General features: G+C 36.0%; 2 protein-coding genes across 4 annotated transcripts; both read right to left on the bottom strand.

Moving 5' to 3' along the window:
* Nucleotides 1-12,493: 12,493 nt before the first annotated feature.
* On the bottom strand, nt 12,494-32,119 carry LOC113095980 (calcipressin-3-like). 3 transcript variants are annotated; one of them, XM_026261350.1, is made up of 5 exons: nt 31,945-32,119; nt 30,385-30,586; nt 15,796-15,969; nt 15,018-15,189; nt 12,494-12,946 (listed from the first exon to the last, which is right to left on the bottom strand). In XM_026261350.1, exons 2-5 carry the CDS (start codon nt 30,580-30,582, stop codon nt 12,792-12,794), a joined length of 699 nt encoding a protein of 232 aa, XP_026117135.1. In that variant the 5' UTR covers nt 30,583-30,586; nt 31,945-32,119; the 3' UTR covers nt 12,494-12,791. The 3 variants fall into 3 exon arrangements, with proteins under 3 accessions (XP_026117135.1, XP_026117137.1, XP_026117136.1); XM_026261352.1 differs by lacking the exon at nt 31,945-32,119 and adding an exon at nt 25,386-25,486 and having other exon boundaries at nt 30,385-30,464; XM_026261351.1 differs by lacking the exons at nt 30,385-30,586; nt 31,945-32,119 and adding an exon at nt 25,386-25,655.
* A 457-nt stretch (nt 32,120-32,576) lies between these two features.
* LOC113095979 (NIPA-like protein 3) lies at nt 32,577-37,326 on the bottom strand. The gene is made up of 11 exons (XM_026261349.1): nt 37,102-37,326; nt 36,807-36,875; nt 36,404-36,575; nt 35,928-35,987; nt 35,544-35,689; nt 35,264-35,360; nt 34,930-35,065; nt 34,741-34,829; nt 34,570-34,633; nt 33,928-34,022; nt 32,577-33,845 (listed from the first exon to the last, which is right to left on the bottom strand). Exons 1-11 carry the CDS (start codon nt 37,171-37,173, stop codon nt 33,664-33,666), a joined length of 1,182 nt encoding a protein of 393 aa, XP_026117134.1. The 5' UTR covers nt 37,174-37,326; the 3' UTR covers nt 32,577-33,663.
* Nucleotides 37,327-50,878: the final 13,552 nt, after the last annotated feature.

The raw sequence follows: 50,878 nt of genomic DNA, 5'->3' as shown, positions 1-50,878 counted from the left end.
TAACTTTTAGAATAATGTTTATTAGAAGAAAAAAAATATATTTATGTCTAAAAACAAGCAGTGGTTCATCTTGGTTCATTTTAAATCTAACTGATAAATGATTCCAGATTCATTGATGTTTTCAGCTTAAAAGTCATTAATAGTTCTAAAAGATTCACTGAGTGAGTCTGATTCAAACTGCAAACCCACAAACAAGCAGAATTAAATATTTTCAATTGACTCCATAAAAACAACATTTGTGCATTGTGGTTGTTTCATGCAAGGAATTCCCAGCACATCTAAAGATGTAATAACCACTAGCTCACAAGAAACTCCATATATATGCAGTTTTCCCGACTCGTCAACAGCATTTTAGTCTGGACGCCTAAAATCGCTATCAATGTCAAGGTCATGGGTTTGAGTCCCAGGGACTGTATAAACACAAAATACATACTTTTTAATGCAAGCTAAGCTGTATAGGTTCAGCGTCTGTCAAATGCATAAATGTAAAGCATTTGTTTGAACTATCCTTTATGAGAGACTACACTATTTTAGTGCAAATGTCATGGTAATACACAAGTTGACGGGCATCATTAACATTTCTAACTGAATTCTAGCTCCTACCAATTCCATTTTTAAGAAAAGAGTTTCCAGCTCAAGGCAGTGAAATATGCTTTAAACTACATTTCATAACCAAATCCAATGCTAAAAATAAAACTATAATCATGTCAAGTGGTAGGACACATGTCTGAAGTGTTCCTCGGGGTCTCCATTATCATATACAGGCTTTTTGTTTTAGTTTTTTTTTTAGTTTTTTTAAAGTGGACTTTTATCAAAGTTCCATAAAATTAGAAATCACAGTTAGTGAATGTTCAGCTAATGGCAGGTGCTTAAACATGACCGGGCCTCTTCCATTGGTTCTTTGTTCATGTTGGTATGTTAGTATCTTCGCACTTGTAAGTCCAGATAATGTCTGCTATGTGTTATCTACTGATGGCTTGTCATGGGTCGTCACAATATTTGAGCCGCTGTTGGTGCTGAAATGCTCCCCATTACTCAGGTTCACATTTGCCAGGTCGACTCGAGGAATACGGTACCCGTTCTCTGAGGATGCGGTAGACTGCACAAAGCTTCCAGAGACTGAGCTCGCACCCACATTGCTCATGGCCAGGTTTGTGTTTGTGGTTGTTGAGGACACCTTCTTTCGTGGTTTGTTGGAGCCTCCAGAAAACATCCTGTTTGCATGAGTCCTCCTGTCAGATAAATGATTATAAAAATGAATTGATCAATAAAAATGTTTAAATGAAATTGAGGGGTAGCATACTGATGATCAGAATTTAGTGGCATAGCTATTGGATATTTAATTGTTCATGCTCATTTCCTCTGTTTACATTTAGAAAAAGCATTCACATTGCAAAACACTCATTTTAATATTGACATTTGTTTATTTATTGGCCATGACGAAAAAGGTGATCTCCCTATTAATAATGGTTCAAATACTGGTGCATAATTTAAATGATAAACAACATCAATCAACTCATTATGAAACAGCTATGAAGTCCTTCAGCCCTGAGAACATTTTTAAGTGTGTTCTTGTCCTCTAATAGTTTTGGAGAATGTAGGGTGAGCCTACTCTTGTATCTATTTTTAGGCCTCATTACAATGAAATTTGTCCTGCTGAGTCGAGATGGAAAAGGTGTTCATCTCATGGTATGCAACTCATTCATTAAGGTTCACATCAAAATGTTGCTATACCTGTTGTACGTCTTGAGGACAATCAGCAAAAATGTGAGAATGAGGATTATACCAATGACGATTACAGCTATCATGGCTCCTGAGCCTGTGAACACAATAAATAGGGAATGTTTTATTAGATATATAAGGGATTGGGAAGACCACACATTAACAAGGACACATTTAAAGTTAATTTGATCACAAATTGTGGAAAACGATAGTAGAATATGCAATACAAAATTGAATGTGAATTATTGAAAATATTTTGTAGAAACAGGTTCCAGGAAGTGAGTCGTTCAGAATGCGCATGCTTCTTGATTTCTAGCAAACGCATGGAGTACGACAGAAATAGAATCCAGTGTAGACAGAATCACAGATTACAATGGGTTCTATTTGCTTTTGCCATGTGGCATTACTTCATTTAATGTAAACAGGGTGTTAGACTTTTTTCGAATAAAGTACAGATCTGAAACTTACTCTGCGTGAGGATTTGTTCTCTAGACTTGGTGACGGCTGTGGTGTTCTGTGTGCTTGTGGACTGGGTCACGGATGCTGTGCCGGCTCTTTGCATCTTTAGATTTGTCCTGAAAAAAAAAAAAAAAAAGACAAGAAGGAAAAAAAGTTTAAACATACAATACCACCTTGATTTACAGATTTTAATAAAAATTCATAAAGAAGGAATGATTTAATATTGACATTTTACGCTACAACATCATTTTATGATCTCTTTCTTTCGTGCTGTGCCTTTAGCTCTAAAGATTTTGTAAAACTGTTTGCTTTGTACAAAACAAGATGCTAATTAGGTTGAATTGCTGTTTTGGGGAATTTAACCACATTGAATGCATGATTCATTATTATGTTTGCTGAACCACTAATTTGATTAGAGACATTTTTGTACATTGTAGTCTCAAAACGGTTGTAATATTTTATGGCTTTTAAGCAGTTCTGCTAGTTCTACATGGCTTATCCGGCAAGATTTCATTAGATTCGATTTCATGTCAGGTCTCCCGGTACTTGACAGAGTGATTGTGTTTAAATGGTTTAAGTCAATCTGTTGAAGAAAAAGCCTGAAAGGAGTATATCATTCCTCCATATATCTGTCAGCAAGAAATCTCACGCCCATCAACTTCCCTTTTTTTAATAGCTTATCTGTCATAATTTCAGCACAGTCAAAACACAGCACAGTCTCTCCAGCATGCTTCTGGGGATGAATTAGAGGCACGGTTCAAACAAGAAGAAGTTTGATTTACGTCAGGGGTTTTTACCTTGTGAACCTTCAGCCATGGTGCATTACCAATGCTCATCACAGCCTCAAAATTATACAGCTGCTGTTGGCTTTAGATTTCATTTACTGTTGAGTATCCTCAATGATACAATCAGAGCTGCTTCAAAAGAAAATGGCACTGGCTATAAAAAGCTTACACATGATTGCATCAAGATCCCCCCCAAATCACCAAGCCAAATGCATTCAAGTCCTGCAGACTCTCTCACTTTTAAACACACATGAAGTCTATTTTTCACCTGCTGGGTAAATATTCAAATAGACCAGCAACTACAAAACATGCAAAACCTCCAGTTTCATAACAGCTTCAGACATTCTGACAGCGTGGGCTTCACAGCAGCGGTCAGCTAGTCTGAACGAGTCAGTCTGTGAAAAATATGTTCACCAGTTTTCTTATTGTGTCAAACTTTGAACTGTGATGGACTTTGGAATGAATAAGAACCAAAAAAATTGTTTGTTTTGAGTTAATTTGGCTGGTCTGATTAAGATTAGATTTTATTTTATTGCTATCAGGTAATATTGGATATGACATGTATTTATCAACAGATGTACAGTATTGTTCAAAATAATAGCAGTACAATGTGACTAACCAGAATAATGAAGGTTTTTCGTATATTTTTTTATTGCTACGTGGCAAACAAGTTACCAGTAGGTTCAGTAGATTCTCAGAAAACAAATGAGACCCAGCATTCATGATATGCACGCTCTTAAGGCTGTGCAATTGGGCAATTAGTTGAATTAGTTGAAAGGGGTGTGTTCAAAAAAATAGCAGTGTGGCATTCAATCACTGAGGTCATCAATTTTGTGAAGAAACAGGTGTGAATCAGGTGGCCCCTATTTAAGGATGAAGCCAACACTTGTTGAACATGCATTTGAAAGCTGAGGAAAATGGGTCGTTCAAGACATTGTTCAGAAGAACAGCGTACTTTGATTAAAAAGTTGATTAGAGAGGGGAAAACCTATAAAGAGGTGCAAAAAATGATAGGCTGTTCAGCTAAAATGATCTCCAATGCCTTAAAATGGAGAGCAAAACCAGAGAGACGTGGAAGAAAACGAAAGACAACCATCAAAATGGATAGAAGAATAACCAGAATGGCAAAGGCTCAGCCAATGATCACCTCCAGGATGATCAAAGACAGTCTGGAGTTACCTGTAAGTACTGTGACAGTTAGAAGACGTCTGTGTGAAGCTAATCTATTTTCAAGAATCCCCCGCAAAGTCCCTCTGTTAAAAAAAAGGCATGTGCAGAAGAGGTTACAATTTGCCAAAGAACACATCAACTGGCCTAAAGAGAAATGGAGGAACATTTTGTGGACTGATGAGAGTAAAATTGTTCTTTTTGGGTCCAAGGGCCACAGGCAGTTTGTGAGACGACCCCCAAACTCTGAATTCAAGCCACAGTACACAGTGAAGACAGTGAAGCATGGAGGTGCAAGCATCATGATATGGGCATGTTTCTCCTACTATGGTGTTGGGCCTATTTATCGCATACCAGGGATCATGGATCAGTTTGCATATGTGAAAATACTTGAAGAGGTCATGTTGCCCTATGCTGAAGAGGACATGCCCTTGAAATGGTTGTTTCAACAAGACAATGACCCAAAACACACTAGTAAACGGGCAAAGTCTTGGTTCCAAACCAACAAAATTAATGTTATGGAGTGGCCAGCCCAATCTCCAGACCTTAATCCAATTGAGAACTTGTGGGGTGATATCAAAAATGCTGTTTCTGAAGCAAAACCAAGAAATGTGAATGAATTGTGGAATGTTGTTAAAGAATCATGGAGTGGAATAACAGCTGAGAGGTGCCACAAGTTGGTTGACTCCATGCCACACAGATGTCAAGCAGTTTTAAAAAACTGTGGTCATACAACTAAATATTAGTTTAGTGATTCACAGGATTGCTAAATCCCAGAAAAAAAAAAATGTTTGTACAAAATAGTTTTGAGTTTGTACAGTCAAAGGTAGACACTGCTATTTTTTTGAACACACCCCTTTCAACTAATTGCCCAATTGCACAGCCTTAAGAGCGTGCATATCATGAATGCTGGGTCTTGTTTGTTTTCTGACAATCTACTGAACCTACTGGTAACTTGTTTGCCACGTAGCAATAAAAAATATACTAAAAACCTTGATTATTCTGGTTAGTCACATTGTACTGCTATTATTTTGAACAATACTGTATCACCTTAAGGAAGCAGAAGTAAACTTAATCATCTAGATTTGAAACAAGAATAAAAATCTTTACTTTTGTGTCAAGCATTTAGGCCTTAATAACCTGCATTTACTCAGTTGCCAAGCTCATCTTTGTTATTTTCATCTAAAGTTTGTGAAACGGCCTCTTCCGATCCCAGACAGGCCATAATGTCTGAGGACTAGCTCTTATGAGTATTTCTGAATTGGTGCTGATGGAAAGAAAAATACAGCGCCTGTACCACCGAAGAACAGCAAATAGTTGTAAATTCTGTTGCCTGAGCTACAAGGTGAATCCCAGGTCATCAGTATGGAGCTCAGTTTCACACCACCATAAAACAGACCATAATACACTCTGAGGTTTCAAGTGTCAGCCTGTGCCACTTGATTTAATTTACAGCCATTTAAAACTCACAGATGAACAGAGCAGCTGAGACAGAACGAGACAAACCTTCAATCCTGCCAGAGCCACAAGTGTGCTAAATTCAACTCGGCTGAAAACAGAACACGAAGCTGATATATCATTGCACACAGAAATACAAATTCTAAATACTAACACAATAGCCTTTTACTCATATTTATCAATACCACCTTATTAACATAATAATTCAAAGAAAAAAGTATGAATTTTTCCATGAAAGCTGCCGTCTCTGGTTTAGAAACAAAATAAACAAATTGCGGAGAAATTACAATTCTAGAAAGCATTGACTGTGATCTTTCTCCCTCTCTCCCTTGAAGTGCTTTTTAATCACTTTGCTGCTGGCGAAATAAAGGTGTGGTCATAACTTGTTGCAAAAGTTACTGCTTACTCTATTACTTAAAACTGGCTCATAATTATATATTTATTCATTCAGTCATTTTAAATAAGCTGTTATGATTGCTTCTGATTAGAACGTAACGGCCAGTTTCTAATATAATGTAAATCCATCAATCTATCTTTAACTAAACGAGTTTCATAAACTTGTGTGTGTGTCACTGTTGCCGTTTTGGTGAAACAATCAATTACACAAGTATACATGTGATGGATTTGGGTTAAGATCATGGGTCAATATTTAAATGATTAGATCACAGGTGCGCTCACGTACGTCTGGCCTCTAGTGCACGTCACAGTCTTTCTATACACACCAGATCAGTCCTCAGTTTCCCGTGACTGAAACAATGGCTTATTCATCACTTTCTGCTACAGGTATGTGTCCGTCTGCAGCCTGACTCTTAAACGTGTCTCCCACTTCTTACACGCTCGCTAACAATAAAAACAACAACTTCGAAATACAGAGCACAACATTTCAACTAAATCTAAATGAAATCAACCTGATTGTTTACAGGAATCTTCTGTACTGTTCCTGAATGCCAGGAACACAATACGCATTCACTGCCCTGCCAGAGCTTTGTGTGCAATGTCAGTCTAAAATCAGATCAAAAGAAAGTGCAAAGGAAAGTTAAAAAGTTATTGTTCATCAGATTCTCCGAGGATGTACAAAACAGAACGTCTTCTTGGGTGCTCTCAATAAAAGGAAAAACAATTCTGCAAAAGTTCCTGCCAGGAACATTATTAGTTAAATATCTTCATCATAAGATCAGACAATAGTTAGAAACACAAAGGAAAAGGAAGGAAACTAACATCATGGCTTAACATCAGATATTATAAATCATAACATCATATACATTGTTCAGTATCAGGACTAAAATCTCAGGTGCTTCATGTGGTAGCTTCATTTTGAAACTTGGAAAATGACCAAAGTATGATAAAAATGGACTAAATCCACCAGAATAAGTTACATAACGCCAACAAAAGTCAATTTTAAGGATCTGATCAGGTATAAATTTCATCTTTCACTGCAAATGTTCACTTTTTACAGTGTTTCTGCCAAGACATTCTGACTGAGCTGAGTTTGTTTACTTCAGGCAATTGTATTTAAAAAATTTTTGTTGTAGAAACAATTCCATTTGGAAATTGCTAGTAAATTTCACTTACAATTTCCATGTAACTGCAAATAACATTGATGAATTTTGAAGTAGAAAGACATATTAGACATGGTATTGTATTGTACTGTATTGCACTGTAAAACGTCATAATATTTTCTTTACAACTTTCCTGTGTGGTTTGCACCTGTTTAGCTGTACAACAGAGAATAAGAAATAGCTACTTATCCAACCCGCTTTAAATATACACAATCTGTCCATCTTAATATCTTTCCTACACACCTGTAGGCATGCATCCAGGGACCCTCAGAGGTCCTAAGATTACAGGTGACGAATCACACACAAAATTGAAGGTGATAATGGGTATAGTTTGGTTGCATATTGGCTTACCTGTACGATGAGTTCCCTGTCGTGGAGTTCTCTCTCCACAGTATCGATTCTTCCACTCCCCCTCCTTCAGTCGACTGAAGTGAACATAGTCCACACACTCCTTCCCTCACACACACACACACACACGCTGCTGCTAACAGAGCTGGGACAGAAAAACAAAATGGAAAGCCCGTCTGAAATGAATCTGAACAGATGAAATGATTGAATGTTGACTTCAGGTGTGATTAAAAACTGAAGAAGTTGAAAGCAAGGGTTGGTTTCAGCCTTTGGCAGAGAGGTAGACACGGCATGCCGTTTCAGCTCTCTGGACTGAAAGCGGTAGCTGGTTTTTCAGGTCTGGCCTGGCCCCCAAGGCGTGCCACATTCACAACGCAGTTGACACACTCCGTTCTCAGTCGGTGCTCACCTTTAATTAAACACACATATACAAACGCACTGCATTTCTCATTGACTTTCTCTGTGACAAATAGTAGAAAATCATTACAAGATTAGCACTCGTGCTGTACCCATGCAAATCAAGGGCCACAGAGAGAGCTGATGTGGTTTACAGATGATTTCTTATCAGCCACATTAAAATATTCAATCAAATTCACTTCAAATACATCCTCAACACACACTCAGTTGCAAATGGATTTGAGCAGACTCCAGAACAACTGACATGTTGTGATTGACTTGCTTGATGAATATCCTTTTTTTGTGCATCATTTAAGTCAATTAACCTATTCTAATTCAATTTTCAGACAAGAAAAAAAGCAAATCACTTTTTATTTTGAAATGAAGTTTTTAAAATTGTGTTCACAAACTGTGAAATCAACTAACTTGCATTTAAATTCAATCATAATTTACATGAATATTACTAGAACCGCATAATTAGGATGAGTCACAGCTTGGTGTTTTCTGCAACTATTTCTTATCGAAAGCAACTTTTCAGAAAAGTGTATATTCTCCACCCTGACACACACACACACACACACACACCTGTTTTGTAACAGAAATGTGTCAATAGAAGAAAGGGGACGTTTGTTCTTCTCGAGGGATTCCTTCCTCTAAGGGATCTCATGACAGAGTTTCAATCATGGGTTTTCCAGTCGACCAGCCAGTGCAATGCCTCAGCGGGAATCAAGTTACCTGTGAAGAGCAAAAGGGTTTTCTCTCTTCTTTCCTCCTTTTTTTATTAATTTAATTAAAATTATTTTTTTTTTTGTGAGACCACTTTATGTTTTAGACACAGTGTATGATATAAGACATTTATTAACGTACATTCTATACACTACCCCCCCCCCTCCGGGACTTATCTGAGTAACTGAGTCCTATTTTCTTTCCAGGGAGTACCAGGGGAACGGCGGAGCGTGAAGAATATCTTTGCAAACCTTTATTTTTTGATGTTAATTAAATATACTCAGCACCATTATTCTCACCCTGATGATCTTCAATAGACTTGCATGCTTAAAACACTAATTAATAACTCACTCTTACTTAACCTGGTCTACAAATTATCTAGCATAGACTATCTGCTTTACACGTACACAAGATAAGTGCTGAAGTCAGGCTGTGTCCACTGGTCATCAGCAAACACATGACGAGCGTAGGTACACACTGCACACAGCAATCAGTCACTCATCTCAGATCATTACACATCCGGCCCCAAGATCAGACTGTTTACATAGTTTAAGCTATTTGTTCATACATATATATATATATATATATATATATATATATATATATATATATATATATATATATATATATATATATATTTGTGTGTGTGTGTTTAGTTTGATATTTTACAATGACAATTACAGATTTTAAATTAAATTAAATTCAAAATAATGCATTTAGCAAATGCTTTTATCCAAAGCAACTTACAGTGCATTCAGGCTATACATTTTTACCTATCACGTGTTCCTGGGGAATCAAACCCCCAACCTTGCGCTTTGATGCTCTACCCATTGAGCTACAGGAACACTAATTAATCATTTTAAGTGTGATTTGCAATGAAGTGTTCAAATAATTTCTGGGGCCATTTTATGTGATATTTATAATTGAATCACTCAATAATATTCATCCTCAGATTATACAGTATAAGTGATATGTGATCCAATCTTGAGTATTATCAGATACAAGGCAGAAAATGTTACCATTTCAGGCAGAACTAGTTCTATACATCTTGTTCAAAGCTATTAGATGTGATTCACAAGCTATTTATTATTTCCCTCAAAGAATAATTCCCAACAGGACATGTGAGAGCGTGTATAACTATTATCTTTGTATCAGTATTTGTATCCCAGGAGACTGGGCTGGGATCTCCTCACTGACAGGTAAAAACAAAAATCAGGTGTGTCCCATTTCCCCTGGCGAGGAACCTACATTTATTGTCAGATAAAGAAAAAGTGGATAGTGGAAAGAAGGCTGAGACAGTTAACCCTCCTTGGGTTTTTTTTTTTTTTTTTTTAAAGGCATAAACAGTCAATAATTACAACTGAGATATTTATAAAGCCTGGCACGATCTGAATTTGAAATTCTTTTTACATTAATGAGGTAAAAAGTAATATTTCACATGGACGATGTCTATTCAGAATGAATGTTTTTGCCCACGCCTGACCACTCCTTCACAGATGGAATGAGGAAAAGGACACACATGCACACAGTTTTGTAAATATAACCTGGTTTTAATTTATGATTAATGAAATATGGGTCCAATAAACGTTGTTCACACCCTTAACGGTACTGAATCATAATGGACTTAACGCACATTTGAGAGGTACTTGACGTGGTTGAAATAAACACATTACAACACTTTTTTTCTTTTTTTTTTTTAAGAATCAGTCTATATATATCTTTATTTATATATTTATATGCAAATGAGAAATGAATAACAATCATATTTACACAAACAAAAGCAAGCTAAGAGTCAGAGAAGAGCTCTGCAAAAAAACTAAACAAAGGTTACACTATTTTAAGGTGTCCTTGTTACAGTGTAATTATACATACAGTATAAGTACTGAGTAAAATTAATTAACTACATGTACTTACTATATGGTTAGGGTTAGGATAACTCGCATGTAATTATGCATAGTTAATTGTTATTATATAACGTGTAACAAGGACACCTTAAAATAAAGTTACCAAAAAAAAAAAAGAAAAAAAAAAAGAAACCATACCATACAGGGACACAGACATATAACTGTAAATTATTGCTTCATGTTCATGGGTTATGAACTACAGTTACAGTACAAGACAATATCTATATCTAAACTGAACAGCAACAGTAATATCTGTATACTTCCTTAAAAAAAGAAAAGAAGAAACAAAATCATTTTACTGACACAAAGTAACTGCAACAACAGCCTCAAAGACAGTAAAAATAACAATACATTATGCTGCCAATGACAGGCTTATCTTACAAATTTGCTTGTTGTGTTCATATAGGTCACCTCTTCCTTTTGTCTTAAAGGCTAACACACACAAAACTCAAAGAGTCCAAAACATTTGTTCATGCTGGTTATCAATAACTCAAAAGAGCGTTGTTCACCATGTTTCTCGCCTTAACACCTGAAAACACAACAGGATGAAACGGGCAAGAGAAAAAGGGCTGCATTCAGAGTGAGATACAAACAGGAAAGACTGCATCTATGGAAAAGTCACAGCATGCAGAAGTACAAAATAAAAAAAGTTAAATTCTGATTGATTTGTTTTCTTTATTACGTTATTTGCTAAAGAAGTCGTTCATCGCTGCAGGATTGGCTTTTAAACAAAACACTTGAAATCTTTTTCTCACATGTAAGCACGGGAGCAAGGCAATTTATAAAGTCACATGAACATCACAGTTATTTCTTTTTAATGTGATTACATCATCATGATATCATATTTCAAAATATGACTGAATATTACTCAATATTTAACTTTTTTCTTTCTGTTCTTTTTTTGTGTGACTAAAATGTGACTTTTTTATAAGGCTAATTTAACCACCATCATGACAAACCTCTCTGCAATCCTCAATCCGATGGTCAAACATTGCATCCTACTTCACTGACTGTACATTATTACTAAAACACACTTTAAATGACATTTTCGTCCATCCATTTTCATCTGTTTTTAACATTCTGGTATGAATTAACACAGTGGAGGTTTATGAGTAAATAAGTAAGTGATGACAGAATTTTCATTTTTCTGTGATTTTTTTTATCTGTCAATGCAAAATACACAACTTAACAATTAACCTTGACATGACAGTAGTCAAGTGTTGACACAGTGGTTCTGGGCCAAGTCACTCGGCACACTGTTTTCATTTCCAAACCAACAGGTCAATGTAGATTCAGTAAATCTACAAAGATATGAATAACACTAAACATTCTCAGTGCTTAACAATACAAAGTGAGAAGCACACCAAACAGAGATGATGTAAAACCAAGACCCAAATCATGTGCTTTTTCCTAATTGTTTGTCTGGCCTGCAAGTGAATGATGCGCTATACAAGTACAAAATGTTGAACTTTACACCTGACAACTGTTTCTTCCCTTTCCAAGGCCACTCACTCTGAAAGACAGCGATCAGATATGCTTAAAGTTGCTTTAACATAGAGTGTAAAATACGCCAGTAAGCATGCAAAAATGTGTAGTATCAAATACACAGTAAGAATAATACACATCTAACTTATTAAACACCTTCTCGTCCAAACCAACATGACAGAAACACTTCAGGCGACACCTTCGTTCTTACCATTTCCATTAAACAACTCGTCATCCCATTCTAGCATGGTATGAACAGGCATAAATACACACGGGTCACAATCCCAGCGCGCCGCGCGGCACCTCTGCAGGTGTGCCAACCTGACCGTTATGGAGATAAACACGGACACGGCTGTCGAGAGAGAAACGGAGGAACAGAACAGGTCTGCTCCCTTTTTTAAAGCATTATTTTCTTTGATGATCATTTAAAGTGACAAACAGTAACAAAGTTTAAATGCAACCTACTTCTACGACTGTTAAAACAATTACTGCTCTTCTGTGATACAGTACAAAGACTCTAAATGAGGGAATGAAAGTGCTATGATTGTGAGAGGGGGGTTGCAAGCTCATCGGCCCCTGGCTGTCCCGTGAGGCAGCGGTGAGACAGTGTGTTCAGTCCATGAGTCCGGTTCAGAACACCACACGTCACCTGTGCACGGGGCACCCCTCCAAATCCATCCATTTCTTAGTTTCGCTTTTTTTGTTATTGAAATAAAGCTTGCCTCTCCCTGGATGAGAGAAAGAGACACAGAGAGAAAAACGTGTAAAATGTGCCAAAGGTTTTAGTTGTAGACTTTCGGGGGACCGTCAGGGCGTCGGGTCTGGACAATCTTGGTTTTTGGCCGGGCTTCTTCCTCTTCCTCATTTTCACTGTCACACACATGGACCACCACGCTAGGAGTGGACTCTGTACCCGCATGCAGCTCGTACTTCTCACCTTGAGAGACAGATAGAAGATGAAGAACTTTTGAATTTAACTGACACACTAAAAAACCATGCAGTTTGTTTCAGAACTCAAGACTTCCTTCCCAGCCAAATATGTCTGGAATTTAGCGATCAACTTTTTTTTTTTTTTTTTTTCATTGGTGTAATCCATTCTGTGGGTAGGACATTTTTAACTTGCCTGAAAACTCGTACAAATATTTTCCCGGACCTTCTACACACGTCATGTTTGCACTGTCTATTGAACCAAATGTTGACCTATTAAATACTGACAACAATCGCAAAAAATTGTTAAACAAGAACTACCCAAGAACAGGAGAAAGAAAAACTTTCTTTTCATTGCTTGGACAAACTGTACACCTAATGTAAACTATGATGTAATATTAACCCTAAAGCCATAGGAAAATTGTCTGTAATTAATAATAATAATAATAATAATAAATAATGCTATACAAAATTAATTTATGCCTCTAGTTCAACACGGGCTATATATAATAGTAATAAATCTATTATTAATAATAATATCTATCTATCTATCTATCTATCTATCTATCTATCTATCTATCTATCTATCTATCTATCTATCTATCTATCATTAACAACAATAATATACCCTTAAATGTAGAAATTCCATCTAACTAGTTACAATTATCCAGTGGGACAGACTTCACCTCCTTATTGATTTGATCCCATTTACGTCAAATAAACCTAATACTAAGCATGTTTTATCGTATGGACTTGTTGCTATAAGACAACTCTTATGAGCTTCAAAGAGCGTAACAGTCCAGGATTAAGTCATATCAAGCCAAATAACTTGATCCAGATATGAAGAATACTATTTTGTGTTATTGTTTTTGCCATCTCTTCTGCATCAGGTTGACATTATGTAAATTAATGTCCAGATAAATGTCCTCTCGCAAAGAAATAATATGATATTTGAAAGCCATTAAAATATTATAACTGTTTGTAAAAAAAGAGAGCACCACCATTGAGAACACACAAACACTTAGAAACAGAATGATATCCTAATAACGAGCTTTGTCATGGCAGGAAGTCAATGTGTGTGATGTGATGTGTACCAGCAGGGGGAGCAGACACACACACACACACGAGAGGAAAACCCTTTATCTGTTAACTGCTGCCACCCATTACAGTTCAGATTTAAACAAATTTTTATCGCATTTACACATTAGTTTATAACATATATTATCTTTTACAATTCAGCATCCTTTTAATAGCCTTCTTGCCACTTTAATTTATAATACAGTAGAGAGATTTCAGGAGATGGTGAAGAAGATGGGATATGCAGTCACATTTAAAAATTTATCAGTGTCATTGAATTTGAAATCAGGGATTATCAACATTTTCCAATTCTGGGACCCCCCCATATTCAATTCTTGAACTTCTCAGTAACACTGCATAATAGCTTTCATGAAAGCACAAATGAACACTAAATACAACTAGTCAATGAGGTTGATCGTATTTTAACATTCAATTTTAACATACCTGAAAATAGAAAAGAGTTATTTAAAAGTGTAATAATATTTCAATAGATCACCTTTTTTACTGTATCAAATAAATGCAGCCTCGGTCAAGACATTTTTTCAAATAAATAAAAAATTCTAACACTGATTCTCAGTTTATCATTACATATCCTAGATTCATTGCATCCAGTGCCTGACAGAAATGAACATTTTAAGATCTATATACACTCGAAATAAACCTATAGAAGACACTTACCACATTTGGGAAGTGATAAATATATAGATGTCCTTTAAGATCTTGTTATATTATATATTATCAGTTGACAGCAACCAGCATAACATAAATAAAAAAACAAATAAATAAACAAACAAAAAACACTCTTCACAAAAAAGCACAGGCACACTTTTTTAAGAAAATATAATAACTCCAAATGCTTTTGAGTCACTTTATCCACTGTTGGTTTGAAAATGAATGTTTGAGTCAGTGAGGATGGTTAGAGAACATACACTCAGCACAGCTTGTTTGTACGGATGGGAATAAGTGGCATATGCTTCTATGATGACTGTGTGTGTGTCTTGTACCTGGTCCCAGTTTGGCCACAGCACACAGCAGGTCGTAGTTGATCACTGGTGTGGCATCTTCACTCTGGCTCCATCCCACAGGAGGAGACGCAGGTGGAGAGATGAGGTACTGCTTGACAGGTTGAGGTGGGGCAAGGTATGTCTTGTCCACATCGTCCCCTGAGTTCTGCACCTGTGGCCAGAGAGAGAAAAGATGGGGTGGTAAAGCACAAAACAAGACTAAACAATAAAAGAAAAAACGGCTCTAAATTAAATACATCCAAAAACAGCACAGTTCAGTCCCAGATCTAATTGATTTGAAGGAATACTCTCACCATAGTCTGAAGGAAACAGGCTATTCTTTTACTTTTCAAAAGACACACGGTGTCCTAGATCATATCCGCACTTCCACACAGAGAAACACAAATACACAGAATCATTGAGAGGAGTCTGTCTGTGTGTTCTGAATAAAACACATGCAGGATATTTAAAAAATATTTTAAATTGTAGTAATATTTAATAAATCCAGCCTTAAAATGAGATTTCAAAGAATTCTTACTGACACCAAACATTTTGAACAGAATTGTATATTTCAGTCTGTATTGGAAATATATCTTTATAGCATTTGAATATAAGGCGTATGGACTAATTTAAGGATGTTTTGTGCTGTTTCGGAGTTTGACCGCTCCTGCATACAGGTTTGGACCAACATCTGGGTGAATTTGAATCAGAATTTGAATTTCTGAATGAACTATTCCTTTAATGAAGAATTAAACACAATAAAAAGTAAAAGACTGACCTGTGCGAAGTACAGTTTTAGTTTAGTGCCGTTGAAATCAGATTCATGGAGCTCAATGCGTGCACGCGCAGCAGCCTCTGGAGTGCTAAAGCTGATCCGAACTCTTCTGAAACTCTTGAACATCTGGAAGGTCGTCTGATCATCATAGATCCTGAACAGAGCCTCAAACCGCTCCTGAGGAGAATCACAAACAAAACACAATTCAGAACGGCTCTGGTTTCGCATGAAATAACTTTCATGATTCTGCAGATGTTTTTAGCATCTGTGTTATTATAAAACTAGCATTGTGCTCTCCTGTGCCCTAGAAGCATGGTGCTGATTTGGATGGCCTGAATAGAAGGGGGCAGTTGAAATATGAAGTGTGACCTTTACTGTGCTGATGGAGCAAATAAAGAGAGAACGGTGACAGGAAGCAAATAAAACAAAATGTTAATTCAAGGATACTAGAACAAGTTTATAGATTTACACCACACATCATCTATATTCATTATACTGATGTGATAAATTGGTGTGGCTTATTAACTGTTGTTATAAATGTGTATTGTTTGATACTGTATGTTTGTTTTGATATAAATTAGATTTTTTGCACTTTTGCGCTAAAGTGCAAAATCTAATATTAATTAGATAACACAAAAGAAAAATTCATAATAAGACAAAAGATCTGATGGTGTTTAATTTCTATGAATAAAACTACAATCTGAATAAACTGAATATGAAATTTTAAGAATAATTTTTGCTGTACATATGCAGCATTGTCCAGTTTGTGTTTGCATTTCCGTCCTTCTGTTCCCACACACAGAGAAGGTTTGTTTTGTATCAAGAGGGGATGTGTCAATCACTAATTCATGCACAGCATTGAGTGTTTCCTACAGGCGGTGTAGACTTACACACTACCCGGGTGGAAGGAGTGGACATCCGCCTTCATGACACGCCAGCTTTTTGTGTGTTTGTGTGTATAAGGGAGAGCGTGTGTGGCATGTAAAATGCCTTTTAAGAAGAATGAAAGATAATAAAGATTAACATGCTGACCTGTGCAAAGTAGTTTTAGTTTAGGGATGTTGAAATCAGATTTGTGGAGATAAGGACACATACCGTGATGACCTGCTTTCTACATTAAACTGTAAAATATGAATGCATACATGCATAAATGAATTAAAAGAAAGAAATAAACAAAAATAAAACAAATACTGATAAAAGTATTGATGCAAGGGAACCATAATATTACAATTCTTGCCTATACAAATAAGAAGATAATTATATTAATTGTGTGGTGGATATTAAAAAGATATTCTACTTTGAGAAAAGAAATTAAAAATAATAACTAAAAGGAAAATTCAAATGTACAGTATGAACAATGAATAAGTATTTGGAGTATTTTGATTACATTTAACAGTAGTAGTTAAATAGTTAATTGATTTAATTACTAATTAATTAACAACTTGTTTTTAAAGATTTTTTTTATTTCATATGGTATTAATATGTTGTGCATCCCTAAGTAAGAAATTATATATTAAATATATAAATATATTATTTATCTAATTATGATGGCCAAGCATCAAAAGAGAAGATCTGAGGTTTTTTCTCTCAATGTGCTGCTGGTTGATGGACAGTCAGACACTACAGCTAAACTTCAAAGACCACATCAGCATCCAGTAAACACCAGATACAAACAGTTCACAGGCAGGAGACAGGACCCTTTTCAAAGCAGCATCGCAGATAAGTGTTCAGGACACTCGTGTGATGTAAGGCCTATGTAACTGTTATGCAACAGCACAGGTGTGTGTGTGTGTGTGTGTGTGTATTGGTTCACTTCACACCACTTCAAATCACATGTATTTAACACCTTTTACCTGCCTGGAAAGAATAAACAGGTGGCGACACATGAGATCATTGTGGTCTGCTCTGATGGAGGGCAGAGAGAAACATTTATAACTACTGATGGAAAACTGCAATCTGGAAGGAAAAAAAAAACAACTTGCAGACTTTCACACCCCAACAGAACAGAAAAAGTAAGAGTTAAAATACTTAACTTCATTACTAATACTTCATTAGGCTGATTAAAATAATCATACAATATGTTAATTCTTTTTTATCACTTTGAAATTAAAAGAACCATCTAATTCATTTAGTTTTTTTTATTTGAATGCAGCCAAGTGAGAGCAAAATAAAAACTTTCTATTATTTCTCCTGTAGTCGTTTTTGATTGAATGTTTTGAAGAGGTTTCTATTCCTCTGTGAAAAAACATGTTAGATTGGTCATGGGCCCTGTGTCTCATCTGTTCGCCTGTTGGCGGCAACATTGCTTAAAAAGTTGTCCTGTGTATCATCAGCCTTAGAATGAGCGAATAATTTGAGAGAGTCAGTAGAGAGAGACAGAGGAGAGTAAAATATATGTGGACTATCCGACTGAAATCTATTGAATTCTTTGTAAACTGCAGGCAAAAACACATGAATGATATATCTTTCTGTCTGTGATATACAATGTACAGTTGTGTATACAGCTGACTAAATTCACTCATTTCTGCTCATGCTGCATTCAATATGTAATGAATGGTGAAACATCTGACGTGTCTGAGTTCATTTCTACTATCTTTATAATTCTCTAAGACTTGTAAATATAAGAAATTATATAGTAAAGTTTAGTATAGTTTTAGCACTGATTGGTTACTGTGATTTTTTTCTAAACAGAGGAAGATCTTTTTTTTTTTTTATTACAGCCATTGTTGCGAAGTGGACTTAAAAATTAAAAAGAGCAAAACACATACAGTTGCAATCAAAATGATTCAACCCCCTCGACCTGCAAAACATTTTGCAGCGGAGAATAACATTTTATGAAAATAATTCAACAAGGGCATCAGTAAAGTATTAGAGAAAGTTTGTGAATACACTTTTGAGTGATTATGAGAATGGAATATTGATGAATCATGATGAATTTCAAATTGGCTCTAAACATTCATGTTCAAAATTATTCAACCTCCTTTGTGCCAAATCTTTTATTCTTTAAAATCATCAATAAACACTGTCTGTAAGTGTTTAGAAGCTTCTGTCACTTCTCTACTACAGTATTGGCCCATTCCTCGACTGAAAAAGCTTCCAGATTACGGATAATCTTTGGTTTTCACATTGCCACTGCTTTCTTCAAATTCAACCAGATATTTGAAATGAGAATTAAGCCTGGAGACTGAACAGGCCTCTTAAGTTCATTCTAGAACTGATGACTGAACCAAGCAGTAGTAGATTTGGATGTGTACTTTGGGATGACTGTCCTGCAGGAAAGTCCATTGATCATCAGCTTCAGTCTTGGCACCAAAGGCATCACAATTCTTGTCAAAATGACCTGATACTCTTGGATACTTCAACAAATCCATGATGTCCTTTATACAGTCATGACTTCCACTTCCTGCGACAGTAAATAAACCCCATAACAGGACTGATCCACCTCCAAGTTTGAGGATGGAGATGGTGTTCTTCTGCTTATGAGCTTTGCCTTTTTTGCAGCAGACATACCGCTGATCCATGGGCCCAAAAAATTCCTGTTTGGTCACATCACTTCATCAAGCATTCCTCCAGAGCTCCAGGTCTACACAAATGAATTTTAACAAGTCTTTTGCTCTTCTTGATCAAGAATGGTATTCATCAAGATGTCTCAACATGTAGGCCATACTTGTCTAGTGTTCTTCTTACACACTACATTGAAATAGTTTTCCTCCTTTCATCGGGTCATCTTGCAAGTCTTTGGTTGTACATTGCTCGGATGACTCAGATGAACTTACCCTCCGCAGCAGAGGTGACTCTTGGTCTTCCTTTCCTGGGGCGGTCCGCATGTGAGCCAATTTCTTTGTAGCGGTTGATGGTTTTTGTGACTGCACTTGGGGACAATTTCAAAGTTTTCCCAATTTTTTGGACTGACTGACCTTCATTTCTTAAAGTTATGATGGCCACTTATTTTCCTGTACTTAGCTGCTTTTTTCTTGCCATAATACAAATTCTAACAGTCTATTCAGTAGGACTATCAGCTGTGTATCCACCTGACTTCTGCACAACACAACTGTTGGTCCCAACCCCATTTATAAGGCAAGAAATCACACTTATTAAACCTGACAGGGCACACCTGTGAAGTGAAGACCATTTCAGGTGACTGCCTCTTGAAGCTCATCAAGAGAATGCCAAGAGTGTGCAAAGCAGTAATCAAAGCAAAAGGTGGCTACTTTGAAGAACCTAGAAATATGACATGACATATTGATGCCTTCAGTGTGACTCTACAATTTTCATAGTCATGAAAATAAAGAAAACTCTTTGAATGAGAGGGTGTGTCCAAACTTTTGGTCTGTACTCTATGTATGTATGTATGTATATATATGTATATATATATATATATATATATATATATATATATATATATATACGCACACACACACACACACACACAGTATTGAAAATACTAGTCAAGAGACTACTGCCTAAATAAATATAGTCAGCTAAATGATTGTGAATATATCACAATGATTTGTATGTGATCACCAGCCCTTGTACACTGCACTGCTCAGTGTACTTATCCTCTTGATCTCATACTAGTCTCCTCAGAAAGTGACTTTAGGACAAGCGGCACACATGTACTCAATATAGAAAGCCACTAAAAAGCTAGAATGTCCCAAGAATCTGGGGCATATGTTGCACTAGGATGCTAGCATGATTTTGGGCTGAGAATAGAACCATAGATAATTAAGAAGATTAATCCGTTAAACGAGTGGGTGATGTTTTTAATTACCCAGCTGATGTTACACAACCCTGATGACTAGCCGCCAATCAAAGAGCCCTTGGGTGAAACAGACTGGAGCAGGATTCAAAGAATACTGTACTACAACTACAAATTCCTAAATATAGACAAAAACACACACTAAACTCGACAGATGGACAAATTTCATCACATTGCCTCACAACTGGTTTCCCATAATTCAGCTGCTCATTGTTTGGCCTGTCAGTAAATAATGAGTGAACTTTTGCTGCCTTAAATCAAGGCTTTGTCCAAAAAGTCTGGAAACAGGAGGACCAACACAGAAAACATAATCTTAATGTTATCATAATGTCACACGAGTCATTCATTCATCCAAGCAACCACTGGTTAAGTGTGTGGATGGGGTGCTAACTCGCCAAGCACAAAACAGTTTTGCACAAAAAAAGCTGATCCCTGACCTTCAGTGACAGGAAATCTCTGTAAGTGGCAGAAGCAATTCATCACAAGTGCTATAAATACAGAGGGAACTGTTTTTCCTCAGTGTTATCAGCACTGAGTTAAAAAAAAAAAAACTAAACAAATGCTGTCACTCTGATTGGCTCTGGTGGAATTGGTGCCATCATTCAGGTCTGTTGTGGTTTTATACTAGAATCAATGGTAGGGAACAAATCCAATTTACAGACCTGATGAAAAAGACCCGGAGGATTTTCCAGAGCTCAGAGATGGGGGCTGTGATATTCATCCCAGAATTCCATGCCCTTATGGGAATTTCGGATATCTGTAAAACCTGTGTTGACTAAGCAGACTGATTTTCCTTCAATATGGAATTCAATCAAGATATTTATAGAATGGTATCTGACAAATGATGAATATGAGAAGCTTGTCTTATTATTATTTTTGTGGTGATTCTCCTTGTATATTACCAAAACTGCACTGACTTGCCAAGCCATGGACTTTACAAGACTCCTGAAAGTGTCCTGTGATATTTGGCGCCAAGACGTTAGCTGCAGATCCTTCATGTCCTTAAGTTGCGAGGTTGAGCCACAGTGGATTAGACCGGTTGGTTCAACACATCCCACAGAATCTCAATCAGATTAACATCTTAAGAAATTTGGAGCTCACCTTGAACTCTTCATTTTCTTTCTTGAAACCATTCCTGAAAAAGTGAGTAGTCTGCACCTACTCAGGCACATTATTAAAATTGTTGCCACATAGACTTCCACCATCGATTAGCCTTGGACAGCCTATACATGCTGTCACTAATTTGTGGTTTGTCCCTCTTCGGGCCATTTTTTGAGTTTTGATAGGTTCTTACAAACGCTGATCAAGAGCACCCAGAAGCCTCGTTGTTTCAGAGATGCTCTGACCCAGTTGTCGGGCCTTGTCAAAGTCACTTAGATCTTTATTCCTGCCCGTTTCTTCTGCACCAACACACTGATTACATGTACTGACCTTCACATGTGACCTTGTTAGAAGATGATTAAGGAGCCTTTTACAAACATACATACGAACCCCAATATACAAGTATCAGAAACACTATTTGCCACCCTATAGAATATAGCTTTTATTCTTTGACCACTGTTGCATAATATGGCGCATTGTCACAACAGTAGATGTCTATTCCCACAAAGGGACTGGCTCTAATGTCCCCATGCGCTGAGGATTCAGGAAGGTTGTTTGAAGTGCTAGGAGAAGGTGCAGACTGTGTCGGCTGGTAACCCGACCCACAGGAAAACAGACACAAGAGGGTGGCCAGAAGCCTTTTGTCTAACGTCATCATTACCTATGAATGCCTTTAACCTTTCAGAGTGACATCTGAGCTCTGCTTGTGCACTTGGGTTACAGATGTATCTAACCTCCCTCCTCCATCCATCTTTTGGTTTCATCCATCTATCAGTGCATCTAAGATGAGTGAAGAGAGAGAGAGTGAGAGTCATACAGTCCTAGCATGGCTATTGCAGGGCTATATCTCAGGCTGCAGGCTTCAGCCTCCCCACCTGCCAAAGGTCAGATCCTGTTACCTACCTGAGCAGAACCTGATCCAGCTATGCTTCAGCCTTGTGCTACCTTCAGTTTTAGCTGTCACTCATTCTTGCAGCTAGAGTGCCATTTGTTCCAACATCTACTCTAGACAGAGATGAATCTGCTAGGTCGATAAATTGGGCATTAATTTGCCAATTTGAGAATACTAGAATTTGATTTTAGTTAGTCCAAAATCAAAATCTGTGAAAAAATATTTCATTTTCCTAGCTCTTGAACAAATGAATTTGAGTATATGCATCCTAATCATTAATTTAAAAGTTATAAAAAAAAAAATTCTTCTTTTTGACAGTAATAAGGAATTATTCTTTCATAAAAATGCTTACATTTTTGTGTTTATGTATATCCCTTTATTTATTTATTTAAGTGTTTTTTGTTTTTGTTGTTGTTTTTTGAACAATTTTTAAATACTGCTTTTTTTTTTTCATTACGAACATGATTATTTCTCCCTAAAAAATATAATTCAGAAATTAACAATATGCTCATTACAAATTAGGTGTATTCAAAACATTAACAGGGCACAATAAAATTAGCATCATGTTACTGACCTATTGATTAAAGGGGGTGTGAAATGCTATTTCATGCATACTGAGTTTTTTACACTGTTAAAGAGTTGGATTCCCATGCTAAACATGGACAAAGTTATTAAAATTAAGTTGTACGTTTGAAGGAGTATTTCTGTTCCAAAAATACTCCTTGTCGTGACCATTATTATCTGTAATTTAGCTTTCTTGCAAAGAGCTATACAGCATACTTATTGTAAGGAAAGCCTCTCATGGGAGCCACTGGGGTTAAATGCTTTGCTTAATGGCACATGGAGTAGATCTGTCACTTTAGAACTCTTCAATTCCTGTGTCACTTCGGCTTGAAAACAAACCTAGATCACTGACTGCCATGCAACCACCTTTCAGTGACATGCAGATCACAGATGGCTAAAAAGACAGAATAAACAAATAAAAAACATTGAATGGTGGCAAGTTCTGACAGCTTCAATGCACACTAACTCTACTGATCATGCCTGATGGATATTCACTCCTGCTTAAGGGAATCAGTGCAAAGTAAAATACAAACACACCAAAATCCAGTAAAACTTTAAAAGTTACATGTTTATCGCTTCAAAAAACATGACATCAATGTGTTAGAGGGGACGTGTATGTGTGCGGTTATGCGTGAATGTTGAGAGTCCTGCCCATAACCTTCAGATTGAATGTGCTGATGTCTGCATATTTTCCATAGCACATCATTTTCCACTGAACACACACACACACACACACACACACATATTGTAGGCCACACCTGTTCCAATGAATGCACTCAGATCCCAGTTGTTCCACTAACAAGTCTGACAAATGTAGATGAAAAGTTAACCAACTGTGTGAACCTATCCGTCATTTTACCAGTTAAAGCTTCAGATGACTACATTATCTATTTCTAACACACCTTCAGTGAATTTTCAATGCTCCTGTCCAATGAGAATTCCAGAGCAAATACTAAATGAATAAACATTGAGCACCAGATAAAAAAGAAAAAGAAAAAAACAAAACCAAGCTGTCGTGCAGAGATCAGTGTAATCAGTGACTGTAGCCCACGTGCTGTATTTTATAATCTCCTGTGCACTCAAACCGAGCCAAAAACCCAGATTAGAACCAATACACACAATTTTCTTAATACATTTTTTAAGTTGTGTTCTTTCCCTCCTGTCTTTTCTCACTCAGAAACACTGCAGGGAAAGCAGAGCTATTGCAGCCTCTGCAGTAACTGCACAAACACCTGTCTTTTTGTCTGACTGCCCCTCTATTTGCAGTTTATGGCACAGAAACACTGACCAAACATGGAAAACAAATAAACTAGGTTGACAACTTGACACTGCATGCTCATTGGCACTTATTTAATTTAGTATCATATGCCTCCTTTGCCACTCATTTGAGCAATTGTCAGAAACACCATACATGCATTTCCATCCAAAACATTTGAGCATTTGCTCGCTTGTTTAAGTGAGTCAAGATGTAACAGAAAGGTGCTAGAAAGGTGCAGACTTGTATGTACCTACAAATACAGTCCCAAATATTGAATCTATGATTCCTGACTTGTAAATGCCTCTTTGCATTTTCGATGTTGCACACTGTAGAAAACTGCACTGGCTCATGCCAGAATACATAGTGTGTGTCTGAGAGCCCTACTTCTGGACAAATTCCAAATGAGGAATTCTAACAAATACTATATGCAATTTGAGTGCCATTATCAATTACAAAACAAACTAAGTTTTATCATTGATTATCACAGTATGGTGGGTGTATGTGTGCAGTAACCCCCCCTACCCCACCCCCAAAAAAATGAAAAGGGAGATGTTAGGAATAATGTAATGGACTGACAGTTTTTGAGCATACAATGAAAGTGAAACAGCTCTCATTCTGCTCCAAAGAAGACAAAAGAAAGTCAAACAGGGTTTGGAACAACATGAAGGTGAGTAAATGATTACATAATTGTCATTTATGGTTTGAACTAACCCTTTAAGCATGTAACTTAAAGTGTCCATACAAACGGGTGGCGCAGCCCGTCTGGAGCTGCTCCGCATCGAGGGTCGTTCAGAGCATTGACGCCATCGGTGCGCATGCAGCAGAATGTTAATGTGAACTGCGGATTCATTGAGAAAAAAATCCAGCGATGAGAAGCAATGAATTGTTGCGTGCAACGTCACACAGACCGCGCTCATGCAGTGAAAGCGCTCCTCGCGCACAGACACAGACCGTTCATAAACAGCGTGCATCTATTATTTTCTTCTGTATTCGTTTATTTATAGATAAACTTGTAGTACCTGCATTTTGTCGGACGTAAACACCTCAGTGTCTACATCGCAGGCGATGAGCGTCAACATCTCCAGTTTCATGTTTATCGATGGCATTCCCTCTTTTGCAGCTTGTAAAAAAATAAAGAAAGAAATTTGGTCTTTTATACCCTATTCTTATTTTCTTTCTCTTCCTTTTGTATCTGTGCGGCTTTTTGAGACTGAAAGTCTTTGGTGTGCTTGGAGAGCTGACGGACTCAAACTCTCCTGCTGACTCTGACTGTGAGATGCTGTTGTGTGAGCGCGTGAAGGCTTCTCAGTGCTCAGGCTCATCCCTACTGACCAATCAGAGCGCTCATCCGCCACATTGACGTCACCATCTTCGCTTGATTCTCTATTCTGATGTGCAGACGGCGCGCTCTTCGGAGAAGCGAACTCAGAACGCCGCAGATCGGTTGGGTTTACCAACAAACTATGCAGTCATTGTTGTCCTGCTTTTTCTGATGTGTAACTTTACATTACAGTACGGGAAATAGTTCCAGGTGCCACAGAGACCTCGAAAGACTCTTAAGGAAGACAAAACAAAAGGTTCGGGATTCTTGAAAATTTTAAATAGGCTAAGTAAATTCTAAGTATTATGTTAATGTAATCATAATATATTTAATAGTGTTTTGAAATTTAAAGTTACCATATGCTCGTGACGTGAACAAAAGTCGCATACTTTGCAACACAGTGTTGTTTTAAAGGAAATATCCATAAATCCAATGTCCTGCAGAAAATGACCATTACCCTTTTCCCTTTTCACTGACTTTTTCTTACACTGTCTCTTTAAAATTTGACCATAAATTGCTTTCAGACATAAAACACTAATTAAACCATTGTTATTATTCAATCACACACATCAAAATAAAGCACTCCCACACTTGTATTTCAAACAAAACATGATGAAACTCTCTTAAGTGCAGTGAAGGAATATTCTAGATGACAATTTGTGCAAGAGACTATGCTTTGAAGGATCAGTCTCAGAACACACAGACACACACAGCATTGCAGAGACACTGCACCATCATGACTTACAATTGTACATGAGTAAAGACTGCCAGTCTACCTCTCTCATGTGTTGCCATACCAGCCCCTGGCACTTCTGCAGCTATCACAAACTAGGGCAAGCTATTTATATCACAAAGAGAAAAATGATAGAGAGAGATTCAGAGAAAGATGAGAGAGAGAGAGTTCAGGTGCAGGAGAGTGCAGGCACTAAAGAGGAGTAGAAAGTGATGCAGCAGATATGGGATGGATGCAGAAGCGATGGATTTAAAAGAAAGCTGCAAGTCAGGTAATATGACAGACAGGCTGAAATAAAAGGATAACTGAAAAGATAAATAATCAAAAAGCAGCATGTAGAAAATAAAGGTAAAAAGAATACAAAACAGATCAGTTTACAGTATTTCCAATGCACTGGAGTTTTCCACTCTGGAACTCGTTTATACACAACACCAAAATGTCCCCTATATGTCATCGAGCCACATAATGTCCTGAATAATAACAGCATGATATTCTCATTATGCTCTTCGCAAATTCTTTTCATCAACGGGTCAGCAGCAGGCCCATGGACTGCTCACCACAGCACTGAAATGAGCAATGCAGTATATCTATTTATGATCTTATTATATAATAAATAATCTACGGATGTGTCATTTAAGGAGGTGGTTTTGCTTTAGGACCCAAGTTTTACATTGGATATCAAGTGGTGACCCAACACAGCAGAAAAACTGTTTATTGTACAAAATGAACAAAAATGTTGTTGAAATCAAAGTGAAGTGCAATGGCCCAACAATAGGCAAAACTATTAACATGATAAAAAAAAAAGGATAAGACAACATGGAACAAATACTGGGCCAAATGTTGTTTTAGTATCAACTGTAACTTAAAGAAAGAATCCTGAAACAAATGTATTGGGGTTTCCACAAAAAATATTAAGCAGCACAACTGTTTTCAACATAGATAACAATAAGAAATGTTTCCTGAGAATCAAATCAGCATACTAGAATGATTTCTGAAGATTCATGTGACACAAGACCAAAAATATAGCTTTGCCATCACAAGAATATCAAATCCATGATTCTCAACAACCTGATCTCTTGGGTGAGTTTATAAAGAGATTATTTATAGACTCTAATCTAAGAATACATGTTTTGACTCTCACTTGAAGAGTCTCAGTGCTGAGGCAGGCAGCAGGATTTTGACACTGCACGGCACAGTGGACAAAGAGGGGAGGAGAGGTCGCGAGTCGAGTTGAGGCACGTGCCACCAAAGCAGGTCAACAGTCTTAATGAAACAACAACGCCAGACGCAACCAAATTAAAGACTCATCAAAAGTGTTTTTGTGTGTGTGTGTGTGTGTGTGTGTGTGTGTGTGTGTGTGTATGTGTGTGTGTATGCATATGTGCAAGAAGGAACAGAAAGCTTCTCTTGTGCCAGTCACACAAAGTAAATGAGAATTTGTGAGTGGGTGGGTTCGGTGTGTCTGTGAAAGCTCTGGTTTCTGAAGCAGCTGTTTGCCAACAGAGCTGCTCACAGTTCAACCCAAAGACACAGATCACATTCAGTCTATCTCAAGAGCTGAAGGTAAAGAGCGTTTCTGTGTTTTTCAAACAGAAAGAGAGACAGAGCCCTTTTTAGTCCTCAGGGATGTGTACAATACATTCACTTCAACTGTGAGGTGTTTTGACAAGAAAGAAATGTGATTTCAAATACCCGTCTCTAGATAAATGGTACAAAGGGATTGCAAAAATATCATTTCACTGTCACTCACAGTTTCATGGCGGCTCTGGATAACTGCACTCATTAGTACAAGACACACACAATCTTCAGGGCAGTACACAGGGTCACAGAGTGAAAGGCATTATGGGTAACCTCTAGTCCTACTGTTTTATCCATCTTTTTTACCCTCAGGATAAGGAACCAAATATACTATTCAAATACACAAAATGAACCAACGTTCATAGTCAAAAAGCACTCACACAATAACAAAGACATAAGCAACGCTTTTACTAGTATTAATAACAAACACCCGGCAATGTTGTCTAAGCCTCAGTTGTACTCATTAACAGGTCATGAATGCATATAAGTGTAGCAATATTACTGGCTGAACGTACAAAGTAATTATGGCATAAAAAAAATAATTTTCATTAAAAAAAAAGAAAAATAATTATATGAAAAAATATGAACTAACAAATGTATGGCAGTGAAAAAAGACCATTTATTAAACCTACTGTACTTGGAAAATCTTTTACTAAATGGTTCCTTACTTCTTCAAAACAAGACAAAACATTCCAAGAATGTTGAAGGGATGTTTGTGTGACAGCCTAATAGGAACCTATACAAAATATTTTCTTATGGTTATTTTTAGGTTTTATTTATACTACCGTTTAAAAATCCGGGTCATAAAGAGATGAAGTAAGAAATCAATAATTATTATTTTTATATATATATATTTTATAATACAGAGTAAAGACTTTTATTTCTTTTGAATGTGCGATTTTGGAAGTCTAGATGTGAACAAGTGACCGTGAAGACATTTAGAATGTTACTGTGATGAGTGTAACTGTGTCACAGTTACAAAAGATTTATATTTCAAATAAATGCTGTTCTATTGAACATAAATCATTTTTCTTGAGCAGTAAATCGGTATATGAGAATGACTTCTGAAGGATCATGTGTCACTGTATAAAAACAACAACAACCAAAAAAAAAAAAACTTTGAACAGTAATCTAAGCAAAAACAACCTGTTCCTAAATTCTTGGATTTCTGGTCTCAGAACCCTGAAATAATTAACAATCACCGCACAAAATGATGGCTGGGCATGCAAGATCAGTATGCAAGGACATGTAGGCAGGAAACATATTATTATTTCTGAAGATAAAAATGTGGAGAGGTCAAGCAAACCCTCTATGTCAGAAAACCGTTCCCCGATCATTTCAGTCTGACCTTCACATTTTGTACAGCACATTTCAGAACAAGTTGCCTTGTGTCACAACATAATGCTTTATAATGATGCAGTTGTTTAAAACATGGGAAAATAAAAACCTTAACTAATATTATAAATGGACCTCAGGGGGGAAAAAGTATCAAATGCATGATATGATGCCAAGAGATCAAGACAAAGAACAAGTAGAGACTAGGCTGAAAATAAGGAAGCAGGTTTTAGTTCTACTGCTGAGTGTGTTCACAAACAAGATGTTCATTTATGTTCCCAACACAACAATTAAGTATTCAGGTTTAATATTTTCAGAGAAGCACAAGAGGTTTTCAGAAGGAAGCAGGTACGCTCTATTTTAAGCCAGTGACCTGAGTGACTCTGCTCTCTCGCTGCTGGGAAATCACATCTCTGCTTATCTCCTCTACCACAGGGGAAGTAAAAGCTCTTCTCAGTCCCTGTCACTCCTCAGGTAAAAGGTTACAGCTTCAACAGGCAGCAAAAATATTCCATGAACGCTGAGGCAATGCAGTGTGAACGTCAGATGTTGTCCTCGGGGCCTTAAAGTGCTGGGCTTCTGAATGTAGGTTAAAATGTACTGCTCACAAGACCTCCATTAGCTTTGAACATGCCCGATTTGGAAAACTAGAGTTTTTCTGACAAAGACCAAGACACCTAGCAAGCACTCAAAGCCTGTGGAACGGAGTGTGTTGTGTGGGAGAGAAAGCCTTTTACCCCACAATGCCTCATCTCAAGCTCAGATAGACCCTTAAAGGAATTCAAGCAAAAATGAACGTCTTTCCAAACCTGTATGAATTTTCTTTCTTGGAAAATATATTTTGAAGAACTGTTTTTGTCCATACAATGTTAGTGAGGTCCAAAACGACAATGACTTGATAATGGAAAAAAGAAAAACACTTTTGGTAACAGAATTTTATTTTTTTGGGGGTGAACTTTTGTATAAACGTACTGCTTCTCCTTAAGCTGTTTTTTTTTTTTTTTTACTATGCAAATGGGAACAGAAATATTTTTTTAAAATTTGTTCTCACCCTCTGCCTGTCCTCCTCGAACACGGCCTCATGCACACTGCAGGCAAACAGAGCTGTAGGTAGATCACTCAAGTCCATCATCTCCTCGGAGTCTTCCTCAATCTCTCCGAATGCCATCTCTTCTTCATCATCCTCTTCGGGATCGCTGCTGTGACCCTCTGAGCTGTTGCTCCACAATTTCCAACCCCCACGCATCATTCCACTGCCCCACCAGAAGACAGCATTAGAACAAATGAAATGACACAATCCAATCGAAATGTTGAAGCAATCAAGGATATATTTTTTGGTATGGGTAAAACACTTATAAAAGAGAAAATGCCATAAAAACATCATAAAAGTATTCCATGTGATCTGTGTGATATTGTTCATGATGTGAAACCATGATCTGTGAGTGCTGGTTTTTGCAATACATTTGCAGCGTTTACTAAAGATCTGATGACTGATAATCTGACAGGAAGGTGATTATTAATAACAATGACCATGTGGCAATATATATATATATATATATATATATATATATATATATATATATATATATATATATATATATATATAGACACACACACACACACACACATATATATATATATATATATTTTTTTTTTTTTTTTAATATATATAATTTTTTTGGGTCTTTCCACTATCCTTGAACCACTAGGTTTTACGTATTTGTCAGCCAGAGGTTTTTAATCATTTGATTGATATATATATATATATATATATTGGCTGACAAACATGTAAAACCTAGTGATTTCAGTTCACTAATTACAGTTAATAAATCATAAATAATCAGTAAAAAAATAATAAATAATCAGTAAATAAATTACAGTTAATGGTTTTTGGGGCTGTAATGTGATCCTTGAATACAGTCTTTTAATACCATTTAATGATTCTTGTTCTAAACATACCTGATAAGATTTTTTTTGTTTTATGCTATTGTTACACTGAATGACATTTGTTGGGTGTCTTCAGTAAATCATGGTAAAAATGTATGATAGTAATTATTATTATTATTTATTTATTTTTTGTTCAGAAAAATGCTTCATTTATAAAACTATCAGCGTGAACATCTTGCCTCATTTTGTGTTTGACACAGAAAGAAAGTCATAATGTTTGGGAATGTCATGAAAGGTGACTTGATACACAATGTCAAGTGAACGTGCCTAACTTTCAGATTTCAGATGCTGGGTGGTATAGCGCCATCGACTGGCCGTTACACGACTACATTGTGTATATTATGAGTGTAATCTTATTATAATCATGTCTAAAATAGAAAGTGTGTTCGCTAACCTGGACAGGATGCAAAGGTGTGATGCGTATTGCATATTCATAGCGATAAAAATGAATAATATACACATAATAACAGGACATCGCTGTTGCTCTACATTTCATAACAAACCGATTAACATGCTTAAAAGGTAAAGATGACATTGACAGCATTATTGTAATAAACATACATGTCTATTAATTCTGCACTTTTATTTGACGAAAAAATTTCAAAACAAGTAAATCAGAGTCAAATATAATACCATAATAATGTAAGTTTTATAGCTCACTTACCAGTAATCTTTGCAACTGTTTCGAAATCGATGCCTGGGCAAGAGGCCATCCACTTTTAGATCCGCGGCACATACACTTTAATACAACGATGAAATAATGTTAATCTGAATTAGAAACACGTATTTTCATTTAAACAGTAAATTCGTCGAATGCTATCAAAACGACAAGTGACAGTGAGCACCAATGACATTTAGGTTTATCTCATGATCAGCCAATCGGCTTCGAGTTCGCGGAAGATTGACAGCAGGGATCGATGACGTGTGAGGACTTAACCTGCCCCTTTTGGTATATCATATCAGAAATCGTTATGGATTATCTTTGACATATTAATTTTAACCACATTAATTAACTCATTTTGAATGTTTGTAATTAAAAATCCTTCATATAGCAGTATATCAGTTAGATAAAAATTACTGTCACAATGGTCATTGCAACATTTTCAATGTCGAGACCACTGATAATTTCACGGGCTTTACTGTATAATTGTTTCTTAATACATAGTACACAAACAACGATTATTAGTGATAGAGAAAAAAATGACACAAAGATAGCTTTCGAATTATAAGCCAGTCCTAGTGATACTAACATTAAACTTCCAGTTAAATACTCTACTACACAGCAGTCCACAGCAATAGAACTGAGAATCAATGCTTTAATATATTTGTCAGCTATAAACTACCTGTATACTCCAATGTTAATAACAGAGCAAAGAACAAGCAGTTATGATAAGGCATGTATTATTGGTTCAACAGGATTTGGACCATGCTAACTAAAAGCAAGATTGGGCTTTTTTTCATTATTTTGATTGAAGGATTATTATTGTCCTTGTGGAATGGATATAATAGCATAAACATTATGTAAAAACAATAAAAATTAATTAATTAAAACTCAAAATGAACTCTCAACACAGTAGTAATTACACTTAAACATAACTCAGTGTTTAGTCAGTCAAGTTTCCCTTCATCTTTCAACAATGATCAATGGTATAATAAAAAAAATGGCATTAATGATTACTTGTGTTAAAAGACACCAAAACCAACATATTTTACCACATTAGTCAAAACACTGGGATGTATAGGAAATATCAGCCAGTGTTTCTTAACGTTTTACAGAAGGCATCTGTACATTTCAACCACCAGCAGTTCTGATTTATAATGTATTACCCACAAACATGCAGACTTTTACAAAAAAAGCCTATTTGGTACACTTCAGAAAGGCACAGGAAATAAATAATAGGCACAGCAGATATTCAGGCCTGAAGACTTCAAAATGGAAATGAAAGAGAGCAGTTTTCATGAGCTTGGGAATACAGTAATTTGAGCCAGTACCAAATATATATTTGTATATAATTAGCTGAGAATTGTGCAATCTATATTAGTCATTGGCCTTTGGTTGATAAAGCTGGACTGGCTATAGTATCTCTGGTACAAAGCAGTAGCAGAATCCAAAACATCTTCTGAGGTACATTTAGGTTCTCAAGTTAGTAATATTAGCTTTGATTACAGATACGAGTTTCAAACAAACATAACATACCAGTACCTCAACGCCACCCAATAAAAGGCTTATAGCTTGGTTTCCTGGCTCAGGATCAGACAAGAGAAATACAGAAGTTCTAGAATGGTCCAATATTCTGGAACTGTGCTCTGTGAGTGCTTTCAATAATCAAATCAGTAATGCACACGGTAGCATTAGTCTTAATTGCACTTCAAACATTTCCCCTCAGTCTTTTTTCAGCTCTGATGGTTGGTGTGGGCTAACAGGGCTGCAAGAGACGGACAGCTCTTGGTCCACTGGAAGCGGTACAGGAGCCACACTATCGTTGTTCTCCAGTGCTCCGTAAGAAAAAGAGCCATTATAATCGAGCTGCACAGCCCAGCCTTTATTGTGAATGGTTGGAATGCCTGTGTTAACAGAAAACAGAAAAGGTGTTTAATCTAATAGGATGATTATTTGATTGGCTTGATGACATATCACAAGTCATACCTCTTGCCATGTCCATAGTGACATATGGCTCAAAGGCTTTGACATTCCTCTTGTTTTTAGTGATCAGGAACACTCCAAGAAAGCATATAGCGCATCTGCAGGAATATTATAAAGACAAATGTTAACAAATGTTAGATTCCACAGGCTTCACTGCTAGTCTGTTACTCACTGCTACTGCTAAGGACACAAACTTGTGTGGAATTTCATGACCAAATAATTATCTTCCTCACATGGATGTGTTACAGAGTAATAAGCATTTGATGAACTGAATGTAAAATTTAATCTGTCAATGGATATAAATATTTCTCTTTTTTCCGTAGTTCATAGTTTATTTTTTCATGGTTTCGTAGAAATAATACAAAATAAGCCTTTTCACATATTATTAAATTCAGAATTTATTTATTCTTTTATTCTGGACGAATGCCTTAAATTGATCGAAAGAAACAGTAAAGACTTTTACACTATTCAAAAAAAAACTAGAAAAGATTTTAATAAAAGATATTTTACAATATTATGGTTTTACTGTATTTTTTTATTATATTAATGTAGCATTGGTGAACATGGACTTCTTTCAACAACACAACACCTCCCCCAAACTGTTAAATGGTTGTGTATGTGCCTAGAATGCATCATAAAACCTACCCCAAAAGAAACATGCATATGTGCAGAACATCTTCATGGTTAAATTCCTGATAAAATATGGCCCCTGTTTTAAAAGAAACAGATGAAAATGAGACTGCGAACAAAAAAAATGAAGACAACCTTGTTGGCTTGATCAAGACAGGGATATAGAAATAAATTTTTTAGTTCTACCTGCCACGACTGCAAATGTTGTGCAGAAAATGTAATTCACACAGGCAATGAGAGAGGAATCATATAGGTGAGACGCCTGTGCTAGGAATCTGAAAAAAAAGAAAAAATAGTCAAGTCAGATTAAAAATACAGTATTTCACTCCTAGCTCACTGTCCTAGAACAGAATATCAACAACAAACAGAACTTACGATGCTTGAAAGATGATAGTTGCCACCATGCAGACAAACATGACATAGAATATGGGATAAGACAGCTGTAAAGGACCCAAGATGCTAAGCACTATCATCCCTGAAACTGCCTTCACTGTGATTACAGTCACTGAACCTAAAGGGCAAAGGTCAAGGGAATGGTCAACTTCATTATTTTATTATATTCATTATAAGGAAAAAAAAGACAATGACTTATTTATCAGTGCATCACTTTCATGTCAAAAGAACTACTTTGCAAAACAAGAGCTGCTTGTGGAGTAATGATTCATGCACACTACGGGCTCTGCAAACAACAAATCTGTTATTGTCCTACCAAGAAGTGCCACCAGCAGCAGAATCAGGACGAGGTAGTTGGCATCACGCCGTTTATAGAAATACAGCACTACACAGAACGTGATGATCCCTAGAAGCTAGAAAGAAAATCAAAATTAATTTTTCAAATGTTTTTCAGTCATCAAAACAAATTCCAATTCTACCCGTCAAAAATAATGTGCAGAGTATATCAAAGCGATATCCTTTGTAAAATAATTTTGGTTTGATATGGGCCATTTGTAATCCCACAACAACTTTCTAAACATGACGGTGTGTATTACCAAGTATAAGAGGAAGGGCCAACCGATAACATGTTTTACAATGTTCTCCGCATTCAGCTTCTCGTGAGAGTTTGGTCCAAACGTCACAAAGAGATAAGTACCACCTGCCGTCAAGGCACAGCCCAGGAAAGTCAAGATGTAGCGCTCTACAAAGACAAGCATAGAGATGTTTTAGTGCTCTGCATTTAATTTATTGTATAACCAATACAATGTATTAAAAAGTAGTTACTTGTTGCTTAGGCTTACTGCTATGCCATTATCCCTAGACTTCAAAAAGGCTAGCATTTTACAAAAGTTATGCAACTGAAAGCAATCAGTATGATTTTTCAGAAATTTGTTTCTTTTATTCCTATGCATGTGTTCAGAGAGATGAGCAGGACTCACTCAAGAATTCTCGTGCCTTCCACTTTTCCCGCAAAAACAGGAAACCCAAGATGGAGCTTGCTGTGTAGACCAAAATACAAAGCATTCTTGTTACTTAAAATAAAAGAAAGTGTAAACAAAAATCTTATTTCAACTAGTTGCTAAATACATCTCTCACTTTCGTTTAATTTAACTTGATTAACTAAAACTACAAATGAAAAAAATAACAAAAATAAAAATACATAGACATATTTAAAGATAAAAAAGTCAAAATACACATTTTTTTATTAAACTGACAATGTAAAAAGAGATTAATTCTAAATATTTATAAAAACTATAATAGCAGCATGATACTAACGTAATACTCCTTCAGAGCTTTATTACCTATAAAATACAATTAATATGTTTTTGTTATATCAAATATGTGAAACAGTAAAAACGGTGTAAAATATGGAACTAAAGGCAACATAACAGAATTATGGATGATGAATACCTACATATGACAGAAACGGCATTAAGTGGTGCTATGAGAGAGAGCGGTGCAAATGCGTAAGACACAAACAGGGCGGCCTCCCCCAGAACCATCAGCACCAGACCAGACCACCAGCTCTTACTGTAGTAGTACTGACTGGGGTCTTTATTTCCCGCCAGCATCACGTGACTTTGTTTCTGCAAGAAAAAAAAAACATCAGTCATGATGACATGTGTTTGTCTTTTACACCTTCTTTTCAAACCCACTCCCTTAGATACGGTAACAAACAACACCCGAGTTATAAAACAATCTGTTGAGAAGTAAATACAAGTGTCTGACTTTCACCTGACAGGGTGTAACGAACACACCCTGACCCTTAATCACAATGTAACTACAAGTGTAGGCTGCAAATATACACTTAACGTTACCTGAATGCTGACTGAGATGCTGACCAACAGGTTTCCAAAGATAGCTAACAATGTTCCAATGAGGTTTTCCTGTGGATAAATCACAAAGATACGTTACGACTTTGAAGTGTCACCCAGAGAAATTCAGTGTGCATAAAAACAAAACACAGGTCACGTAATCATCCCGTAAACCATCGGGAAAGTCCTGTTAAAATGTAAAGATGTTTATTGTAACTGAAACCTTCCAGGACATGTGTGATATGTTTATGTGTATTCTACTTTGAGTTTTATTGAAAACATCTCGTCATAAACTCACGGTATAAGAGTCTGCCGTCACAGCTTCCTCTCGAGCTATCCTCACGCCGTCCATCCTTAAATCAGATGACATTTCCGTTACACACGCATCACCGAGCCCGTCTCACAGCTCGGTCCAGTCTGGACGAAAGTTGGCTCTACTTTCCTCTGTTTTGGCTGCGGTTTACGTGGATCGCCATTTTCGAAACGCCGTTCCTTCTTCTTCTTCTTCTTCTTTCAGGTTTAATGGCGGTTGGTAACTCATCTCAAATGTGCATTACCGCCACCTACCAGCCTGGAGTGTGAGTATTAGAATGACATCAAAGGAGAGGTGGAGAAAAAAAGAAAAGAAAAGAAAAGAAAAATTGCTTTGTTGTTTTATGATGGTTTTGACCTCTGCTCTACTTATTGGTACTGGTACATCTAGTGTTTCATGCTTTAGAGATTTTTTATTTGCTAGCAGATCCACAACTTCATTTCCTTCCACCCCTACATGGGGAGGAACCCAAATGAAGGAGACAGCATTCCCTTATTATGAAGTGTGAGAAGCAAGTGGAGTGTTTGATAAATGAGGTCTTGTTTACATGAAGCTTTCCCAGATTGAATACTTAATAATGCTGATAAACTGTCTGAGGCTATAACAACACATTGGTTCTGATTATTTTCTTCCACCCAACCTAGTGCCAGTAAAATTGCTACCAACTACACAGAAACGCGCCGTTAATTAATACAAGGTTAATTTTATATAATTGTTTAATTTTGGAAACAACACATGACATTTATAATATCATGTGTACTATTTTCAGCCTGTGAAGTGGGCTTACTTTCATGAAAGTTGTAAAATACTTTTTGGACAGCAGGTGGCAACAGTGCACCTTCTTAATATTTTTTTTCATCTCCTGATCATGGTTTGACTCTTGCATAATACTCATATTTTTGGGTACACAGCTTTATGAGAGTTGTTATCTCTACAAAAGCACAGTTGGCGTTAAGACTTTTTCAAGACCTACACCTAAACCAAACTCATACCCACATCTGGACCATAACCACCACAGACAAGAGAGCATCAGATATCATATATCGATATACAATTTTTAATAAAGTTTCACTTTTGGGGAACCAGATTTGAATACTCAGTTAGATCCTTATACCAGACCCACAGAATCCAGACTAAGACCTGTCATTCCATGAAACCAGGCTTTATATTCCAATGAACTGAAATGCTGATTTTATAGTACAGAAGCCAAGAAGTTCAAAGCCATAGAGGTCTTGTGAAATGGTGAGGATTTTGTGCCAACCATCTGTAATTGGAAATTATTTACTAAATAAAAAATAATCACCTAAATATCACAAAAGATGTTTATATGAGACCAAGACCACGAGACCACAAGATTCTGCCTGAAAGCAGTTGTGACTTCACCTTAAGTTATACAATGTTCCAACAGTGATATTTTGCAATTTTCCATTGTCATATCCCAGAGCTATGAGGCTCTAACGGGCTGAGAACAATTATTATGACATTGAAATGAAATGACGCACAAACCAGTCCTGTTGTTTTAGGGGCCACTAATTCCACTTGGCTTAACAGGAGTATTCCAACTTTTTTTTTTTCACCTGCCAGTGACTGATAAAACACTGCAGACAATGAGTAAATGGGTTTTGGTGTGACATAAAACAAATCTGTGACCTTTCACCATTTCGTTAAGGATAAAAGAATTTATAGTCATTTTGTTTTGTTTTTTTGTAGTGAAGAGGTACACCCATGTCGTAATAGTTACAGATGTTATTAGACATGTGTCATCACTGCATGCATGCTCAGATGTCATTGGGTGTGGAAGGCCTGTGGAAAACAAATCTTTAGATCATCCACTGTAAGTATCAGGATTATTTTTAACTCCTGCTTAGTGTGCCAAATATCCAGAAACATTTAATCGATTAGTCTGAATATCAAATGGATTGGAAATAAAAATGAAGACATTTTACCTAACAATAATCTTAATAACATTTTGCAAAAAAAAAAAAAAAAAACCCAGAAAACATCTCTGACAAGCAGGCATCAGAACTTTTCCTAGTTCCATGGAACATATCTTGAATGATATATCAAGTATATATAGTTATATGTAGTTATATATATGATATATAGTTTGATTTGAGGCAAGATCTGAATATCAAAACTTTTATAATAAGCACAAGAATTTTAGAAAAACATTGGAGTGATGTCACTATAGCCTGTAGATGCATCGGACGGTTGCAGAGCATCAGTCTTTCCTGCTGTGATGTTTCCAGCACTAAATATGAATGTTTAATAATGCTTCTATCTCCGACCCTTGGTGAAATACACCCATGCACTGACACCCAGAAATAAAGGAACATTCTTTCCCTTCAGCCTGTCCTCAGGAGGGGAGCAGCATTCATGATGGAATGGTGTAACTTACTATAAAGTTTTAGATTAAAATCTTTAATAAAGGTTCCTTCAATTTAAACTTTTCTAGGGTAAAAACAATATCAGAGAAGCTTTTCCTTACATGTTTTTAAGAGTTTAAGAGTTAAAGTGTTGTATGATTTTTCATGTGCAGTAGTTGTTGTTGTTGTTTTTTTGTACAGAAAATAGCTTATGCCTGACACTGTGAAAAAATGTGCCGTAAGAAATCACTCCTCAAAACTCCTCAAAATCACTCCTCTTTAAATATGCAAAGCAGAACTAAAATGTTAAATGACTCCCAGGACAATTGTTAAAAGTACAATTCCTCTTTACCTTTTGATGTATTTAGGAAATACCCATAAATGATCCATCTTTTCAGTTCCTGAAACTCTATTATTCTACCTATAAACATGTTACTACTGTAATTTTTGGCTTAAGCCTTTATAATTATTGTTGACTCACATTAATTTATGTACTCTTTTTTTTTTATTAATCAAAGCAATTTACAAATGAGGAGCATCATAAGTATTTTGAGGCAACAATATGTGTAGTATACAATGGCAAGATTATAGTATAAACTAGGCTAGACTAGACAACTTAACTAGACTAAACTACACTTGACAAAAGCCACTCAAACCTCCACTCAAAAATGCTTTTCTGTAAGAGTAAAAACATATTTATTTAAAAACATTTACTGTGTATTTCAAATAAAACAGTCAAATATGTTCTATAGCAATGGCTCACACCTCTTCAAGTATGGCTTTGCCTCATGCTGCAAGTGTATATTCTCTGAAAAATAATTATTTGAAACATTCCTTATAACCACAACGTTTTTCTGTTGTTTGTTCTATAGGTTATATGAAGCACATTCAGATAACACCTCAGAAATTAAAGCATACTTTACATATGAGTATGTCAAAGGCTCTCTAAATTATACAGAATTAGCTTGCAGTATGTGAAAGCAGCCATCTGTTTTAAAGTGCCTTGGTTTGTGAACCCAATAAGTCTCCTGAAAGAGTTTTGAAAGTTTGAGTGAAATATTTTCCTTTTGACTGGCTGGTACTTCATCATCATTTACAACCCATTCTCACTCCAAAGGCGTCAAAAACCGAAGCATGGTCAAGCGCCCCTAGCGTCACTTTTATGACGCCAAATGTGCCTCTCGGCGTCGACCATCGAAGCACTACGACCTTCATTGCTTTCAATGGGAAACTTTTGGCGTCAGAATTCGACACGAGGACATGAGATGTTTATCGCTATGAAATCACGTTCAAGAAGTCTCATTCAGCACACATCGCGATACTTGCTATCAGTTCCACAGTTTGGGTGAGTAGTCCTAAATACGCTCTTTTAATGCCTTTTATCAAATGTATTCTGTCTTCTTTATTAATCAGATTAGTGCCATATGTTTAATCGCTGTATTATATCGGTCATCCGCGGCTGTCTTTGAGTTTCATTGCGTTTAAATAAATGAACACAGCTGCTAATTAGTGTGATTAAACTCTATCTGTCACGTGACGTGCCATAGACCTTCGATCCGTTTTATATTATTATTAATTTCAGGATCAATGATGTAAGTTGTATTTGTAGTAAAATCATGGTAATCACGACACAATAGTAATAAATGAAATGTGAAGTTAAAACACAGTAAATGGGACATTAGTAACTGTAACTGTAGTTTTACTATGATATATTAATAATCAATACAACAATACAATAATCACCAAACCAGCTATGTTTGTATCACTGTAATGTTAGTGTTTTTATGTGCTTTTATATGACAGATATCACAGTAATCATGTGTTCTGTACCATGCTTTTAATACCTTTTAATGTGAATCAAAAAAAAAAAAAATCAAATTAAAAATAAATAATAAAACATGTATTTTTCCATCTTGCAGTTCATTCATATCAGTTTATATATATATATATATATATATATATATATATATATATATATATATATATATATATATATTGCTCACAGATCATTATTAACATTCTGTATATAATTCAATTTTATTTTCTCTCCCCTTTTTTATTATTTTTATTTTTAGCTGAAAAGACGTAAAGGCAGTCAGCCCAGTGGTGTTTCTGGAGAGGGATTCCTTCAGAAATGGAGAAGACAGAAAGCTGCGGAGGCAGATATTTGCAGCAGTAAGTCTGTGATAGTTTGTCTCTTTTATCAAAAATTCCTGCTGTTATAATTTGTACAGCATTTGTTGTTTCTTAAACTGTTGCACTGTCCAAATACCCACACTTGCCATCTTTTCACTTGACCACTTGATTACTTAATTGAAGTCTTTCCTGTATTTGGCCTAGTGTTCGAGTGAGCATGATGACCACGAGTGTGTGTTGAACTTTTCATGACCTGATGACTGTGTTTCCCAATCCTGATCCTGGAGAAGCCCAGCACTGCACGGTTTTGGTGTCTCTCTTATCTGCCTTGGAGTCTTTGGTGTCTCTCTTATCGGTCTTGGAGTCTTCACTGATGAGCTGATGAGTTGAATCAGGTGTGTTTGATCAGGGAGACATCTCAAATGTGCAGTGTTGGGCTTCTCCAGGACCAGGATTGGGAGCCACTGCCTTATGGGACACTTATGTGTTTAAAGAGATTTTTAATATCTAATTATCAATATTTCACATACTGTACTAAACACATCACAGTCTTAATAATCCAGTTTAACACTTGTATGATATTGTACAAGCCCCAGGATGGTCTCATCTGACACTATCAAAAGAATTCATATGACTATAGCTTGTTATTAATTACTTGCTTTCAATAATGGATTCATTTAACATTTAATTTTACAGCATCTTTACAGAGGCTGCTTTTATGGTCTAAACAAAACACAGTGTAATGTATAAGTTGAATGTAATGTAATATTTCTGTTTTACAGGATTGTTTGAGGATAACGCTGCAGTTCTCCATCATGCACAAGGACTCACCTCGTTAACTCTTTATCCCCCACACACACAGATATGGTCCCTGGATCAGTGATTAGACTTTGCAGTGGTTTGATTTTTGCAGAAGATGTAACTTTGTTTTATTTATAAGCTCATAATGAATACATTACAGAACCAGTGATGAAAACAATAGTTAAAAATAGTATTTTTCGTATTGATAAAGCATTTTGTTGTCTTTTTCAAGCTTCATACAGTGAACTTTTTAGACTTTAATTAAGAGTTTTAGTAAAGGAGATATTCATACACAGTCATCCCCTAGCTCCAGTTATGAAGTGAATTCATGATGTTATGTCAAAGCTAGCAGGTGTTTGTTTTCCTGAACACTTTCTCTGTCTTCCATTGTTCAGACAATCAGTGTTTATTTGATGCTGTGCTGATTGAGTTTTATAGATGATATTGCACACTTGACATGCATGTCTTCATGTTGGTTTTTTTGTGAGTTTGAAACATTTACATTGTGTTGTATAACATTTTGGTCAATTTTATTTTTTTAATAAAATTGATCTTTTTCCAGTGTTCTCTGAAAGACATACTGTATTTACTGTTTTGTTTTTTAATAAAAGCATTTTCATTTGCATACTGTAAATAGTTAATGTTTACAACATAACTGCCTTTTTATTCTTTATGGTGGCAAAAACGAGCTTGGTGACAGAGGATGCAGTGTAGTAATTTGGGCATGTTGTCTTTAAATGAGTTTGACATATCAATAAATAATGGAAGATCCTTACAAAAATATGCATGTTTATTATGCTTTATGTATTTATTTGTTCATTCATTCATTCATTCATTTATAATGGTAAATCACAGAAACACAATTTTTTAACTTTAAAACACAATGTAATATACGATGTAAATTTTAGAAGCACGTCATTTGATTAGTAAATATATTTGTCTTTGGTCAAAAAAAAAAAATACAAATCTTAAAAATGTGTCTTATATTTAATGAGAGGAATCTATCTGTTGGATACAACTGCGACTGCTGGGCATGTGCACATCAATATTGCCCAATTTTTTGTCAAGCTGAACATGGGAGGAAGGTGAAGACGTTAATAAAACAGAATCTAATAAGTAGCAAGCTTAATCTATTGTTAACCGAATCTATCCCTTCAGCCGAAAAACGAAAGACATCTGTCATACATGGATAAGGAAGTGTGACGCTGCTGCTCAGCTTTGATGTCATTGGCTATGACTTTTCAGGACAGTCTGTGGTTGGACTATCTTTTAACCCATATTAAACAGCGCATCATGTTAAAAAGTATGTTTTGCTCCTATCATCACATTAGTAATATATTAAGTCAACAATGAAGTGTTGCTATCTTGAGAAAAATGACATCTTTAGCGAGATCCTAATCCTAACCCTAAGCATAACTTCAATGAACTACAAAAACAGCCCCCCAGTGTTGCCTTTCTATAGATAGAACGACGGAGGCTTGTGGGTAATGTAGTTTAAAACTTTTTATTAACGAAACTAAATTATTTATTTATTTTAAGGTAAACTGGATATCTAAATATGTTTATTGTGCAAACATCTGTGATATATTTGAGAGGCAGGCTGAAATGTGGTATTTTACAGTGAGCAATATTTAAAATGCTTTTATGCCAGCTTTCCACTTATTTCTGAAAACTGAGCTCAACATTATTTTATCAGCATAGCATAAGTAATAATCCTGCCCATTTTCTCTTTGATATGTTAATTGGACTCTGATTTACAGCCATTTGAAATGTACAGTTTTGGGCTCTTCCGGGGGGTGCTACTGGGCCCCTGGGGGTAGCAGGGCAGTAAAACCTACATATATGTATTCTCCTCATCATGAACAACAAACTGAGCTGAGTCACATTTATATCTGACAGTTTTCACAGTCCTCTGTTTTCTATTCTATTCATCATGGCTATTATACCTTTTGACAGGACATTGTGAGGCCATCTGATGAAACATGGAAAAATTATAAAGAAATGATTTAATAATGAAAATAATAGATTATTTCTTTGATTTTTGAAGTAAATGGCAAGAAATATAATGGATGAACCTGCAACAACTTGCCATTATCTATTCCCCACTGTAAAGCAGTAATCAAGGACAATGTATACACATTGTGATACTTCACTATTACACAAGGACAAATTCATGCAGTGCTAAGAATATTAATTTATATATATATATATATATATATATATATATATATATATATATATATATATTAGCATTATATATAACTAATTAGCCGAAATCAGTGTAAAAATGTCCTCCTCACCCCCATATCTTGCTCCTCATGTGCTGGACATCAGTAATGTGCGTGCTCTTGGTTTTAATGCAGTACAAGATCCACGTTGATCATTCCTGCTACATTCTCAGTTATCCCTCAAGTGTTTGTAACAATAAAGCCCATGGCACCATATTGTAATGCAGAATAATTAATCTTGTAACTCCCTGTATTTCACAAAAAAATTGCATATTTGTTACTAAAATATAAAAAAATACTTTCTGGTGTACTGATGTCCCAGATGTTATTAATCCGATCAAAAATGTTTATGTCTTAAATAAAAAAATAATCCCAATAATTAATATGTCGTTTTTCCAAGTCTAAAATAAACACATATGAGCCTACCTAGTAAAATGATGTATTTACCAAGAATCTTCAGAACACAATATTCACCATTTTCATTTTATTGAAGCATAGACTATAAAGTTGATAAAGTAGCATCAAGACAAATAAGATTCAATGAAAATAATTATCATCAAAGATACATTAACCTCATATATAAATCAGTTCACACAGATGAGTGATGAAATGTCCTTAAAAGTCACACAGTCCCATCCAGTCAACTGTGATACAGATCATGTGATACATATAAGACATGTGATACTGTTCCAGAAAATAATGATTCCCATCATCACATCTAAACTGGTTTCATCTCCCCATCTTGTTCTTCTTCTCTCGTGTCTGGAAACAGTTTGTGGTTGATATCCAGCACTGATGTGGTGTAGCTTGTTCTCAGCCAGAGGATCTCTCAGTCCTAACATCCCAGACCTGGTCAAAGTGAAACAAACAAACAATGCAGATGAAGTTGTTTAATGGACAGAGAGCGCAGCTTATGTTCTGTGTGGTTTTAGCAGGGTGAGTAACTATGACCCTTGTAGTACTGTACACTTACCATTCTTCAAGCTGTTTTGAGACCTTTTGAGAAGCTTTTTCTCTGAAGAGAATTTACCACATCCTCTTCTTTCAGTCCTTTCAAGAGCATCACTTGGTCAAAACCTCTCATTTGGCTGATGAGATCATCTGTACAAATAAAAATACTGCAATAAATATGTCATTCTCCAAGAATTAAGAAAAAGTTACAGAAGCAAAGGTCTTGCTCATGAGACTGCATTAGCATGTGTAGTTCTTAGAGACTCTAGAACTGATCTAATGTTGCAGTAAATGTGTTTTTTTCCTCTAGAATCTTTCTCCAAAGTTCCTGACTTCTCTCACAAATGTGTTTTAGTCTGTGCAGTGTAAGGCCTGGCTTCAAACCAATCAACTATCAATTCACAATTTATAACATAACATTTACAAAACAATGAAATAATGTCAATTGGTGTTAATATCAACTAAACCAATTTCATGATACTTGTCTGCTTTTAAAACAGGTGGTGTGTTTTTAAAAACATAATATTAAAAATGTCCAGTCACACTTTGCTAACATGCTGTAATTGTAATAGTATAAAACGAAATCAAGGCTGACATGACCAGTTCTGTGAGAGATCATCATAAAATGTTGTATAACATTGCTTCAACACACACATACCAGAGGACTTCTGTTTGTTTGAGCTCAAGATGGCCGTCTTCATTCCTCATCCTGAGCAAATCATTTCCTTGGTCTTCCTTCTCTTCTGTGAAACAAGATAATCTCTACTTACTCTGTGTACAATTAACATTGCTCATTAAACATAATTAAGTTAATTTAAAGTAAGATTCAGACCAGAGCATTTTTGGAGTAAACAAATGTACCTGGGAAGAGCTGATCATGGCAAGATTCGCTGAGACTCAGTAATAGCTCTTTTAGGTTTTAGGAAGGTTTGTGAGGGTTGGCTCTTAAAATAGCTGTTGAGCTCGATATTTTAGACCTGAAAAAGAAGAACAGCATTATCTGGAAAAATCCTGTAAGACAGAAGGAAGGACATATTATTAATAACGTGCAGCTTGTACATTACACCTCTGTAAAGATGCTGTAAAATTAAATGTTAAATGAATCCATTATTGAAAGCAAGTAATTAATAACAAGCTATAGTCATATGAATTATTTTGATAGTGTCAGATGAGACCGTCCTGGGGCTTGTACAATATCATACAAGTGTTAAACTGGATTATTAAGACTGTGATGTGTTTAGGGATCTTTTTTAAGACTTTGACCCTGTCCAGATACCCACACTTGCAGTCTTGGCCACTTGAGAGTGTGTGTACGTGACAGTGTGTGCACAAGACTGTCCCCGGTCTTAATAATGCCAAAGCACAGCGTCCTTAACACACACTAAACCTCTCCAATACTGCTCCGGAGCGCTATACAAAGCTTAGTGTATCCCATCATGCATCATGTTTTGGAATAAATCGTCAGACTTTTTGCCGAGATCTCACAAGAGGTCATGGAAAGCTGTCCAATGTACAGTATGTGAAATATTGATAATTAGATATTAAAAATCTCTTTAAACACATAAGTGTCCCATAAGGCAGTGGCTCCCAATCCTGGTCCTGGAGAAGCCCAACACTGCACATTTGAGATGTCTCCCTGATCAAACACACCTGATTCAACTCATCAGCTCATCAGTGAAGACTCCAAGGCAGATAAGAGAGACACCAAAACCGTGCAGTGCTGGGCTTCTCCAGGATCAGGATTGGGAAACACAGTCATCAGGTCATGAAAAGTTCAACACACACTCGTGGTCATCATGCTCACTCGAACACTAGGCCAAATACAGGAAAGTCTTCAAATAAGTAATCAAGTGGTCAAGTGAAAAGATGGCAAGTGTGGGTATTTGGACAGTGCAACAGTTTAAGAAACAACAAATGCTGTACAAATTATAACAGCAGGAATTTTTGATAAAAGAGACAAACTATCACAGACTTACTGCTGCAAATATCTGCCTCCGCAGCTTTCTGTCTTCTCCATTTCTGAAGGAATCCCTCTCCAGAAACACCACTGGGCTGACTGCCTTTACGTCTTTTCAGCTAAAAATATAAATAATAAAAAAGGGGAGAGAAAATAAAATTGAATTATATACAGAATGTTAATAATGATCTGTGAGCAAAATATTTATATATATATATATATATATATATATATATATATATGAAAATAAATATATATATATATATATATATATATATATATATATATATATATATATATATATATAAACTGATATGAATGAACTGCAAGATGGAAAAATACATGTTTTATTATTTATTTTTTTATTTATAAATTTATTATTTATTATTTGATTTTTTTTTTTTTTTTTTTGGATTCACATTAAAAGGTATTAAAAGCATGGTACAGAACACATGATTACTGTGATATCTGTCATATAAAAGCACATAAAAACACTAACATTACAGTGATACAAACATAGCTGGTTTGGTGATTATTGTATTGTTGTATTGATTATTAATATATCATAGTAAAACTACAGTTACAGTTACTAATGTCCCATTTACTGTGTTTTAACTTCACATTTCATTTATTACTATTGTGTCGTGATTACCATGATTTTACTACAAATACAACTTACATCATTGATCCTGAAATTAATAATAATATAAAACGGATCGAAGGTCTATGGCACGTCACGTGACAGATAGAGTTTAATCACACTAATTAGCAGCTGTGTTCATTTATTTAAACGCAATGAAACTCAAAGACAGCCGCGGATGACCGATATAATACAGCGATTAAACATATGGCACTAATCTGACTAATAAAGAAGACAGAATACATTTGATAAAAGGCATTAAAAGAGCGTATATACGACTACTCACCCAAACGGTGGGACTGATAGAAAGTATCGCGCGATGTGTGCTGAATGAGACTTCTTGAACGTGATTTCATAGCGATAAACATCTCATGTCCTCGTGTCGAATTCTGACGCCAAAAGTTTCCCACTGAAAGCAATGAAGGTCGTAGTGCTTCGATAGTCGACGCCGAGAGGCACATTTGGCGTCATAAAAGTGACGCTAGGGGCGCTTGACCATGCTTCGGTTTTTGACGCCTTTGGAGTGAGAATGGGTTGTCATTTATTAGTCGCTACTGCTAGACTACATGCAATTGCCAATCTTTACTAAGTGAATCTTTCTCTCACCCACTTTAATATTTCATTATGCATAATGTAAGAAGTTTTCCTGATAGTTGCAACTGAATTTCTCAGAAACGTATTATCAGTGAGAATTTCAACAGCATAGATAGCCTATTGCAGATAAGCATCAAGCAGCATAGGAAACATAACTTGAATTTCACTAAACTAGACAATATTTTAAGGGTACAGTGTCTTATGATTCTTCTTATGCTTCCATGACCTTATGATACTTCTTATGTCTTTATGATACATTCTCTCTCTGTGTGTGTGTGTGTGCGTGTGTGTGAGTGTGTGTGTGTGCACTCAGGGGGTTATTCAGACTAGCTGACAGACCAGTTGTCTGCATTTCCTCCCTCTAATAAGTCAGGCGTTTCTAAAACTCTATTCATGCTACCTGCAGGCTCATTCTTTAATGGCACTTTAGTCTTTCTTCACAGCCTCTCTCATTTGAAATTCAGCAAGACAGCAACTTTAAAAGTAGTGTTTTTATCATGTTATGCTATGGGCGATATGATTCCAGTTTCAGTCAAATTTACAACTGAATAGCTATGAATAACTGAATAAAGCTCAAGCAATAGTTAATTATTTATTAATAATTCAAATATAATGATATTATGATTCTGGAGACATCAAGAAATATTTCACCCAAAAATGCAAATTTGCTTAAATTTACTCACCACCAGACCATCCAAGACACAGATGAGTTTGTTTCTTCATCTGAAAATATTTGGATAAATTTAGCAGTACATCACTTGGTCACCAATGGATCCTCTGTAGTGAATGGGTGCCGTTATAATGAGACTTTAAAAGGCTGATAAAAACATATTAAGACACAATAATCCACACAACCCCAGTACATCAATTAAATCTTGTGAAAAGTTGCATGTTTGTAAGAAATAAATCCATCAGTAAGGTGTTTAAAATACATTTGGTCAAAATACTGGTCAAAATACAGTGCATAATCCATAATAACACTTCCTATAGTGCAAATGTCCATGCGATGTTATCCTCTCACATCAAAATCCACTGACATATTTGTTTAGAACTGTTTTTGCTTGTAAACGTTGCTTGATCAGTGAATATTTTTCACCTGATTTAGACCGCTTTCTCACTGGAAAAAACAAAACTATAGATAGAGGACTCATATTTTAGCCGGAAACAATGGTTTGAAGTTAGTTAGTCTTTATGAGGGATTGTTTACTAAAAACAAGCCGTTTTCCACTGCACAAGAGGTTCATTCATGGACTGGAGAGGAGTCGTGGTATATTTTGATGTTGTTACCAGTTGTTTGGACTCTCATTCTGACGGCACCCATTCACTGCAAAGGGTCCATTGATTAGCATATGAAGTAGTTACATTTTTCTAAATCTGTTCAAATGAAGAAACAAACTCATCTACATTTTGAATAGCCTGAGGATGAGTAAATTTTTAGCAAATTTGCATTTTGGGTGAACTATTCTTTTTAGTCTCTGTCTGACACACCTCTATTTCCACACCCACATTAAACAAAACTTGGCAGGCAATCTCTCATGAGATGAAGAATCAGTCTATAAGTTTTATATATTGTTTCACTGTAATGCTTTTATGCAGCAGTGATGAAAAAGAAGCTAACTGCTCACTCTATTTTTGGCCTTGCCATTTTACTCCGGAAGCAAGTTTCTGGCGGTACCTGAATTTTTGCGATGGAATGAAGGTTCGTTAGAGGGTTGTGGTAAGGCAGGCTTTTCCTAAAACCTCCACAGGTTTAGACTTGCCTTGGAACGCATTTAGAGGTATTTAAACATTGTTCCAAGAGACAACAATGACAATGACATCTCCGTCCAAATGTGAGTGCAGCCACTAGGGAGAAATGAAGCATAGCGCGGCTGTGACTTGTTTAATCAGAATTATTAAAGAGGATTAGGTCATTAGAGGATAACAGGGTGTAACCATACCTCTATCATTTGTCATAAAATTTGCCTTAGAAACACTAATTAAAATGTTCTCATGACAAGAATGTAAAGATTTGGAAAAACCTATAAAATAAATAATGTATTAAATAAATAAAAAAATAAATAAAAAATAAATAAAAAATAAATAATAA

Source organism: Carassius auratus, unplaced genomic scaffold (assembly GCF_003368295.1).
Source record: "Carassius auratus strain Wakin unplaced genomic scaffold, ASM336829v1 scaf_tig00215828, whole genome shotgun sequence".
In the NCBI taxonomy this organism is placed as follows: Eukaryota; Metazoa; Chordata; class Actinopteri; order Cypriniformes; family Cyprinidae; genus Carassius; species Carassius auratus.
This window is presented reverse-complemented; position numbering and strand designations above follow the sequence as displayed.

What these genes read in the sequence shown, in the direction of transcription:
- LOC113095980 (XM_026261350.1), bottom strand. Translation starts at nt 30,582, where the DNA reads ATGATGCGTGGGGGTTGGAAATTGTGGAGCAACAGCTCAGAGGGTCAC. An exon ending in TAAAACTGTACTTCGCACAG is followed by an intron (nt 15,190 to 15,795) that starts GTCAGTCTTTTA and finishes CTCTGGCCACAG; the next exon opens with GTGCAGAACTCAGGGGACGA. An exon ending in TGTGGCCAAACTGGGACCAG is followed by an intron (nt 12,947 to 15,017) that starts GTACAAGACACA and finishes CTGTCTCTCAAG; the next exon opens with GTGAGAAGTACGAGCTGCAT.
- LOC113095979 (XM_026261349.1), bottom strand. Translation starts at nt 37,173, where the DNA reads ATGTCATCTGATTTAAGGATGGACGGCGTGAGGATAGCTCGAGAGGAA. An exon ending in GCTGCTGGTGGCACTTCTTG is followed by an intron (nt 35,066 to 35,263) that starts GTAGGACAATAA and finishes TTTGCCCTTTAG; the next exon opens with GTTCAGTGACTGTAATCACA. An exon ending in AACATTTGCAGTCGTGGCAG is followed by an intron (nt 34,634 to 34,740) that starts GTAGAACTAAAA and finishes CTTTTAAAACAG; the next exon opens with GGGCCATATTTTATCAGGAA.